The following is a 72089-nucleotide window of genomic DNA, read 5'->3' on the forward strand; positions in this document are numbered from 1 at the left end:
GTCGATGATGAATATTCTTCCCTTTGAGCCTATCCTTGATATGTTCACTTTAACTAGTGATGGATATTCTCTCTTTGGTCTTCTGCCCAGTAACCGGTAGTTGTAATTCCTATTTGACATTTTTCCCCAACAGGTTGTTTTACCCAGTAACCGGTAACAAACATACCTCTCTTTCCTCAGCGAGTCATCCTTGATATGTTTACCCTAATCGGTAACGAATGTCTCTCTGTCAGAATACATTATCTTCCTACCTAGTAAGCGGTAATAGGTAATGTAATTCTGGTACTCTTGTGTTGAAGTTCATTCTTCCCAAGTTGAGTTTGGTTCAGGTATTTCAGTTTTATTTATGATCTACCTGTTTCCCCTGCAGTTTCTCCTTTATCCCCTACTGAGTCCTTCCATTGATTTATCTCATGGAATTTCCTCGTGTCTCCAGCAGCTTTAAGTTGTAGTCTGGCCTACGCACAACCTTTTATCCCCAAAAGTTTATGTCTCCCTAGTGATATTTCCTTATGGAACATATTATACTCATGTGGACTTTCAATCTCTCCGGATTCTTTCCCTTTTGTGGAAACATTTTTCCCCACAGAGATTATTTTTAACATTTCATATCATGTGCATCATGAGGTCTCTTAAGGACCAAAATTTGTTTCTATTATTGTTATTTAAGTCCATTCTACTAAGTCGATACAAAGATTTTAACCTTCACATCCTCAGTTAGAATGTCCTTAAATAGGGGCAACTGTAAGACCCAATTTTGACCCTAAGATCCCTCATGTTATCTCATCATATGCATTAGCATTGAGATCACACTTTGGCATCCTCCTTACCCCTCATTCATTGAGTTTGCATCGGGAGATATCACCAAGCACTTTTGATTGTATCATACTTTGTTTTTTATTTTTTACTAACAAAAATACCAAAAATATGTCTATGTATAGTTTTGATTCTTTTGTAGGTAGTGTGTATGCTCACCAATGTGTCGTCAAGCTCATATCTAGGGTTTGAGACCCTCAATGAAAGAAGTTCAATAAAGAATTGATTCACATTGGTTCTAGGCATCATATATGGATCCCCATGATCTTCACATGTCACTGTGATCAATAAATCATCAAGAGTTTGAAGCTTGTTTGCCTTGGAAGCCCTAATTCATCTAGGTATCTTGTGTGACTTCCTCAATAAGTTTCTTCATCAATTGATCAAATATTTCAAGGTATACTTCATATTAAATCATCATACACATATATGATCCTCCATGAGTCCCAAAAGTCAAGAGAATATCAAGTTAGCAAGTTGGTTCATGGTGGTTGACCAAAGAAAGTTAATTGGTCAAAACCGGGGTTCTCTACACCCTATCTCCTACAATATTTGTCATATAAAACTGATTCCAAGATCAAAGTTACTCAAAATGACATTCCAAACAACTTTCATATTGAAGTCAAGAGCTAGTTTTTCTTGGAAAGTCATTTTGTATGGTGAACGATTATAGGTCATTTTGTCTGAACCCTAGTTTGAAGGTCAACTTTCCAAGACCATAACTTTCTCAATTTTTATGATATGAAAGCCATTTGAATTCCATGATCAAATTCAAGATGTCTAATTCAACTTTGATGTTCGGAGGAATTTCAAATTCAATTAGAAAATTCATGAACATTATAGGACATTTTGGACCATTACCATTGAACAAGTGATTTTCCTCAACTTCTAAAATGCACAACTCCTTCATGACAAATCCAAATGAGGTCAATTTGTGACCAAATTGAATAGGTTTGAAAGAGCTACAACTTTGATGAAGGAACTTTTTCCATTTGAAGTCCAAAGAAAAAGTTATTTAAGGTGGATGAAGTGAACATTTGACTTGGGACTTAGAAAATTTTCAAATATGTTTGATTTCCCAAACTTCCACCTCAAATTTCATCATGATCCAAGCTTCAAATGAAAAAGTGTTCAACATGAAAGTTTTTTCCCTTGATCTCACCTTTCCAAAAAGTCCAAGATCATCTCATTTGGCCAAAAATGAAGGACTTGCGCATGGGTGCGATGTGAGGTACCATTTGGATGATTCTCACTTCCACATTTCAAACACAAATGCATAGTCATATGACATGATTTCAGCATGATTGTCACTCATTTTTGGACCTGAATACATAACTTGATGAGCCTATCACACGCCCATGCAAGCATGCATTGAAATTGCTAAATTTGGAAAAATTTGAAAGTGTGTGGAAATGAATCTCATGGCTTATAAATACAACCCCTCATGCTAAGAATTGAGGACCTTCTGCCTAAGCTTTGAACCTGCAATCCAAACCCTCACCATTAAAGGATAATCTTGAAGGTTTTCATTTTAAAATCGAGCTTCAAATCTTACTCTGTTTTGAGATTGAAACTCCAAGAGTCCATGCCATTTCTTGATCCTAATCACTTCCTACAAGCTTCTGAAACAAAGCCACGCATAATTGGAATCAAGATCAAACAAGGTTGAAGCTCCCTCGAAGGTAATTTTTCAGAATTTTCATCTCTTAGATTCTCCCTCAATTATTCACTATTCTTTGTGATATTTGGTTAGCTTAAGTCCTACAAATGTAGGCAAGAAGATTGAGTTGCTTTGAGGTCAAAGCGAAACAACTCAGTTCATGATCCTCAAAATTCAAATCCATGTATCTTTTTATATACATGGAATTGGAGAAAATTGAGGCCAAATTCGTGCTCCTGAGAATTTTTTCTTCAAATTAGTGTATTCACTTTTCATTTTTCATGAAGTTGAGCCTGAACCAGACCGGTGGTGATCACCGAAGAAGATGACCGGAGCTAGGGCTCCGGTGGTGCGTTGGCAAAGTCTAAGCCATCTGATCTGATTCAAATGTTTTAATCTCAAGGGTTTATTGTGATTACCACGCGTAGAACGCATTGACCAAGGGGTATGGTGGTACACATGCGTGTGCCCATAAGATCGGTCACCTCAATTAATGAGGGAGATTTGATGGCCCTTGTTTTTTTGTATTTTCTAATTTTACATTTAATCCATTTATTTTGATTAATTCATATTAATTTCATTTTTAATCCAAAAAATATGGGACTTTCACCAAAAATCTTTAAATATTTTCCTATTTAATTTTCTGAATTAAAATCATTTTTTGAATTATTTTTGATATTTTTCATGAATTAATTGTTTTTATGCATATTTTAAATTATTTAAAAATACTTCTGACTTTTCAAAAATTATGAAATTTTTTGTCTAAGGCCCTTTGACCTTGTTTTATCTAGGATAAATTTCTTGGCCATTTATTTGGTGTTTTGAAGAGGTTTTAGGTTTTGACCAAATTTAATTTAATTTAAATGTATTTTTAATTTGATTTTTAATTGATTAATTATATAGAAATAATGTTGAGTCATTTTTATTGACTTGTGATATTTGACTATGTGTTTGGGTCTTGGTCAAGGTTGATTTGACTTTTGTTAAGTTAAAATCATTGGATTTAGGGGATTGATGAAATGTATATTTCATCTCCCAAAATGAATGAATGATTTTAATTTGGTAAAATTCCTCCCATGACCAATTTGTGTTTCTCTCATCTCCCCTCCCTCTTCAACTTCAATCCCATTCTTTTGCATCCATTTCATTTACCAATGAAATCTCAAGATCCTAAGGCTAATTGGTTCATCAATAACTTTGTGTTAGTTGAACCAATACAAGTATGGATGAGATAGGTACATCCTTTGATCTTTTTCTTTTCGTGTGTGGTATGTTTTAGAAGTTTGGTTCATTATGCCAAATCTCTAATATGCATTAACACCAAAAAAATTATTGCCCGACCTCAGATAGTTGCGACTTCTACATAAGTCCAATTACGATTGCTTAACATAGAGTTAAATTTGACCCTAAAGGCATAGCGTTCTAGTAAGTGATATTGTAAGTTTCTCATCTTTCATGGTATTGTATGGAAACTTGGTCGTTTTTCCTTCCTTTGGAAGATGTTTTGGTTCAAGGATCCATGCTTGTGAATGGATGGCTGAGTGTTCTCCAAAGAATGACTTAATCAATTGAAAAGCAAAACATCATTAACATCTAATCAACTAACGCTTGACTAACTTGTATTAATATTGCTTTTACTTTCAAGTCATTTATCTTTATGCAAGTTAAATTCAAGTCATTTATCTTTATGCAAGTTAAATTCAAGTCATTTCCCATTCATTTATCATTTACATAACATTTAATTTGTTTATGTTTATGTCATTTTCACTTTGCTCATTTGAGCCATATATTGTTATTGTGTATATTTGTTTGTGTATTTTGTTTGTGTTTGTGGTCTTAGGACCTTAAAATATTTAATAAACAACAAAAACCCAAAAAAATGTTTGTGTGGATTGTTGGATTTGATCTAAACCTTTGGAATTAGGATTTAGGCAACATTCCCTATGCAAAGGACTTGGCCAATGCCAACATTTATGAGACCCAATTATTGTGGTTTGAGTTTTCATCTGATGCAAGTATTGGGATCCACTTGAATTCATCTGCTACATGGTCTTGATGCAACTGTTATTTTGATCATGTGTCTAATGCCTTATTCTGAGCAAAATCAAGAAGTATTTCATCTGATACTTGAGAAGACAAAGAAGACTGTTAGCTATGGAGTTTTTTGCTTGGATGTGACCATCTTTATTGGATGCCTTGATCTTCATATTGCTAATTGCTTGCTGATTATTACTAGATTCAAAAGTCTAAAGGGAAAGTGAGTTTTCTATATGACATTCTTGTCTGTTGGATTGCATCTCATTGGTCAGATCTTTTCAACTCTTAACTTTTAATTTTATGCTTAGGATTAGTCTCTTCATCTTCTCCCACTTCTTAAATTTCAAAATCTCTCCCCCCTTTTCAAAATCTTCTTTGCTTGTGATTTCAAACTTTGGCCTTATGCCATTGCTTTTTTAAACTCCTTTCTTAAATCAAACTTGTAAATAAATCTAATCATATTGACTTAAAATTTCAAAAGACAAAAAGAACTAACACCAATTCAAACTTTTAGGCCCTTTGTGCCTCTTTTAAACTTAACTTTTGATTAAAAGGAATCCACTCATTTTGAAATTGATATCACGAACTACGAGGTTTTGATCCCTCATTTTTATGTTGGTACATAGGCACAAGTCTGAAGGTCTTGTCAAACACAAAAATATAATTAACAAATTATTTTCTCATCCCCACACTCTATTTTCTTCAAACATCTTTTTATACCAAAAACACCTACATACATAAAAAAGGGCTCCCTAGGAGTATCTAGGACACTTTGGGTGCTAACACCTTCCCTCTGTGTAACCAACCCTCTTACTTGTAATCTCTGGCATCTTATTAGGTTTGATTTGAAAACTTCTTATCTTTGGATTTTGTTCGTACTTTTCCCTTTTCCTTCGGAAACAATAAAAACGCGATGACGACTCTAGTTTTATTGACGTTAAGCTTATCCATAGCTTGATGGTCATGAATTTACCGCTAAACCTAGTTTCAATTAACCAAGTGAATTCATTCAAGCGTGCTAGTTCCTATCTCAATTTAACATCCAAACCAATTAGTACATTCCCATATTCACCCTAACTCCAATAACTCTAATAGTTCTAACTCCTTTTTACAATAGAAATAACACCTCAATTCAAATTAGCATAACAAACTTTTAACTTAAGTTTACACAATTGATTCCCTAACATTACTATAATGTTTATCCCTAACAACTAAGCTCAATTCAACTTTACACCTGCATCGTCAATTATAAGCAAAGATGCAGTATTAGCAGTAACAATCTAACATCTCAGCCTGCAATTTGTATTAGCATAGCGTGCTAACTAGTAATATGGCGCAACAACATAACCTAACTGCTAACTCACATTTAAATAACAATCAACTCAATGATTGGAGTTTAAACCAACTCATAACAGTCCCTAACTTTAATTCACTCTAACAATACACTAATAATATTTCTGCAACACTAACATCCATTAGTTCCAACACTCTAACATTCCAACTAAATTTCTAACATTTAACCGGTTCATAACTAACTGTCAACATTTCAATTTCAATTAATTATCATCACAATCTCTCTGCACCAAATCAAACAAATCAGTTCTAAAAATTACAACTTATTAACAATTAATTACTTTACCAATTTAAACCAAATATCTCTAATTGCTTTATCAATTCAAATAGATACAAATAACTGGTTTTGAACTAACTCATTTTTCTAACCTACGATAACAATTGGTGCTAACAGGATTGAACCTCTTCATTAATTGAATCTAACTAATTCATTTTACTAATAGAGTTTCAATTAAATTAGGACACATCATAATTAAATTTAACAGTTCCTAATAGAGTTAATCTTCCCTAACAGAACTACACGAACTTCCCCAATCAGTTACGTGAAATAACTCTATATAACTTATCATTGAGCTCAATTATCGGGGATTAACACAGAATCATTACACAATCAATCACTCCCTCACTGAAATTCGGAATCTCACCCTCACTGTGCTCCTCCCTACAACCATTTCTCTCAAACTCATTCATCTCATAATCTCACTCTCCATCACTCATCTCTGAATATCACATAGAAGCAGCACATCACATCACCTACAAACTATGTGGTAGAGAAGAAGAATAAGGTTGTAGTGGATTAGGAATCGGAGTGTTTACCATATTCAAAGTGCCCATGGATTTCTTATCATCTTCGTCTTAAAGTCTTTCAACCTTGACCGGAGCAATTCACCACTCTGAAGGTAGGACTTCTTCCTTCAAACTCTCTTGATTTGTCTATTTTTTGTGACCAAATGATAGCATTAGCATAGAGAATCCATAGCTCTAAGCTCTGAGGTTCATATTAGGTGTCATTAGCAATTAATTTTGATTTGAATATTTAGGGTTATATAATTTATTCTTCAATTTGAACTATAGGGGAGGAATCAGAGGAAAACAATGTGAGAACGAAAGAGGGTGGAGAGACGGTTCGATTGGTGCAAGGTTGAGTGTGGTTGGACCTCCACCGCCACTGGAGGTGATTTTCGGTGCGGCGAAGTTGTGATTCCAGGTTATCTCAGGTGACCTAAAATTTGAATATGTTTGAGATTGAAATGAATTGGTTGTTGATGCTCATTTCCCCTCTACACTGCATTTTGGGCCATTGAAGCCCTTAGCCCAATGGTTGTGATCGTACACCCCACTACACAGCCTCACACCCCTTTGTTTTTTGAACCATAACAATTACAACGCCTGGGCTTTTCTGAACCGAGCCCAACAACCTTTTCTTGCTACCTACATCTTGCAGCCCACACAATACACCCCCTCCTTTTCTTTTTTATTATTTCTTTTTCTTTTATTTTTTTACTTGTTTTTTAAATATCTTTTTGGCAAAATATTTTATTACATATTAATTTCTATTACATAAAAAAAACACTTTGAAAATTTAATATACTTAATTTTAGCTTTTAATTGTTTAATCCTTACATTGAAAAATAATAAAAAAATAGTACACATGAATTAGAAATTAATCATTAGTTTTTAGGATAATTTTCATATTAGATTTTTAGAAATAATACATTTTCATATTAATTTTAGTTTAATTTTTAGAATTTGATATGCTTGATAATATTTTGATTGCTTTAATTGTTTTTAGACTTAAAAAACCTTGTGCTCGCACATACTGATCTTACCCTTGGTTGACTAACTGATCAAAGTTATCTTTGATCAAGTAGTCCTTTGACACATGTTGGTTTCCCCTATCTAGTCAAGTGATCAAAAGTCTCTTGCACTGGATCTCAACTCAAGTCAAGCTTCCCCTGTAAGACTTTGAAGACACTGGACATTAAGACTGGATCATTGTTTTATCATTCAAGCACACAAAAAATACTCTTTAACACTTGTCACTTACGATGCGAATTATATGCCACGGGCCTTAAGAAACGCAAAAGGATGAGAGGGATTATTCATATCTTTGTTCTGAGTACCTTTGAATATGGGACGTAGGCCTTAGTTATTCAAAGTATTTGCCTCCGTTCATAGACTTTAGGGAAATTTAAATAAAATGATTGACAAGTCTTCTTCCCCACAGACAACACCTAAATAATCATCATTTCATAATACACTTCCTCTTTGGACCAAACACTGATCTCTTTGACATCCATGCATTCGTTGGGTTAAGCACCCCACGGTAAAGTACCCATCTCTAAATCAAACTCTCTTCATGCATGTTTTCCTCGTTAGACCTCGTGCTTCGGCAAACAATTCTTTAATGTATGTTTGTCTTGTCAGACCTCATGCTTAGACAAACCATTCTCTTTCTTGTTTTCCTTATCAGATCTCGTGCTTAGGCAAACCGTTTTTTCATGCATGTTTGCCTTGCTAGACCACGTGCTTAGGCAAACCGTTATTTCATGCATGTTTGCCTTTTTAGACCTCCTTCTTAGGCAAACCATTGTTTCATGCATGTTTGTCTTGTAAGACCTCGTGCTTAGATAAACCCGTCTCTTTCTTGTTTTCCTTATCAGACCTCGCGCTTAGGCAAACCCCACCCTTTCATGCATGTTTTCCATATCAGACCTGGTGCTTAGGCACACACACCCTTTGTTGGTCTTGGTCCTTGGATCTAGGCAAAATCCTACAACCTTGCATTGATGACTCTTTGGTTCAGCTACACCTACCTTCTGGATTCAAACAACATAACTCTGGTCCAAACCATACTTTCACCATACCATAACAACACCCCTCTCATTCCAAACAACACCTTTCCCTATTCTAGCAAGTTTCTTTTCCTATTTAATTAACTCTTTCTTTTTCTTTTTATTACATAAACCTTTTTTAAAAGAATTTTCTTTCTTTTCATCAAATAACTTTTATAATTTGTTCCTTAGTAGTCAAAGTAAAAGCTTGGAACATCTGACCTAGAATTAAATCAGCTAATGTTTATACACTTCTAGGATATTATTATAAGTGTTCCCTAAAAAAACAACACACACTTATCTTCTACTCTGAACTACGGAGCTCTGATTTCCTCATTGCACTATGAGGATACGTAGGCACGAGGGTTCGAATTCTCAGCAAGCACACTAATTATTAACCTTTTTTCCCTCATTCACAAGTAATCTTTATATAGTAACACCTATTCGAGCAAAGAACAACAAAAATGGTTCTTGTTGAGTACAACGGATGTGATGGATACTAATACCTTCCCCTTGCATAACCGACTTCCTTACCCATTTCTCTTCCCCCCGGGTTTTATCTATATTTTCCCTTCCCTTTTGGAATAAATGATGTTCGATGGAGACTCTGTTGTATCTTCGAGCATGTGATGCGCTTAAGTATTTTTCACGGCGCAACAAATTTATCTCACCAAAGTCATTTTTTTTGACAAACAGATAGGGGCACCACGCTAACGATGGCCGCTAAATCACACAACGTCCTCCCGAAACTCATCGTCCTGATAACAAAGAGAATTAAAAAACTCCCTAGATCCTTAATCTTGGGTGGTTGTTTGTTCTGAATTAAAGTGTTGATGTTAATAGTCGGTGCTACAATATCATGATTTTCCAATTTCGACTTGTTAGAGAGGAATTCATTTAGAAATTTTACATAGGAAGGCAACTGAGATAAAGCCTCTGTGAAATGAATATTGATGTAGAGCTTTTTCAGTAACTCTACAAACTTCTTAAATTGGGCTTCTATCTTAGACTTAGCAAGCCTTTGTAGAAATAGGACGGATGGTTTCCAGTGGGATGGGCAACACAAGGTTCCTCTTTTTCTTCCTCTTCAACAACCTCCTTTTTAGGTGGTATTGGTTCGCTCTCTTTTACTTCGTCACTTTTCTTACCAGAATCTTCCACTTGTTTATCGCTTCTGGTTGTTGCAACATTAATTTGTTCTTTTGGGTTAGGCTCGGGTTGTCATGAAAAGGCTCAGGGTGGGATGAATGATGATGTTTGTTGTTGTGCAACTTGGTATATTTAAATCTCCAACATCTTGTTGTGGGTAGCTATGGAGTATACTTTACATGCTAGCTTATTTAGAACTTCACTCATATGGATATTATGATTTTTGAATTCATTATTCTGCTTGGTATGATATATGATGAAAATTTCCATCATTACTGTCATACCCCAAAATTTTCCCTACCTCATCATTCAATTCGTCTCTCTTATGGTTTTGTTCATTTGATCATGCATATAGGTCATCCATTGACATTTGCATATTGTAACAAATTTAGACCAAAGGTTTAGCAATAATGAATTTATTTGGTTTAAGTGGATTTTTGAGGCGGATATTATTTTGTAATTATTCGGGTTTATTTCCCATATTACTTGTGGTGTGGATAATCTCTTTATTTGAGATTCATGGTTAGTTGGAAGATTAAGATTGATGGCCATTTAATTCAAAGGTTTGCTTAGATTCAAAGAAAATGGCAAAGTTGGAATAAAAAGATTTCATTCATTTATCATAAATTCATGTTACAATTCATATTTCTTGAGATACAAGCCAAAATAATGGATTACAAGGAAAGAGGATAAAAAATTACATCACTTGGGTACAATTGACTTTTTGGTCAACTGTTGGCTTTTGGTCAACTGTTGGCTTTTGGTCAACTGTTGGCTTTTGGTCAACTGTTGACCATTGACTCAATTTTGACTCCCGAATTTTCCTAAACCAATTCTACAATCATTTTATCAAAGGACTAACCATCGTTCATCACCAATGACTTGTGTCATGATTATGTCAAGTGCTAATTTCTAACAAATTCTATATTCCATCAAACTTTTCACTTTCATATTTATTTTTCAACACTTTTCAACATTGGTCCATGCCCAAAAAAATTCAAAAGTGCTTACTTTTAGCACAAAATTACTTCCCAAAAGCACTTAAAATCATGGGATGATTCACTAAAAATTCAAGTCAAAAGTAGTAGAAAAATCAAGACAAAGCATTCAAATTCAAGTTAATTACTAGTGACCATTTGCCTTACATTCCAACTCGGTACTTTTTCTAAACTCCAATACCATTGGTCTCTAACTACCTCATTCCTCACAATTATTCAATTACCCAATTAACCTTTAACTATCATAACTTCCAAACTAACACAAAACTTTCAAACAAAAACAAATTCTAACTTCCATTTTCAATTCAATTTTCCTTCAATCCTAACCATTCTTAACAATTAACCCAAGGGTTTAAATTAGTGATCCGCAACTAAGGATTAAATTAATTTTTAACCATTGATAAAACTCTTACTTGGATCACAATCTAAGGGTCATTATCCATTTACAAAACCTATATAAACATGTCATTTTTCACATTTTGGGGTTAACTAACCTAACTTAGAAAATTCACAATTGACCATTATTTTCCACCATTTTTTCTTCTAAATTTCTCTCTCATTTCATCTTCACCCTCACCCTTGTCGCTACCGGGATTTCACGATAACGAAATCGGGACTAAAGAGATGCCAAAGAGACGCAAAGTCAGAAGAGTCGCCACCGAATTTTATTTAGTTTACCTCTATCGGAGAGGAGAGGGGAAATAGTCGATAAAACCCTCGGAAAAGAGACGCGCATAGAAAATGCTAAAAGAGAATAAGGAATCGGTCTCGTAACCGAGATTTGGGTTCGGAAGTCGGTTACGTAAGGGGAAGGTATTAGCACCCCTTACGTCCATGGTACTCCATGGGAACCATTTGGATTGTTTTACATACAAGGGATTTATCTATTATTGTTTTATTTTCAAAAGAATGTGTGAAAAGAAGGGGAGTGTTTTTGTTATTATAGTGATCGCCAAGGATTGTGGCCCTTGTGCCTACGTATCACTCATTCGGGGATGAGGAATCAGAGCTCCGTAGTTCGGAGTAAAAAATATTTGTGTGTTGGTTGATTTTACCTTTGAAAAAAGGGTTTTCGGGATGATACCCTAAGGCATAAAAAGAGTTTGATGAGTTGTATTGTTTTTACCTTGAAGAAGGGTTTTATGAAAGAATGTTTGTGATTATATTGTACTAAAGTTTATGGGTGGAGGTGATTATTCTAGACAACAAGTCAAACGTCTTGCATCCAAAATAATCAGAGTAAGGGTAGGAATGCTCCATTCTCAATCATTCTCCACCACTTAAGGCTCGTGGCACACAATAATAATCGTAATTATTAGGTGTTTTGAATTTGATTATAAAAATGCCACTTGGCGTTGAATCAAGGGTTTATTTTATTTTGATTATGAAATTTGGCTTATGCAACATGAATGCGAAGTAACCAACAAGAAATTAAAGAGTCTCATTGTAAGGTAGCCCAAGAGAAAGTCTTTTGTGTGCAAAAGTGACCTAAGCTAAACAAAGGATAATGGTCTTACAAACATGTCCCCCTAAGGTGGTGTCATGATGCCATTCTTACAACATGAATGTAAGTTTCAAATAAAATCCAACATTTACAAAGTATTACAAAGATAAGGGAAAGACCTCCAAGCAAGGGTCCTAAAATGAAATCCTCTAAGTCCAAGTTGATTAAGAGTGGAATGAATATTTTTGTCTTATCATTTTATCTTTTTTTTTTGTTTTTAATGTTTGATGATAATAAAATAAATAACAAGTAAATAAACATGCATGATGAATTTGTACAATGATGATGATGATGAGTACTTTAATGTAAATTATAAGGTAATGACATAAAAGTAAATTACAAGATAAAGAAACAATATCACAATAATAATGGTTAGTGAATATAAATGATATAAAACAAATATAAGTCAATAATACCAAAATCACAATAACAAAGGTTAATGATAAACAAAATTAATGAAGTATAATTAGTGGTTAGTAATATGTACAAAAATGAATATTTTTGAAGACTATTTTCTTAGGCCAAAAAGACTTAAAATATGACACATTAAGGGACACCTTATCATTGATGCAAAGTATTGAAGATGATTGAACAATCAACTAACAATAGATTTGTAACAAAGAAAGTTATGCAACCTTAAGTCCATCTATTAATATTTTAAAAAGAATGATTTGTTCTCTTTCTTTTGTTTTTATTCCTTTTTTATTTAACAAGATAATAAGGTAGTAAATAAATTAGCATAATGTAAATGATATAGTTAGATAACAATAAACATAAACATAAAATACTTGAAATAAAGTGAACAATAAAAGAAATTGCAAAAAAAAATAAAGTGCAATAATATAAATGTTAGGAGTTAGTAGTTAGTGAACATGAGCATAAAGTAAATGAAATAAAATGAACAATAAAATAAATTGCAAAAAAATAAAGTGCAATAATATAAATGTTAGGAGTTAATAATTAGTAGTTAGTAACAATAAGCAAATGGATTAGCAAGTTAATGTAAAGACATGGTTTCATCTATGCATCAAATGACCCAAATATGGTTAAAATAGAGGCAATCTATCAATGCCTCAAAGTATCATGAATGATTTATTGATCAACCATAGATAGGTTTGAAACATTGAAGATTTAATCAACTCTAAACAACCATGGTCATGATCTAATAGACCTCATCAACCAAACAAATACAACAACAAGTCCATAATAAAAGAAAATGATAACACACACAAAGCAACCACAAAAAGGTGAAAAAAGATAGTAAGAGTAAAAAATCTTTAAAAAATGTGAGTAAACCAAAGTTAATCATTTTTTTGCAAGCTTTAATCTAAACCATCTCAAAAGACCAACTAAGAACAAGCAACCATTTTTAATCAAAAAAAGAAACAAAAAAGTTAAAAAGTTTAAGTTAAAATCATTACCCACAAAAATGTGAAAAAAAGCTAGGTAGAAATGGTGTTAAGCTTGAATGTGAAGCAAGGGGTTTGGAATGAAAATATTTGTGGTGAAAGCTTAGTAAAGGGGTTGGGTTATGAGTGTTAGAGAGTGAGAAATTTTGAGGAAAAAATGTGAAATGAAAAAAAAAGTTGGTGGTGGTGACTTTTGGGAGGGAAAGGTTTTTTGGTTTTGATTTAGGTTTAGAGAAGAGGGGTTGGGTGATATTTTTTCAGAATTTTTGGGGGCTAGAAAGCATGAAAAATGAGGGGGAATAGTGCATCTATTTATAGGGAAAGCAAGTGGAAAAGTGGGGGAAACCAAATACCCTTTGTGCAAAAAAAAAGGCTTATTTTTGGTGTCTTCGCAGGGCAAATCGATTTACCTAGTTGGGTAAATCGATTTGCCTATTTTTTTTTAACTCATGCCTTGAGTTCATGCAATATGTCTTTGGTTATGAAAGTTCAATGAAATTATGATGATGAAATAATGAAAGCCTGCATGTGCAGTAGGGCCATGGATCAGATGAAAGTTGTATCGGATTGGGGTGAATTTTGGGGTATGACAATTGACCCTATTTAATTTTCTCGGACCTGAATGCATAGATAGTGACGAGTTCCAATGTATTCAAGGTAAGAGAGGATTAAATACTAATGAGAGTAACCAGAAATTCGCCATGCTGGAGGATGATAATATGAATATTTGTTTAGGGATTATGCATGGTTATGATGATTATGCATGCAATGTGATGTATGCATCCTAAGTATCTTCTTAACGATGAAAGTTTGATGTCAAAAGGGCCCAAGAAAGTTGAGGGAAGAAAGCTTCACTAGGGAATGAGAAAAAGAAGGGTGATCACTCCTAGTCACGACTGGAAAAAAACAAGACAGTGTTCTTTAACAACGGCTGGAATACAAAACATCTATTAGGGGTCAAACAAAATGAAATCAGTGACGATTCTTAACGAAGGCTAGAATACCTGACTCGACTGGAGATAATTTTTTTTGCAAAGGTACAGTGATGATTCGTAGCGAAGGCTAGAATACCTGAAATCCTCCGGGAAGATCAAACAACTCAGTGATGATTCTTAGCAACGACTAAGAATACCTGACTCTGCTGAGGAGAATACGGATTTTTTTTGCGAATGTACAGTGACGATTCGTAGCGAAGGCTAGAATACCTGAAATCCTCCGGGAAGATCAAACAACTCAGTGATGATTCTTAGCAACGGCTAAGAATACCTGACTCTGCTGAGGAGAATACGGATGTCAAGTGACGGTTCCTATCAATGGCTGGAATTCCTGACATCTACTAGTGAAAAATGAGCTCCAGGATGGTTCTTGGCTATGAACGTCTGACTCGGCTTGGGGAATGAACCCAAAATGCCTCTAGTCTAAAAAATGAGAATTCAGTGACGATTCTTAATAATGATTAAGAATACTTGACTCTGCGGGGAAAAGGAAAAATGTGTTGACTTTCTAGGGATAGAAGAAGTATAGTGATGTTTCTCAGCATTGACTCCTCTGGGGAAACTTGACAATGAAATGAAACAACTTAATGACGATTCCCAGCAACAGCTGGAATGCGTGGTTTGTGCTTGGGAAATGTTTTGAGGATGAACATTGATTTTTATTGGGTAAAATTCCTAACAACGGTTGGAAAATTCCGAACTCTAACGAGTTAGTTTGAGTAAGTTAAGGAGATGATGTGATGTTATGTATGCCAATGCATGTTTGGGCTTTCATGGGGAATATATGAAATGCAGGGTTTGCAAGTTATGCCAAGTATGTTTGGGCTTTGCGGAGGAGTGTATTTGGGGAATGCCAACGGTGATTGGGCTTGAAAAGGGTGATTAGGTGAATCGTACTGACTTTCCGATACTTGAGAAATTGGAGTTCGACGTCCAAGCAAGCGTTGAATGTAATGTTTGAGAATTCCCATTGGGGGGACAAATGATCGGCCTAGTCCAAAGAACTGTATGGCACCCTTGGGTTGGAAATATGCTTTGACTACCTTTAGCGAAATTCTAAAAAGAATGTAATTCGATATTGTCTCCCTTATAGTCTTTTTATTTTTTTGAAAAAGGTCTTTTAATCGAAAATTTCCCATGTAATTTTATTTAGAAAAAGGTCATATTTCGCAGACAAAGAAGGAAAAGTAAAAATTATGGAACACATGTGAGGGAACTGATTTTTATTGACAAGTGGTTCCACAAATAGGGAATTTTGTACAAAGGAAAGCAATTCCTAAAAGAGGTGATTGCGAAAAGAAAATGATAATTGCAATGGCAATGAAACATCTCGAGTTTCCTCCAAATTCTAACTCTGCTATAGCCTTTATGCCTTTGGTCGCCCTTTGATCTTGCTTTTTTTTGAAGGAGGGTGATAGGATTGACTTGCTGGGGACCCACGTAATTGACTCGCCAAGAAATGAAGAAGGATTCCTTGCGGGATGCAACCTCTTGCTCTTATTAAATCCCTAATTTTTGCCTAGACCGCCCTTTCGGGTTTTCAGTCTACCGGGATACCCATTTTTTGCATAAGTTGCCCTTTCGGGTTTTCAACATATCGGGCTATATATATATATATATATATATATATATATATATATATATATATATATATAAGCATATTATTTTTTGACTGCATCCGCATTCACCGAGGACGGAAGATCTTCACCATCCATAGTTGCAAGGATCAAGGGTCCTCCGGAGAAGACCTTTCTTACAACATACGGACCTTCGTAGTTCGGCGTCCATTTTCCCCTTGGGTCAGTATGGATTGGAAGAATCTTCTTCAGTACGAGGTCTCTGGCCTTTAGGCTGCGGGGGAAAACCTTTTTGTCATGTGCTCTCTTGATGCGCTTTTGATAAAGTTGGCCATGGCAGATGGCTGCTAAGTGTTTCTCATCAATGAGGTTTAGTTGGTCAAAACGAGCTTGTACCCACTCAGACTCCTCAAGCTTAACATCTGTCAAGATCCTTAAGGAAGGAATCTCTACTTCGACCGGTAAGACTACATCCATGTCGTACACAAGGGAGAAGGGAGTTGCCCCAGTGGAAGTGCGTACGGAAGTACGATAGCCGTGTAATGCGAATGGGAGCATTTCGTGCCAACCTTTGTAGGTTTCCACCATCTTTTGCACGATCTTCTTGATGTTTTTGTTAGCTTCCTCAACAGCGCCATTCATCTTAGGCCTATAAGGCGATGAGTTGTGGTGGTCGATCTTGAAATTCTGGCATAGCTCTTTCATCATTTTATTATTGAGATTAGATCCATTATCAGTAATGATCTTGTTGGGGACCCCATAACGACAGATGATTTCTTTCCTGAGGAATCGAGTCACCACTTGTCTGGTAACCGTTGGCGTATGAGGCTGCTTCTACCCATTTTGTGAAATAGTCAATGGCTACAAGGATGAAGTGGTGTCCGTTCGAGGCAGTTGGCTCTATGCGTCCGATCACGTCAATGCCCCACATGGCGAAAGGCCAAGGTAATGTTAGGACGTTGAGAAGCGTTGGCGACACATGGATCTTATCAGCATAGATCTGGCACTTGTGGCAGGTTTGGACGTGGCGATGACAGTCAATCTCCATAGTCATCCAGTAGTATCTGGCCCTTAAAATTTTCTTCACCATAGTGCTCCCACTGGCATGCGTCCCAAAGGATCCTTCATGAATTTCCATGATAATCTGGTTTGCTTCCTGCTTGTTCACACATCTAAGCAAAACAGAATCATAATTTCTCTTGTATAATACCCCCCACTTAAGAAGAATTTGGATGACAATTTTCGAAGATACTTCTTGTCGGTGATAGACGCGTCCGCAGGATACTCTTGGTTCTCTAAGAATTTCATGATGTCATGGAACCAAGGATGACCGTCAGCTTCGTCTTCTGCTGCCAGACAGTAAGCAGGTTCGTCCAAGTAGTTCAAGTGAAATGACGGCGCTTCGTTCTTCCATTTAACTTTAAACATGGATGCCAAAGTTGCCAAAGCGTCAGCTAGCTGATTCTCTTCTCGAGGGATGTGGTGGAATGTAATTTCATCGAAGAAGGGGACTAGTTTCAAGACATGCTCTTTGTAAGGAATGAGTTTATGGTCTCTAGTATCCCAATCTCCTTTGACTTGGCTGATTACCAAGGCTGAGTCCCCATAGACTTCCAGGATTTTGATTCTAAGATCGATAGCAACTTCAATACCAAAGATACAAGCCCCGTATTCAGCCATATTGTTTGTACATTCAAAACATAATCGGGCGGTGAAGGGGAGGTGGAAATTAGTTGGAGAAGTGATTACTGCCCCAATGCCATTGCCATGAGCGTTAGAAGCTCCATTAAAAACCATGGTCCATCGGGATCCAAGCTCGGGTCCTTCGGGACCGGGGATGTTGCAATCCCTAATCAACATGATATCCTCGTCGGGGAATTCGAAACGCATAGACCGATAGTCCTCCAAGGGTTGTTGTGCAAGATAATCAGACAATACACTCCCTTTGATGGCCTTTTGAGTGACATGTTGGATATCGTACTCGGTCAGAGCCATTTGCCATCGAGCTACTCTACCAGTTAGAGTCGGCTTCTCAAAGATGTATTTGACAGGATCCATCTTAGAGATCAACAATGTCGTATGAGTGAGCATGTATTGTCTTAAACGTTTGGCAGCCCATGCTAGTGCGCAACAAGTCTTTTCAAGCATCGAATACCTACTCTCGCAATCAGTGAACTTCTTGCTCAAATAGTATATTGCATGCTCTTTTCTACCAGTCTCGTCATGTTGGCCGAGGACACAACCCATTTATCCTTCGAGAATGGTGAGATACATGATTAATGGTCTACCAGGTACAAAAGGCATCAACACAGGAGGCTCTTGCAAATATTCCTTTATTTTCTCAAATGCGTCTTGGCAGTCATCGTTCCAAATGATGGCTTGATCCTTTCGAAGAAGTTTGAAGATTGGATCACAAGTGGCAGTGAGGTGAGATATGAACCTAGCAATGTAGTTCAATCTACCTAGGAATCCTCGGACTTCCTTCTCGGTTTTGGGTGCAGGCATAGCTTGTATGGCCTTTACTTTCTCGGGATCTACTTCGATGCCACGTTGACTGACGATAAAACCTAACAATTTGTCGGATCTTACCCCAAATGTGCATTTGTTGGGATTAAGCCTTAATTTGAACTTTCTTAACCTCTCAAACAACTTTTCTAGATTGATAAGGTGTTCTTCTTTGGTTTGAGACTTGGCTATCATGTCGTCGACGTAGACCTCAATCTCTTTATGGATCATATCGTGAAAGAGAGTGACCATGGCTCGTTGGTATGTGGCGCCGGCGTTCTTCAATCCAAAAGGCATCACCTTGTAGCAGAAGGTGCCCCATGGTGTTATGAAAGTGGTTTTGTCCATATCTTCTTGAGCCATGCGGATCTGGTTATAACCGGAGAAACCATCCATAAAAGAGAAAACAGAGAATTGAGCAGTATTATCTACTAGCACGTCAATGTGTGGCAGTGGAAAGTCATCTTTGGGACTTGCTCTATTTAGATTTCTATAAATCTATGCACATTCTTGCTTTGCCATCCTTCTTAGGTACAGGCACAATGTTAGCTATCCATTGAGGATAATTGGAGACCGCTAGGAAGCCGGCGTTGAGCTGCTTTTGTACCTCCTCCTTAATTTTCATAGCCATGTCGGGACGGGTCCTTCGTAGTTTTTGCTTTACTGGAGGGCATTCTTCTGTAAGGGGTAGATGATGGACCACAATGTCAGTATCGAGGTCGGGCATATCTTGGTATGACCATGCAAACAGATCTTTGTATTCCTTCAAGAGCTCAATCAATTTTGTCTTCACCTCGTCTTGTAGAGCGGAGCTGACTCGGACGTCTTTTGCTTCCTCATCTGTCCCAAGGTTAATCACTTCCACTGATTCTTCGTGCGGCTGAATGACTTTTTCCTCTTGCTTGAGCAGCCTTGCCAATTCTTCTGGGAGTTCGGCCTCTTCCTCACACTCTTCATCAGCTTGATTAATCGGGTTGTCAAAGTCGTATGAGACTGTAGTAGAATTGTCATTGGTGGTTGTCGAGGATGATCTGCATGATTTAAGTTCCACGCTTTTATTGGTATGAAATAAAGGATGATTTGAAAAGAAATTATTTTTAAAAAATAAAAATGCCATTTATAAAAAGGTGAAATAAATAAATGAAAGGCAAGGATCTCAAAATTGATTGCGAACATGAACCTTTTTTCATTAATGATTAATCAGGAAATTTGATGAGGCCCTACAAATGATTCCCCCATGCCTTGGGCTTGACATGGGTTCTTTTGATAAAAAGGAAGGAAAACAACATTGGGAATTACATTTCAATCAAGGTCACTTTAGGTATTCCAAACTCGGTCCATTTGGTGGCACCATTTCCATCAGTCTTTGTGAAGATCAACCCATCATCTTCTTCTTCTTCTTCTTCTTCCACGGCACAAATACAGTTGTCATCCAGGTAACCAACACTTGAGAAGTTTTCGAATAGCGGGAGCACTGATCCCCTTGTAGCTATCGGCGCGGGCTTCTTCAAATTCTGGGAGTTGTATCCCAAACCGGTGTGGTCCTTGTTGGCAGGAAGTTCAAGCAATCTTCCCCATCCTTGGGGGTGTCCATCCTTTATGATTGTCAGGGCGTCTTTGAGAGATGCCATGGGAAATTCGGCATCTTTTGATTCATCCCTTGCTGGGCAAACCATTTCAACATTGATAACTTCAAATGATTGGAATGGGACTTCCCTTATCTCCCCTTCTCCTTCAACGTATCAGAAAGATGTGAGGTGACTTACCACAATGTCCACCTCACCCTCGATAACAACTAGCTTATCATCAGCTAAGAATTTCAATTTTTTGGTGAAGCGTTGAAGTGACTGCACCAGCTGAATGGATCCAAGGCCTCCCAAGCAGACAACTGTAGGCTGGATAGATATACATTACGAAGAAAGTGATGAGGAAAATATAGGGACCAATCTTCATAGGCAAATTCACCTCACCGATTACAGTCCTTCTAGTCCCATCGAATGCTCTTACTATAAGCTCACTCGGCTTCATTACGAGTCCTTCAATAGTTAGTTTAGCAAAAGAGCTCTTAGGCATCACATTGAGGGAAGACCCAATGTCTACCAAAACTCTTGATAGGACTGTGTCCACACACTCAATAGAAATATGGAGAGCCTTGTTATGATTCCTCCCCTCGGCGGGAAGCTCTTCATCACTGAAACCCAAGCTTAAGCTAGTAGCGATATTGTTAACCACTCCTTCAAACTGACAAACATATATCTCTTGCGGTACGTGAGTTGTCCTCAAAAACTTTACCAAAGCCTCCCTATGGGCCTCCGAGCACATTAATAAAGACAACATTGAGATCTTCGAGGGTGTCTGGTTAAGCTGATCAACTATTCGATAATCGCTCTTCTTGATAATGCGTAAGAACTCGTCTACTTCACTTGAAGGTGTGGGGTCTTGTCTTTACTGAGCGCCATCAATTTGTTTGCCTTTGTCTGAAGTTGAAGGATTGGTAGTTCCAATTGGAGTGGGTGTCGGTGCAAATGTCCTTCCACTTCTCGTGACTCCGCTAGTGCCGGTGATATTGATCATTGGGTCACTAGACTTTAACGGTTCTTCTTGTATCTTCTGACCATGAAGGTAGACTGAGGTGTCATACATCCATGGGACTGCCTTGGTGTCAACATATGGGAATGGTGTGGGAACTGTTATTACGATTGGAGTAACAAGATTTGTCGACAAAATTAACTGAGAGAATTCATATGGAATTTGTAGAGGAGGGACTTCATCGTATAGTATCTCAAGGGTAGACACATCTTCCTTTGTGGACGGGTAGTCTACCACCAATATCCCTTGGTTCATTAATTGATGTACGACAGACTTCAATGTTCTACATTGTTACGGGTTAATCAGATAGTGTTCACATTCATTACCACAGATGGGAAAGGCATTATTCTTCATTAAAGCATTCTTGATCTCGATGAGTGGTGTTTTTAACTCGTCCACACAGGACATCAATCTCCTTCCATTGTCAGCTTCCATCATATTCACTGATGCATTGTTATGAGGGGGCATCGGGTTATTATTTACATTCGGCCCCTTGGGGGCGAACGTGATTGCCTTAGAGTCAATAAGATCTTGAACCTTGTACTTTAATGCTTTACAATTCTCGATCGAATGCCCAGGAGCGCCAGAATGAAATTCACAGTGAGCATTTGCATCATAACTGGGAGGAAGAACCGTTGGTGGGGGTCCTAACTCCCTTAGTTGCACAAGTGATCTTCTCAATAAATATGGTAGAATGTGGCTATAAGGCATGGGAACTGGGTCAAATCTTCTCTCGGGCCTTCGCATCCTTTGTTGTTGTTGTTGTTGATATTGTGGTTGCTGACGTTGCGGTTGTTGTTGATACCGTTGTTATTGTTGAGTTTGAACAAGAATTGCAAATGGTTGTTGTTGACTTGGTTGGATGGGAGCTATGGCAGCTACCTGTGGATAAGTTGGATTTCTTGTTCGAATGATGGAGGCAGTATTGGTCTCGCCTTCTCGTTTTTTACCGTAGGGAACAAAAGGTTTCTTTGATGCACTAGAAGCACTGACAGAGTTCTGGATCTTTCCCATCTTGATCATATTTTCTATCCTTTCACCGGCTAAGACCAGGTCGGAAAAGCCCGAAGAGGTGCTCCCTACCATTCTATCAAGGTATGGACCTTGCAGGTTTCCCATAAACATGTCTACCAGTTCTCTTTCTAGCAACGGGGGTTGTACCCTAGCAGCTAATTCCCTCCACCGCTGGGCATATTCTTTGAAGGACTCCTTAGACCTTTGAGTCATATTTTGCAACTGCGTGCGATTAGGTGCCATATCAGTGTTGTACTGATAGTGCTTGAGGAATGCTTCGGCCATTTCCCTCCAGGTGTGAATATGGTTGCCCTCAAGTTGCATGTACCAATCCAAAGATGCCCCACTGAGGGAATTCTATAAAAAATGCATTAAAAGTTGATCATCGCTGGAATATGCAGCCATCTTTCAGCATTATGCCCTAATGTGCGTTCTAGGGTCTCTATTTCCCTTATATTTTTCAAAGTCCGGAACTTTGAACTTGGCCGGAATGATGACCCCAGGTACTAAGCACATTTCTTCCGCATCAAGGCCCAAAATGTCAGTGCTCCCCATTGCCTTGAGCTTTTCCTCGATAGCCTTTACCTTCCTCTCCACCTTGTTGGTTGCTGAACCGAAGGCGTCATCCTGAGAAGCGTCCCTTGGGCTGAAGAATACATTGAGTTGGTCGTCTGTCTCAAGAGCATGAGGACGAGGGTTGTTGTTTGGAACACCGTCGGGTGCATTAATGTTAATTGGAGGATCAGCTTGAGGAACTGGAGTCGGATTCTCGACCGTTGGAGGGGTAGGAGGATTGGTAGTACTGGCACGTTGGTTCATTTCTTCTTGCATTTTTGCTATAACCTCCTGGCCTCTTGCGACTGCTTGAATAGTCTCCATCAATTTCCGCATTTGGGATACTTCTTCCTGAAGGACAACTTGGTTCTCTTGAAGTTGCTCCATGACAGCTTGTCGACGTCCTCATGTATCGTACCGAAAAGTCAGCTTTGGAGAGTGGTTCTGGAAGGAAAAAGGGGTGGATGGATGAGTTTTTTATGTTTTTATGTTTTGAAAGATGCATATGATGCATGAATTTTTTTCTTGTTAAAGCAAAGCTCTTTTTAGTTATTCATGTTTATTCATTGCAAAAACTACTTGACAATTCTCGTTCACAGTCATGAATAAAGGAAAACACAATAGAGAAAAATCACAACTTTCATTCATCCTTTGAAGGGAAAATAGAGAGCAATACATAGAAGTTGCAAAATACAAGTAATGGAAGCAAAATAAACCAACTAGATATCCACCCTAAAAGTGACCCCTTGAGACTTGCGGAGAGCCTCAATGTCGGTGATGAGTTCGGCCATTGTTCTTTTGCAGAACTTGACGAAGTGGTAGACCTCTTTGGGGGTATTATCTGGGCACATGATCAGATCTGCCTCCTTCAACTTGTCGGGAAAGTCTTGAAGGGCATAGTTGGTTAATACTGTCATGTTGGTGTACTTGTCCCTCCATTCTTCGTAAAGGACTTGGAGACTATGGATGATTTTGTCCCTTTGAACAATGGTAGCTTCGAATCCATAGCAACGCTCCTCCCAATGTCTGCAATTGTTTTGCAATTCTACATAGGCTTGGTCATAGATTCCCCTCTTCAAGTTCTTGATTTGCTTGCAAGCTCGTCCAAGGTTGAACTGCTCACGCATGAAGCTTCGGTGAATCTTTTCTTTCTCTAGTTGCTCCTTGGCTAGAAAATCCTTATACTCTTTTAGAGTGGTCCTTAGTTTGAGAATCTGGGCCTCGTAATCTTCCCTCGCTTCTTTCTTCATGGCATTAGACCTCTCGACAGTATTTTCAAGGTCCTTGATGATTCGGTATGCTCGATCCAACTCCTCGTTGCGGAAGTCTAGCTCAGAATTAGCTCCTTGTAAAGCTCCACCAAGCCAAACTCTTTGTCCTTTGGCTAATCAGAGCCTTTTCTCGCTATCTTCAAATTTTTCACAGACTTGCTTACCCTTATCCTCCAAGACGTGGTTACGTTTCTTGGCGCGATTGAGTTTGACTCGTAGTTGAGTGTTTTCCAACTCGAGCTCTTTGATTTGGCTGGTAAGTTTGTCCATGTCCTCTTGTAGGATAGGCTCGGGCTCGGGCATCAATGGGAATGAAGAAGGATCAAACAGAAACGGCATCTTAACCACCCTAACTCTCTCTTTTACCCACACATAGTAGGGTTCCTTGGCTAGGATATTTTTCTTGCCCCATTCATGGTCAATACGGACTATGCTTGTCCAAGCTTTTCTCACTCTTTTCACGTTTGAATCAAGCGGATCCACGGTATTGATGACAAATGGAATGAAATCTCTTTCTTCGGGGGGACTTGTCATGGCGTACCCTAGTTGTCTCTTGAGTATAGCAGGGTTGTAGTTGATGCAACCTTGTGTTCCTATCAAGGGTACGTTAGAGAACTCTCCACATCTTGCGATGACATCCTTTATATCCCATTCCCTTTTGTACCATAGAATTGAGTTGGCAGAGAGAGATGCGAACCTTTGCGGCAATGTCAGTTTGTTTTCGGCGAAAGGTCCACTTTGAGGCATGCGGGCCCTCATCCAAAGATGTAGCATAGGAGCGCAACAAAGGTAAGTACCTCCCTTCTTCTCATGCCTTGTATGGAAGGTATGGTAGAAATCGGCAAGTAAAAAAGGCACTGGATTCTTTGTTAAAAAGACTTCAACTCCTAATTGATCCACGAACTTGTCCAGATTTGGGAAGAGGACAATTCCATGAATCAAAAGTGCCAAGGTTGCACTACAAAAGTCGGGTCTTCCTTCTTTAATCATTTCCCAAGCATGGGCTTCTAGGAACTTTTGAGTTAAACCTTTGAGGAATCCTTTAATGCCCCAATTATCCACTAGCTTGTTGGTGTTAATACCCAAAGTGAGTGAGAGCTCGGTCAAACAGAATCCTTCTTCCAATTTCGGGAAAGGGTTGTATTCCTTGATTGGTCGATTGAGGAGTCTCTCGAGGTCTTCCAAGGTTGGAGAGATTTGGAAGTCGGGGAAAGTGAAGCGTCTTAAAGGGACGTCATAGTATTGGGACATTGTAGTGATAGCACAATAGTCAACTTTCTCGGTTAAAAGATCTACGATGTTCCCAAAATTAGCTCTAAACTTGTTGTCTTTGAGAGTTACAACCTTTGAACAGAGGGCCTTTAATGACCTGATGTCGGGACTCTTGAAGCGGAAAGAAGAAGTGTTTTTCCTTGTTGAAGTATCCATGATTGCGTCGGAAAATAGTCTTGTAATTCTGCGTTCGAACAAACGAAAATTTTAAGAGCTTTACTTATTATTTTGATGATGAGTGAATGTATGAATGAATGATTGGTTTATTATTTCCACAGGATTTTAGGCATGGGTTCATGGTTTTGGACCATCGTGACGAAGCATGGAGTTAATAATGATTGCTTAGTAAACCAAGGCTCTCGCTTTATGTGATCTAAGGCTTTGGGAAAATTAGGTGTAAGACACTGCCCCTAGAGTCATGGACTTCCTTGACTGTCAGCCGCTTATGTCAATTTACTTGCCAGGCGACTGCTTCATCAAAGTCATCTACTCTAAGTGAGATCTTCGTATCGACCCTTACAAGGAAGGCACCTCGGTGGCCTATACTACGCGACCATCGGTCTAGGCTAGCCATAGTTTTAAAGGTTCTAAAAGGGGTCTTAGGGTCATTGACTCTAGTAAAAGAAAATATGCTTACGTCGAAAGCACGACGGTGATCAATCCCCTTAAGAGAATCTACCATTAAGTGAGGTTCTCGTACGACCCTAACGAGGAAGCCACCTCACTGATCAATACTACTCAACCTCTCCTATCTCAAGCAAACTCTCAGACTCGGGTGGGGAGTCTTTCACCCAAGGTTTTTTTCTTTGCAATCATTATTGCTTCCAAAAATTCTTCGTCACAGAGTCAGGGTTTCGGACCAACAGGTAAACAAAGAAAATATGCACAGGTTAGTAAAGAAAGCAATATATACAGAAAAAATAGATAACAGATAAATCTCCACATACGTAAAAGAGGAAACAACCCAAACTAGGTTAGACTTGCTTAGGGAATTTCGTCTTCCCAACAGAGTCGCCAGCTGTCGCTACCGGGATTTCACGATAACGAAATTAGGACTAAAGAGATGCCAAAGAGAGGCAAAGTCAGAAGAGTCGCCACCAAATTTTATTTAGTTTACCTCTATCGGAGAGGAGAGGGGAAATAGTCGATAAAACCCTCGGAAAAGAGACGTGCACAGGAAACGCTAAAAGAGAATAAGGAACCGGTCTCGCAACCGAGATTTGGGTTTGGAAGTCGGTTACGTAAGGGGAATGTATTAGCACCCCTTACGTCCATGGGAGCCATTTGGGTTGTTTTACATACATGGGATTTATCTATTATTGTTTTATTTTCAAAAGAATGTGTGAAAAGAAGGGGAGTGTTTTTGTTATTATAGTGCTCGCCAAGGATTGTGGCCCTTGTGCCTACGTATCACTCATTCGGGGATGAGGAATCAGAGCTCCGTAGTTCGGAGTAGAAAATATTTGTGTGTTGGTTGATTTTACCTTTGAAAAAAGGGTTTTCGGGATGATGCCCTAAGGCATAAAAAGAGTTTGATGAGTTGTATTGTTTTTACCTTGAAGAAGGGTTTTATGAAAGAATGTTTGTGATTATATTGTACTAAAGTCTATGGGTGGAGGTGATTATTCTAGACAACAAGCCAAGCGTCTTGCGTCCAAAATAATTAGAGTAAGGGTAGGAATGCTCCATTCTCACTCATTCTCCACCACTTAAGGCTCGTGGCGCACAATAATAATCGTAATTATTAGGTGTTTTGAATTTGATTATAAAAATGCCACTTGACGTTGAATCTGAAGGAGAATTGCCATCAAAGGCGCAGCGAAATTTAAAATTTTCTCCATTTAGTGATCCTTACGAATGGGCATGATCAGTGATAGAATCGTTACCTCTTGTGGCAATTCAAACCTTTGGTGCAGATCTCTTGTAACGATCAAAACCTTGGATACAAATCCACGGAGCGATCACGAACGTTGAACGATGACAACGTCTCTACTCAGTCCATACGAACGGGTTCCTTCAATCTCAGTGCTAGCTGGTACAAATGAAGGCTTTGAGTGAGAGAGAGAGAGGGAAACGAAATTCCAAGTCTTCACTTGAGTTTTAGTCTCAGTGGCAATGCTTCTACCCAAGGGTTCTATTTATAGAACCACTTGTGTGGGCTTCAAGCTAAAAAGCCCACTTAAGTGTATTTTGGCCCATATCTCATAATATGCCAAAATCACTTAAGTATTTGATACCTTACCATATTTCGTACTCTACTTAAGTACACCGTACCTTACGATATTCTTTAGTTACTCTATCTCTCATCAATCCGTCCTTTGTGTGTGACCCTGTAGATTTTCGCGACGTTGGCAATTATATTAAATCACGCATTTAACATAATAAATAGTGAGCGGTATCTAGCAACACATCACTGCTACCCAAGACACGAAAATGTCATGTGATCTGACAAAAACTCCTATGATAATAATTATGTGTATAATTACCCTTTTGCCCTTATGTCTATATTGAACACAAGGTATAGACTGTGTCATCCTTGTCCAGTTCAATATTGGGCCCATAGACATTTATCCTGTTACGCAGGATGGGCAAATTCCATCTAGGACACTCATGTCCCTCAGCATGCTTCGTGGAGTACCCATCAATTGTCTTTATGGTTATCCAGTTACGGATAACGTTGGATCAGCAATAAAGCACTCGACTCTACATCCAGGGTCCATAGTGGTTTCAGGTCGAAGAGTGGTATACACCATTATCACCATGAGAATAACTTATGACACTTTGCATAACTTTCTATATAGTATTCTCATAGCGGGTCAATCCGGTATAAATATTACTCTTAATATTCATACCTATGTTTAAGACTTGATAACTCCTTATCCATGATCCATGAGATGTGATCATCAGTCTACAAACATAATAGTCTTAATGCTTTAATGTTATCCCACTTCACAATAAAGCTCGACTACAGATACTTTAAGAATAGTGTCCTTATGTTTAATGTGATCTCATGATTAAGTCATACTTGATACATTAAACGGACTAGCTATTCTAGGGACTTTATTAATCAAACATAATAAAGAAAAAGCCTTTTATTAATTAATAAATAATTCGATACAAGTACCAAAAGTATTGGCCTCTAGGGCTTACACCAACAGAATCAAGGGTTTATTTTATTTTGATTATGAAATTTGGCTTATGCAACATGAATACGAAGTAACCAACAAGAAATTAAAGAGTCTCATTGTAAGGTAGCCCAAGAGAAAGTCTTTTGTGTGCAAAAGTGACATAAGCTAAACAAAGGATAATGGTCTTACAAACATGTCCCCCTAAGGTGGTGTCATGATGCCATTCTTACAACATGAATGTAAGTTTCAAATTAAATCCAACATTTACAAAGTATCACAAAGATAAGGGAAAGACCTCCAAGCAAGGGTCCTAAAATGAAATCCTCTAAGTCCAAGTTGATTAAGAGTGAAATGAATATTTTTGTCTTATCATTTTATCATGTTTTTGTCGTTTTTAATGTTTGATGATAATAAAATAAATAACAAGTAAATAAACATGCATGATGAATTTGTACAATGATGATGATGATGAGTACTTTAATGTAAATTACAAGGTAATGACATAAAAGTAAATTACAAGATAAAGAAACAATATCACAATAATAACGGTTAGTGAATATAAATGATATAAAACAAATATAAGTCAATAATACCAAAATCACGATAACAAAGGTTAATGATAAACCAAATTAATGAAGTATAATTAGTGCTTAGTAATATGTACAAAAATGAATATTTTTGAAGACTATTTTCTTAGGCCAAAAAGACTTAAAATATGACACATTAAGGGATAGCTTATCATTGATGCAAAGTATTGAAGATGATTAAAAAATCAACTAACAATAGATTTGTAACAAAGAAAGTTATGCAACCTTAAGTCTATCTATTAATATTTTAAAAAGAATGATTTTTTCTCTTTCTTTTGTTTTTATTCCTCTTTTATTTAATAAGATAATAAGATAGTAAATAAATTAGCATAATGTAAATGATATAGTTAGATAACAATAAACATGAACATAAAATATTTGAAATAAAGTGAACAATAAAAGAAATTGCAAAAAAATAATAAAGTGCAATAATATAAATGTTAGGAGTTAGTAGTTAGTGAACAAGAACATAAAGTAAATGAAATAAAATGAACAATAAAATAAATTGCAAAAAAATAAAGTGCAATAATATAAATGTTAGGAGTTAGTAATTAGTAGTTAGTAACAATAAGCAAATGGATTAGCAAGTTAATGTAAAGACATGGTTTCATCTATGCATCAAATGACCCAAATATGGTTAAAATAGAGGCAATCTATCAATGCCTCAAAGTATCATGAATGATTTATTGATCAACCATAGATAGGTTTGAAACATTGAAGATTTAATCAACTCTAAACAACCATGGTCATGATCTAATAGACCTCATCAACCAAACAAATACAACAACAAGTCCATAATAAAAGAAAATGATAACACACACAAAGCAACCACAAAAAGGTGAAAAAAGATAGTAAGAGTAAAAAATCTTTAAAAAAGGTGAGTAAACCAAAGTTAATCATTTTTTTGCAAGCTTTAATCTAAACCATCTCAAAAGACCAACCAAGAACAAGCAACCGTTTTTAATCAAAAAAAGAAACAAAAAAGTTAAAAAGTTTAAGTTAAAATCATTACCCACAAAAATGTGAAAAAAAGCTAGGTAGAAAAATGGTGTTGAGCTTGAATGTGAAGCAAGGGGTTTGGAATGAAAATATTTGTGGTGAAAGCTTAGTAAAGGGGTTGGGTTATGAGTGTTAGAGAGTGAGAAATTTTGAGGAAAAAATGTGAAATGAAAAAAAAAAAGTTGTTGGTGGTGACTTTTGGGAGGGAAAGGTTTTTTGGTTTTGATTTAGGTTTGGAGAAGAGGGGTTGGATGATATTTTTTCAGAATTTTTGGGGGCTAGAAAGCATGAAAAATGAGGGGGAATAGTGCATATATTTATAGGGAAAGCAAGTGGAAAAGTGGGGGGAACCAAATATCCTTTGTGCAAAAAAAGGCTTATTTTTGGTGTCTGCGTAGGGCAAATCGATTTACCTAGTTTGGTAAATCGATTTCCCTATTTTTTATTTTTTATTTTAAAACTCATGCCTTGAGTCCATGCAATATGTCTTTGGTTATTAAAGTTCAATGAAATTATGATGATGAAATAATGAAAGCATGCATGTGCAGTAGGGCCATGGATCAGATGAAAGTTGTATCGGAGTAGGGTGAATTTTGGGGTATGACAACCCTCATCAAAGATCATCTTCATCACCATTTAGAAATTCACATTGAAATTCTAAAATGGTGGAACTTAGCCACAATCCAACTTCAACAAATCACCCATCAATAATTTCTACATTATCATCAATAATCATGATCTAAAGTTTATCAAGTTTCATCAACAATCATCATTCAAAGTTCGTCAATTCAAGCTGATTCATCAATATTCTACATTCAAGATTCATCTTCTACATCTGGCACGATACTAATGGCCATGCGCAGTATAATAGGATAAAATAGACAAAAAAAACCAAACAGAAGCATCCCATGTGAGTAGGTGTATAACCCGCATTGACTTCTTCCTTTTTTTTGTTGATTGTGGTGTTTTTTTGGCAAACTGGGCTTTTGGTTTAGTGGGCGCCCTTTTGGGTACTTTTCACTTCCAGTACACCCTTTGAAAACCACACCCCCACAGTGATTTCAAATTAAAACAAAAACCAACGAATATTATTGGGCTTACAATCTTCATCTGCACCCCGAATTCCTAAATGCCCTCATGTTTTTATTTTCATCACCCCTTTGAAAATCATTTTGTTAATTATTATTACAACTAATTTTCTCTTTTAACCATTTTTTCTAACAATTAAATCGACATTTTCTATGCATGTTTCATTAGAATTATTTTTTTTAACTAGATTAATTTTGTTAGAATTTAATTCTATTTTCAAATTATTAGGATTAACTTTTAATTGAATTTAATTGCTAATTTCTTTCTTCTAATTTCATTTTATGGTATATTAAAGATCATGTCTAACATTCATGCCTTTTTATTTTGTTCGTAATTCAATAGGCTTGAGATGTATTTTTGGCATGTTTATCCCTTTGATTAGTCTGTCAAGTTCAATCTTAATCTATTAATTACATTTGAATTAGACCTTTTATGTGATTTATCATGAATAATTGCATGCTCTCTTAGGTTTCTATCCACATTTAAGTGATCATAAGTCCCCTGATCACTTAAATTGGATTTGATTTTTGACTTGATTTCATACTTGATACTTTAGATTAATCATCCATTCTCTCACTTTTCAAAACCCTAGAACCATTCACATCCTGTTTTTCTTTATTTATTTAAGACTATAATCTCTTTTTCTAAACAAACTAAAATACTTAACAAACACGAGGCGAATTATGCACCACGAGCCTTAAGAAACGGAGAAGAATGAGAGGGGTTATTCCTATCCTTTTTCTGAGTATCTTTTAATTTGGGACGTAGGCCCCAACTATTCAAAGTATTCACCTTCGTTCATAAACTTTAGTGCAATTCAAATAAGTACAATCTTCTCAAGTTTAAAATTGATCACAACTCATCAAATTCACGTGTTCGCCTTAGGGAATTCAAAAACCTTTCATAAAGGACATGTTATATTCGTTCTACTATAATTCAACAACACGTAAGCCTCCCATGCGCGAGCATACAAGCTATGTTTAATTGTTAGAATATGATCCAATGACATTCATTCTACCGTAAATAAATAAACGCTTAAGTCTCCCACGCGCGAGCATACAAGCAACGTTTAATTTCTAGAACACAAACGTTAACATCGTCCACTAAAATCAATCAACAAACACTTATTTTCTACCATGAATTACGGAGCTCTAATTTTCTCATTACATTATGAGAATACGTAGGCACATGATTTCGAAATCTTGGAGAGCTCATTACTTAAAAACTTATTTTTCCCCTTAATTAAAACCAATCACAAGTAACTTTTAGATGATAACACCTATCCGCGAAAAGAACAATCAAAATGGTTCCTGTTGAGTATAAAGAATGTGGGGGATGCGAATACCTTCTTCTTGCATAACCGACTTATGAATTTTCTCTTGGTTGCGACAAACATTTTCCTCGCCTTTTGGGGTTTTATCGATATTTTCTTTTTCCTTTGGAATAAATAAAGTTCAGTGGCAACTCTGTATTTTTTGTGTAGCGACAACTGGCGACTCAGATAGGGATAAAATTTCCCTAAGCTAGTCAAGCCTAGTTTTGTTTGTTTCCTTGCATGTTTGGTTGTTTATCTTTACTGCTTACTTGTCTATCCTTATTTTATTTATCGCATTTTACTGCTTTAAATGTTCTGTCATATTCTAGATATCTGTTATATTCTATGTTGTGGGTTGGGATGATGTTAGATGAGAGAAAAACTCTATACTCGAGCTTGATCATAAACACATGATAATATTGTGGCAAGAGTCGTGTTAACCTACTTGGTGTTATTCCACGATTAGGGTCAACACGAGATGCCATACCTAGATTAGATCCTTTGGGGAGCATCACTGTCTAACGAGTCATTCATTCTAGGCAATGGTCTCTTAAAATGGGTTTATGACTCTAGGGACCTTTATAGGGACCTCCTTCTTTGAAGACTAGTACCTACCTATGAGGGGATATTGGGTTTTTGCAGGAAACCAAGATCCTACATACCTTTATTATCATGTATACGTAGGACCTTTGAACCTGTATCGAGAATCATGTTTAGATTATCCAAAATATGTCAAACATTTGAAACTATATTATCTCATACTATTATTGCATCATATATATATATATATATATATATATATATATATATATATATATATATATATATATATATATATATATATATATATATATATATATATATATATATATATATATATATATATATATATATATATATATATATATATATATATATCAAACCTTTGAATCTAATATATTGCATATCATTGCATCTTTCGAACCTAATTTGTTTTTGCATAACATTACATGGCACTACATTCTTCATACATCTGTCAGCATACCTGCATATTTTCTCACCAAACAAAAAAAACCTCATATTGCCTTTTGTGTATAACCAGCTAGCTGATTTCTCGACACACGCTTAAAACTGGAAGCATGTCTCAAAGGACTATGGACGAACTTTAGCAAGGCCAGGAATTATTGAGGGAGGAGGTCAACCAACTGAAAACTTAGATAAGTCTAGTTATGGAAATCATGCAAACATTATTGAGAAAGGAAGGCAATCCCAAACCAATTGTCGTAACAGAGATGGTCACTTCTTTACATCTTCATGGTTTCACCTCATGTCATGGGCTGCCTCACGGATATTATCCATAACCCGGGCTTCCAAGGCCTCCCTACCAATAGCCATTGCATATTCCCTGACCAAGTCATAGGAACCAAGCGCGGAAGTAGAATCGGTATCCAAATAATCAGTAAAACTCCTATGCTCACTAAGCCCAACAAAGACCAAGAAGGCCAAAGAAAAAGTTTGAACTGACTCCCATGTCTTATGGTCAACTTCTCCCTCATTTTCTCCAAGGTTCATTAGTGCAGTTAAGGGATCTAAAGCCTCCTCCAACACCTCTTCCTCCTGGCTATGATATGAATTCCAAATATGAATTCCACTCTAGAGCACCCGGACACCTAATTGAGAACTGCAAAGATCTCAAGTACAAGGTACAAGAATTGATTTATTCAAGGTTTATCACATTCACAGCAAATAGCCTGAACATACTGAACAATCACATGCCCCCATATGTGAGCACAATTGCAATTCCATAACCAATGCAAGTCGAAGCAAGGATGGGTTTGAAGAGGTTGCATCCATTGGAAGATTTTGAAGAGGAAACTCCTTGGGGACTATCACATCAACTTCTACAAGCGTGATAACCCCAATCTATGGATGAATACAAAGGCTATTCATGTAGGGGATTATTAGAATGTTCAATCATTTTCATTTGTAGTCTTTTTTGTTTGTTAAGTGTTATTCACTTGTAAAACTTGTTAGTTTTTGAATGATAATAATAATGAAATGAATATGCATGTTTTGAATAAACCCATTTGTGTTCACTCATATTTTACTCATCAGTAGCAAACTCTTGTTTAAGCAAAAATCAAAAGGAGAGTGATGAAAACAAAACACATGAAACTACTGGTTATATGCTTTTGGATAAAACCTTGCTGGCGATGTAAGGCATTGTTTCAATTCTCAAACATCGAAGATATAAAAAAGATAATCCCTAGTCAACCCCTTTGAGCCTAGGAGTAGGAGTTTCTTTCTGTAAGAAAAAAACCCTCAATCTTAAACAGGGACAGGGTAGTCTTCAGTTAATTTTACCATGTGTTAAAATTTCAAAAGGAAAAAAGGAGTATCCCATCTGAGGATCGATCACATCTTATCCCTTATGCGAGGTCGATAATCGCAAATCCACAATGATTTCCCCCTCACAAACAAAAGGAACTAGACAATCACAACCCTTTCAATAAACCAAACGAACAAATGTCACATAATTTGTTTCAACAAAAAGATATGAGAAATTAAAAAAAAAAAAAGAGAAGAAAAGCCAACTAAGTCGAAAACTCGAAAACGAGTGACCTAGGAAAAAGTTAGGGCATCTCGGTGGACTACAAACTAAAAAAATTAGTCCAGGAAAAATTAGAGAAAGAAAAACGAAAAATAAAAAGAAAGGATCAAAAGGAAAAATACTCAGCAAGAACAAATTCATGTGACTACAAACAAAGAAACAAAAAGTGGGCGACTGCCACTTGTCGCACCGCCAAAAATACCTGAGCGCATCACACACCCAATTATACAACAATCTCCACCAAACTTTATTTATTCCCGAAGGAAAGGGAAAATATTGATAAAACCCAGGGGAAGAGAAACGGGTAAGGGAGTCGGTTATGCGAGGGGAAGGTATTAAGATTCGTCACATCCGTTGTACTCAACGGGAACCATCTTGATTGTTCTTTGCGTAAACGAGTGCTACTATATAAAGGTTACTTGCAAAAGGGGAAAATAAGTTTATTAATTAATATGCTCACCAAGGATACAGACTCTTGTGCCTACGTATTCTCATAGTGCAATGACAAAATCAAAGCTTTGTAGTTCATGGTAGAAAATACGGATATATTGGTTGTTTTCAGTGAACAATCTTAACCTTTGCGTTCTAGCAGTTAAATGTTGTTTGTATGCTCGCGCATGAGATACTTAAGCATTTGTTTATTTGCGGTAGAATGGATGGGCTTGGATCGCAGTCTAGCAGTTAAACATTTGCTTGTATGCTCGCACATGGGAGACTTAAGCGGTGTTTGTATTGTTGTAGAATGGAAGTAACATGTCCTTTGTGAAATGCCATAAGGCAAAAAATTAAGTTTGATGGATTGTGATTGATTTTAGATTTGAAAAAAAAGATTGTCTTGATTTGAATTGCACTAAAGTTTATGAATGGAGGCGAATACTTTGAATAATTAGGGCATATGTCTCGAATTCAAAGATATTCAGGACAAGGATAGAAATAATCCTTATTATTCTTCTACATTGCTTAAGGCTCTTGGCATTCAATTTTAAATCATATTTTTAAGTGTTTCTAAATTTACTTTCAAAAATGATTTTAGTCTTAAATGGACAAAGAAAGAAAATGGATGAAGATCGATGCATCGTTTCTTGTGGAAAGATGTTGAATGTGTAGAAGAAGACTTGACAACTATTTGATTTGAATTTCACTAAAGTCTATGAGTGAAGGCGAATACTTTTAACAATTGGGGCCTACGTCCTGTATTCAAATATACTCAGAACAAGGGTTAGAATAATCCCTCTCATTCTTCTCCACTACTTAAGGCTCATTGCGCACAATTCGAACCGCAATGACAAGTTGTTGAAGAAGATTCTCTTTGTTGTGCTTGATGTTCATAGTCTTGTATGATGTCTTAATCTTGAATAATCCAGTGTACCAATGCAGAAGGTTAATCCCATCAAATGATCAAGAGACTTTTAATCACTTGATTAGATAAAAGGATCAGATATATATCAAGGGACCATTTGATCAAAGACAACTTTGATTAATCAGTCAATAAGGGATAAGATTAAAGTAAGAACAAGCACGTTGATTTTTAAGTCTAAAACCTAAGGGAATCAAAATATTATCAAGTATGTCAATTTCTAAGATTAATACTAATCTAAAATTAAAATGAACACGACATTATTTCAAAAAATTCTAAGCTGAAAATCAACCTAAAAGACTCATGATTAATTTCTAGACTAAGGTGTATTATTTTTATTATTTTTTAAAATGTAACATTAAAACCTAAAAAGTCTAAGTATGTTATTTTTTAAAGGTATGAACTAAATTGTAAAAACAATTCTAATAATTACTATAGGAAATTCTAATAAAATGTGTAAAATATTAAAAATGATATTTAAGAAACAATAAAGCTAAGAAAATAAAATAATAAACAAGATCAAGCTCAAACTGTATGGAGGTGCATTGGACTGGGGGTATGCCATGAAGAAAGGCCTTGGGCTTCAGGATGGAAAACCCATCGTTGGTTGTTGTAGTTGTTTCAAAAAGGGGGTTGCAGGAATAATTAAGGGGGCATGGTCAACAAAAAGTATGAGACTGTTGTCTTTTAGAGCCCAACGAGCTCAAGCCAAAGTAGGAAACTTCTCAGCAAAGTAACATTCCACCATGTTCTTGTTTCAAGGCATTAGCCACTCTCTCCCACATTAATAAATGCTCATCACCAGAGCTAGCTCCGCCGCGTCGGAGGTGGCGGAACGACTCCTAAATAGCCAAAACCTAAATCAAAATGATCATAACCCTTTTGCCTCTCTCAGTCTCGCCCTACTAGATCCTAAATTCCAATAGATTCCCACATCGAAGCGAAGAAAAAGGATGAAACCTAAGAGCAATTTCAGAAATTACATGACGTATGGACTTCACAAGGGATCCAAACCTTAGGGGTTTGGTCCCTATGATAGTCGTTGATAATGAATTGAAGGTGGTTAATGTGTGAAAATGATTGAATCCCCATGAATTTGCAGTGAGGCTAGAATATATAGAGGTTTAAACTTGTAACTGAATCAGGTGCTTTGGGCAACAGTTGGGGAAAGTCATTTACAGTTAGGGCAGCCGTTAGAAAGTTAGTCAAATTGTGAAGGAAGTTAGTAAATGAAATTAATAGAGTTAGGCTTGTAGTTAAGTTAGTTAGATTGAATTGGAAACTTATTAAGTTAGTTAGTTGTGACTCTGTTAAATTCCTGTTGTTAGAATTTGAATTAGATTGAACATTGTTGAGTTAATTATAAGGAACTTGCAGGCTGTAATTAATTAGAATCATGCTAAGTTGGTAAAAATTAAATAAGTTAGTTAGAAAGATAACGTTGGTTAATCATTTTGGATGTGGTGTAAGAGTTGTTATGAAATGTTACCTAATGAATAATTCACTTTTAAATGAAGATAGTTGATAGCTTGAATTGTAGTTAGCATGAAAGAGTATTAGTATACTGTAGTTTGGGAGATTAGTTAAACTGAATAAACCTTAAGTTATGCAATGCCCTTATTATATTTCGAAATGTTGATATTAGCTAAGTCTGCTCATAGGCCCTGAACTATCAAGACAATTAGTGGTTCATATTGGAATTGAATTAAAGTTAGTGTAATTTTGAATTGTGGAATGCTCACATGTTAAGACTTGATATTTTTCTGTTAGTAGTTGAATTGAATTTGACAATTGGTTAATTTTTTAGGTTAGTGTTATGAGTTAGTAAGTTAACATGGTTAGATCTGTTATAACCTCAATTTAGTTACTGAAATTAGTAGGTTGATAGCAGTGAGATGAAACTGAGTAGGGGTTAGTGGAATATGAAAACGGTTTTCACTTTGGATACTTAAAATCAGTATGATGTTAAAAATTGTCAAAAGAATGTCAAAGTTGCTAGTGGATTGTGTTTGAAGCAACTTAAAAATCTAGTTAATTTGATTGTAATTTGACCCATGTTAGTCATGTTAGAAAAATGGAAGTGTCATTGATGTTAAAAATACTTGAACTGCTATGTGACTGCTTGGATATGATTGTATTACTTAAATGAATGAAGTTGTTTTTGTGCACTGCCTGAATCATAATTGGACTATGACATTGTGGTTTGGTTGATGTTTTCCTTATGCCTTGGTTTGTTATATGTTGGACCGTTATAAATCAAGATTATTGGTTATGTTTGAATTTATGTTGAAATAATGTAATGGTGTATGTTTTGTATGGCTGATATTAAAGGCTTGTTGTGTGAAGACCTTGGCATGGAACAAGGCATGGAGCAAGTCATGGTATAGTGAAGAATCATCAAGAATCATGAAGACTTGAAGTTTGTAGAGGTTCACGGGAATGGGAATAACTTGTGAATGAAGAAAATGTAGGAATTAGGATTAGGATTAGTGTTGACTTTGTTCAACTATTTGACCAAAAAGTCAACAGTTGATCAAAGTCAATTGTAGGTCAAAAGGTGAAACTTTGTGTAATTTTGTATGGACTTTGTAGTTTTTGGTCTTGTGTAATGGAATGGATATCTTGGCAACGAAATGGACTTTTATTTAAATCAAATGGACCTTGTTCTCAAGTAGAACCTTTTCCCTCCAAAACTATTTGAATTGGAATTGAAAATGATCATGTACCATGGAACCTTGAAAGTTCTTGTAATGAAAATGGATCTTTGAAGGAAACACTTGATATCATGATACCAAGGCTTATCATCTTTGAATTCTTCTGATGCAAACACATGAGCAGGCCTATCAAGGCACATAATTTTGATATTGGGCACGTCATTCCAATGATTTACTTTATACATAGAAGACAAAGTAGCCAAAGCATATGTCATCTGATTCTCTCCACGAGGTATATAATGAAACTCAACTTCGTTAAAGAAAGTTAATAACCTCCATGCATAATCTTTGTAAGGAATCAGGCCAGGATGATGAGTCTCTCATTCTCCTTTAATCTGATTAACCACCAAGGTTGAATCGCCCTATACATCAAGAATCTTAATTCTCAAATCAATGGCATCTTCAAGACCCATGATACGAGCTTCATATTCTGACGTGTTGTTCGTACAATCAAACATCAATCTTGTAGTGAAAGGGATATAACAACCCTGAGGAGTAATCATGATTTCCTCAATTCCATTACCATAAGCATTAACAACTCCATCAAACACTAAACCCCACTGGGATCCAGGCTCTAGTCCTTCTTCAGGCAATGGTTCATCACAATCTTTAGCTTTTAAGTACATACCATCTTCATCAGAGAAGTCAAACCTGATGGATTGATAATCATCAATTGGATGGTGAGTCAAATGGTTTGAAAGAATAATTCCTTTAATCGCCTACTGAGTATGATATTCAATATCATATTCAGATAATAACATCTGCCAACGAGCAATCCTCCTAGTCAAAGCAGGATTTTCAAAAACGTACTTGATTGGATCCATTTTGGATATCAACCAAGTGGTATGATTAATCATATACTGCATAGACGTTTGGCATCCTAGTCTAAAGCACAACAAGTCTTCTCAAGCATGGAGTACTGATACTCACAGTCTATGAACTTCTTACTTAGATAGTAGATGGCATGCTCCTCTCTATCAGTTTCATCTTGCTGTCCAAGTATACAACCCATGGACTCTTCTAACACAGTTAAGTACATGATAAATGGTCTTCCTCCCACTGAATGAGACAAGATAGGAGGTTCAAGCAGATACTCCTTGATGTTGTCAAAAGCTTTCTGACAGTCTTCTATCCAAACACATTCTTGATATTTACGGAGAAGCTTGAAGATTGGCCCACATGTGGCAGTCATGCGGGATATAAACATGGAGGTGTAATTTAGTTTCCCGAGAAAACCTTTGACTTACTTTTCTATCTTGGTGTAGGCATATCTTAAATATCTCGGGCTTTATCAAGATCCACTTCAATACCCTTTTGGCTGATAATGAAGCCCAACAACTTTCCTGAACAAACACCAAAAGTACACTTATTAGGATTCAAGTGGAGTTTAAACTTTCTCAAACGCTGAAACAACTTCAACAAATCCTCAACATGATCTTCTTCAGTATTTGACTTAGCAATCATATCATCGACATAGACTTCTATCTCTTTGTGCTTCATGTCATGGAAAAGAGTAGTCATGGCTCTCTGGTACGTTGCACCAATATTTTTCAAATCAAAAGACATCACTCTATAGCAGAATGTTCCTTAGGGTGTAATAAATGTTATCTTTTCCATGTCCTCGGGTGCCATCTTGATCTGATTATAACTGGAGAAACCATCCATAAAGGAGAAGACATTGAACTTAGTTGTATTATATACCAACATGTCAATGTGTGGCAGAGGAAAATCATCCTTTGGGCTAGCTTTGTTCAAGTCTATATAATCAACACACATTCGAACTTTTCCATCCTTCTTTGGAACAGGCACAATGTTGGCCACCCATTGAGGACACTAAACAATAACAAGGAAACCAGTATCAATCTACTTCTGAACCTCCTCTTTGATCTTAACAGCCATATCAGAATGAGTTCTTCTCAACTTCTGTTTAATTGGTGGACACTCTGGCTTCAATGGTAATCTATGCTTCACAATATCAATATCAAGACCTGGCATATCTTGATAAGACCAAGAAAACACATCCACGTGTTCTTTAAGAAGCTCTACCACCCTCTTCTTAACATCTAGACAAAGCAGTGCCCCAATCTTAACTTCTTTCTTGATCTCTTCAGAACCCAAATTAATCACTTCCAACAACTCTTCATGAAGCTGAATGGTCTTTTCCCCGTGCTCAAGCAAATGGGAAATCTCAATAGGAATCTCTTCAACATTCTCTTCTTTCATTTCAAACATAGGGAATTCAAAGTTGGGGGAGGGCATAGATTCATTGTTTTCAATGGGTTTAACAATCAATCTGCACAATGGTTTTATGCTTGATTTTAGAATATGAATAAATAAACGCACAAGCATGAAAAAGATATAAAAAGTGATTATTATCTTGCTTTTTTATGTTACCATTTTTTCAGAAAAAGCAAAAAAGCGAAACCAGAATATGGATAAAAAAATGACATTTTATTAGTGATGATAAAATTTGAAACAAAGCCCGCATAGATTCGCTTTCACCTTGGGCATAGTGAAAAGTTTTTTAAAAAAATAACCTTGGGCATATTACTTTGACAAGTGAACAACAGAGGAAACTTCAACAGCAGTCCAATTGTGGCACATCAATTCGTGCGTCACAAAGTTTGGCGCTTCTCGTTCTTGATCATCTTCCAGGATTGTAGTAACAGACAGATCTTTGGAGTGGATGAAACCAACACTGTCAAAAACTTCTTGAATACGCTTCAAATATCTACGGGTTGAACCGGGTGAGAAGCCTAAACCAACTTCGTTCTTGTTTTCAGCAAGTTCAACAACTTGGCCCCATCCGACAGATTGACTATTCTCCACAACCTGTTGGGCCTTTTTCAAAGAAGTCATGGATACCACATTCTTCTTAACAACATTATCAACAATGGAAAGAGCATGGAACGGATTTCCCACAACTTTGTCAGCATCAATGTACGAGAATGAAGAATGTGACTCGCCAACATGGCTTGCTCACCACCCATAATCACTAGCTTTCCATTCTTCACAAATTTCAACTTCTGATGGAGAGTTGACGTCACTGCCCCAACTTCGTGAATCCATGGACGATCCAGGAGACCACTATAGGCGGGATGGATATCCATCACTTAAAACGTAATCTGAAATAAGCACAGACCTATATTCAACGGGAGATCAACTTCTCCAATCACAATTTTCTTCGAGCCATCAAAGGCTTTCATAACAACCCTGTTAAACCTCATTGGAGCACCTTGATAAGAGGGCTTGGACATAGTAGACTTCTACATAACATTCAGAGACGAGCATGTGTCAACCAGCACATTGGACAAAGCATCTTCTTGGAAATTCATAGAAATTTGCAAAGCCAAATTATGATTCCTCCCTTGCTCAGGAAATTCTTCATCGCTAAAGCTCAGATTCTTACACGCAGTAATGTTGGCAATAATGCCATCAAACTGACCAATTGTTATATCATGATCCATATAGGCTTTCTACAAGACCTTCTACAAAGCCTCTCTATGAGCTTCTGAATTCATCAGCAAAGATAAGACATATCTTTGGACGGGGTATACAATAATTGATCAACCACATTAAATTCACTTCTCTTGATCAATTTCAGCATTTCATCATCATCAGATTTCTGGTTCATACCGCTGGATTTGACAGATTTCACAATAGGAGCTTCCACCTGAGCTTGCTTACCCATAGAAGTATCTCCACTCCTTTTAGGAGTCGCATGAGCAAATACTCAACCACTTCGGGTTACACCGCTTACATCAGCAATATTCACAACAGAAGAAAGGGAATGGGTGGGAACTTCCTTTCCCTCTTCCAATATTGTAGCATTGTATTTATAAGGAACAACTTTGTCAGATTCATATGGTATATGACCCACCAAGAGAATAACCAAAGGAGAAATGACAAACTTTTGAGTATTATAGGCAATCACCATTGATTCAGGGATATTGAAATGAGGAACTATAATATACACACCATGCTCATCTTCATCCTTATCTTTGGTAATCTGAATAAGATTTTGATATAGCATTTCTTGTAAATCTCTCTTTACCACAACACACCCTCAAGGGTTTCTTGAACAAATACGACAAGAAACATGATCGTGCTCATAATGACTCAGCCCGCACAAAGTTGCATGCATCTCTACCAAGGATCTTCTAATTAGACTGACATCAAAGACACAATACTTTTTAGGACATCCCTCAACCATATTCACAGTTGAACCGCCATGTTTAGGCAACAAATTGGCTTGCACATTAGGACTAGAGTCTTCAAAAGACAAAATACCACTCTGCACTAGTCTTCTCACCTCAGCTTTCAAAGCAAAACAATTTTCAATATCATGACCGGGTGCACCTTGATAGAATGCACAATGATGATCAGCTTTATACCACCATGGAAGTTCCTTCAAAGTAGCTAGAGGATTCCTCGTCTGTACCAAATTCTTTTGTATCAAAGCAGGAAATAATTCTGCATAGGACATTGGAATTGAATCAAATTGCGTTGGTTTCTAGACACGGTTCTGTTGATGATTCTGCTGATGAGGACGTTGTTGAAAACGTGGTTGATAACTTGGTGCTACTTGAACAACTGGAGCAAGATTATTAATCGAGGTAACTGAAGCCACATGTTGATGACGTTGATTGCTTCTCGGGGATCTCCTATGCTTCTTTTCTGAAATAACATTAGCATCATATTCCTTCTTCTTGGGAAAACCATTCACATACTTCCTACAAGTGTCAGACGAACCACTATCTTTCAATCGTCCCTCACGAATGCCCTCTTCTAGTCTCATCCCCATGTTTACCATCTCGGTAAAATCACTAGGAGCTCCTACAACCATCCGGTCATAGTAAAACGGACTCAAAGTCTTCAAAAACATCTTTGTTATCTCTTCCTCTTCTAACGGAGGACTGGCTTGTGCGGTAATCTCATGCCATCTCTGTGCGTACTCTTTGAAAGTCTCCTTATCCTTTTCGGACATAGCATGAAGTTGATCTCGGTCCGGTGCCATGTCAACATTATATTTGTACTGACAAACAAAAGCTTCACCTAGATCGTTGAAAGTGTGATCTGGGTGATGTCAAGTCTCGTGTACCACTTCAAAACAACACTAGTTAAATTGTCTTGAAAGTGATAAATCAAAAGTTTATGGTTATCAGTTTGAGTCGACATCTTGAGAGCATAAATCACTAAGTGACTCAAAGGATAATAGTTACCCTTATATTTATTGAAATCTAGAACTTTGAACTTATGAGAGATCTTTACATTATGAACAAAGCATAGATCATAAGCATTCTTCCTAAACAATTCTTTTCCCCTCAGAGCTTGAATCTCTTTCTGCATTTCTTGAAACTGGTCTTGAAATTCATCCATCCTTTCATAGACACCAACACTTTCACTCTAATCAGCATGGAAAACATGTTCTTCAACATAAGGAGCAACATGAACCATGGGAGGTGGTACAAACATAACAAGTTGAGCAAAGGGAACTTTAAAAGCTGGTTGATATCCTTTAGGCACAAAGTAAGGAGGCATACCCCAAGGAAAACCAAGAGGCATCTGGTTCTGCAGAGCACTGACTGGAGTCACAGAAATGGGCACAAAAGTGATTTCAAAAATCACAGTCCTCTGAAGCGGAGTCTGAGAAGGAGGAGAAGGTTGATTCTGAGCAACCTCCAGAACTTCTATCATAGCAGTGAGCCTTTCCAAACTTTCTCTCAGATTAGTCGCTTCCTCGCAGAGTTCACGATTCTCTTGTTCCAAATGAGCCACCCTTTTCTGTTGATTAGCACGAGTCTTGTATTGGTGAGACAACTTGTCTGAATGAAGACCAAGAAAAGGGAGAAATTAGACACCTGGAAAACTTACACAAAGCAAGAATAAGATGCAATATGATGCATGATATGCAAATGCAAATGAAATTTTTTCAAGGAACTTCAAGATATAAAGCATATTACAAACATCATAAAGGAAATAACACATTTTGAAAAACTAAAAATCTCATTTTATTAATAATGGAAAGGATTACAATCTGAAATACAATCTCAATAATCCTAAAGCATAAGCGAAAATAAATTAGGTCTATGGAATCATATCCAATGATTATCCAACTCCAAGTTGATACTTCTTGCAAAGTCTTTTGATCTCTCTTTCATAGTTGCTCTTCATGGCATGCTTCTCCATCACGAGCTGATCTACAATGCCTTTCGAAACACCGGAAGTAGGAAGGTGAGTAGATGATGAATTGTTAGAGGAAAAAAATCCTCTTGGGCTATTGACCTCTTCATAACACGTTGCTCAAGTAACTCTATCAAGTCGTCATTTTCCTTCAGTTGTTTCTGCAATTCTATCTTCGTGAAACTTGTCTTCCCAAGCACCCTTCTCTTGCTTCATCCTAACCAAATCTTTTTGCAACTCCTCTATGTCTTCTGTCGCGACTGAAAAAATGACAGAGTCGCCATCATCCTTTATTCATTCCTAAGGAGCAGAGAAATAATGATAAAACTAATTACTAAGGTGAGGTACTAGGTTCGGGAGTCTATTAAATAAGGGGAAGGTGTTAGACACCCCTTATATCCATTGTATTCAATGGGATCCTCCTACAATTTTGGGGTCAGTGTATGTTTCAAAAATGTTTGCTTTAATATTACTTATTTACTTATTTATAAGAGATGTCTCATTTAACTGAGCAAGATACCTAAGAAAATATTTTTATAATTATACTCGCTAGAGTTCACAACTCTATGCCTACGTACCTCCGCGTTAGGTGAGGGATCAAAGTATCGTAGTTATTCTTAAAAATGATGGTTGGGTGATTGTTTTTATCCCTTGAAAATTCTCACGCATCGAGGCGGAGAAGTGTTTTTTTTTTAGAAAATGCCTCAATACGCTAGGGTAGAGGTCTTATGGTTTAAAGTGAATTCGAATTGATTTTATCCCTTTATCCCTTGAAAAAGTCTTATTTTAAATTGCTTATGAAAATACAATAAGAGTCATACTTAGGTGATAATCCTTTATCCCAATTTTTATCCCCACTTAATCATTGAAAATCCCTTAGTTTATCCTAAATCGCATCCCATGCCCTTATCCCTTTTTTACCCCGAAAGTATCATTCAATTTAATAAATAACATAATAAATATAATATATTAATATAATAAATTAAATTATAGGTAATTGAACATCATAAGATTTACCCTTTTTCCCGACTTTCTCCCATGTTATAGACACTCAAAACCCTAAGTATCATCCCCGATTTTATCCCCTAATTCATGATTTAACCAACCCTAATGCAAATGATAAAAAACCCAATCAATTGCAATATTATCAACACATTTAATTAATTGAATAAACATGTCACAAAAATAAAAGAGGTCTAATCTTGTTGGTTTTATTCGAATTAACATCTTAAATAGATACACATTGATTAGTAAGTAACTTAATTAGTTAAAAATTGAATGAAAACTCAATAATTAATTAGGGGATTAACTTATTATTTACCACATGAAAGATTAATAATTAATTAGATGACTTTTAAAAATAGAAAATGGAAAAAAAACTCATAATTAATTAAGTAATTAACAAATTAGAAGATTAAATGAACAACTTATAATTAATTATATGATTAAAAGTTTAAAAAATGGGAAATTTATAACTTAATTAAGTAATTAATTAATTGAAAGATAAAATGGAAAATTAATAATTAATTAAGTGATTAACTAATTAAAGGATTAGATAAGAAAATTATAATTAATTAAGTAATTAATTAATTAATTAAATTAGAAACAAATGGGGGTTTATTTGGAAAAAAGAAATAGCAAATGGGCTAGTATTGGGGATGGGAATAGAAAAGGGGAGAGTCCATCAAGACCCTAAGGCCCATAGCGAGCCAAAGTCCACGGTGAGGGAGGATCAACGGTTGATTCTCTCTGCACCATCTAATCATGATCGGAGGGGATGGAGGATGCGAAGCCCTTGCCTCTGATCAGGTTGACTGGTCAGAGTATGCAAATCAAAAGGCTTGAATCCACAGTCAATGAAGGACTACTGTATGCATACACACATGAGATCTTTGGTTGACCAGGGTGGTCAACCGATCCGGTTCCCCTTAGGGTGCCACTTGGCACGCATCCGTGTGATCCGGGGGAGGTATATTAACACGCCCCTTCACAATCTCTCACTTTTCCTTTTTTTTCTCTCTCTTCTCTCTGACTCTCTCTCTATCCTCTCAACTATCTCTCCCTCCGACCACCCCTGTTCTTCATCTTCACCGTCCCAACCACCGTATTCCTGAGTTTTCCGATTGAACTTCAATTGGAAAATTCAAACACTCAATCGTTTTATCCCAAAACCCTTAAACCAACCCAAAACCCTTCGCAACCCCATGAACCCTAACTTGGTTAGGACGAACCCTAACACTTCCTGGATGAACCCTAACCCTAACCTAGCCCTAAAAATCACCCAAAAACCCCCAAACCCTCATAAAAATCCAGATTGAACATTAAACCCCAACAAATCCCCCCCACATCATGTAAACAAACAGTCAACACGGCAAACACGACTAACATCATATATATCAGAGCGGCGTTTAAAGGGAGCAAGAACCTACCTTCGACAATGTGGGTTCCTTCGGTAAGGTAATTTGATTCACCCTTATCTTCTTTTATTTTTGTTGATTTGATTCCCTCCTTCTCTAATTCTTCCTTTTATTCTTGTTGTGAGGTCTTACCGGCAAGGAGGTTAGGGATGACAACCCTAATCCACTAGATTTCAAGCTCTTATGAGGGTTAGGGATTTCTGCTGTTATCAATTTCGGGGTTCGTTCTTCTGATTTAGATTCCGATATTTATAGAACTAGGAATTAGGTTTTAGTTTTAATTTTGATTTGTAACTTTAGGAAGTTTTCAATTGATTAATTGTGATTCTGATTTTTATTTTTAATTAAGTATGATTTCGTCTAGAAATAGATTTAGGTTTTTGATATTTGATTGTATCTGGACTGGATTATTTGTAAATTACATTGTATCGATTTAGGAAAGTTTGGATTGAAATGGAAACTATCGTTTTTTTATTCACTTGGATTTCGAATTTGTGCACAATTAGGGTTTCTGAGAGGGAAGAAGATGAACAGAGGTCGGGTCAGGCTTGACTCTATTTGGGGTTAGGTCTTGGGTTTGACCCAGTTGACCCTTGGGTCCTCCCATTGACCCAAGTGGAAAGAGGTCTGAATTGGGCCTAATCCACTTCTGACCTTGGGAGAACGACCCACCAGACCAAAACCAAAAACAACTTTAACTCCAATTTTAATAATAATCCAATCAATAATAATAAGGATGTTTAATAATACTTCAATAATACTAATAATCATTCAAATGATAATACTATCAATAAAAATATTAATAATAATAATATAAATAATAATTTCAATAATAACAATAATATTATTAATAATTGTATTTTCAAAATAACAATAATAATAATATCGTTAACGATAATCCAATAATAATAATAATTCAATAATAATAAAAATATTAATAATAATATTCCCCTAATAATCCCATAATAATAACTCAATACCAGTATTAATATTTTTAATGATAATCCCACCATAGTAAATGTTAGTCAGTAATAAAATTAATAATGATAATTTAATATGGATAATAATAATAATACTGATAAATAATTTAATAATAACGATAATATTTCCATAATAGTAATAAAAACCTTTTTTAGATATTCCTAATAATAAATGATTTTAATAGATAATAACTATATTGATAATGATATTATTAATAATGGAATTAATTTAATAATATTCTTAAAAGTAATAGGTAAAATTGTTAATTAATAGAAACACTCTAATTACGTAAAGAAAAACGGTCTCGTTATTATAACAATTTAACCCTAATGTATCCCGATATTAATCCATTTCTGCTAAAAAATATAACCCCACGAATAATACTGTTATCCCCGATTAAACAACTCCTATATACCTTTATCAGGATGATATTTTCGGCTATACCCCTAAATTAGAATTCGGTCCCCGTGAGGAAAAAAAGTCAAAATGGTCCTCCTTTTACTTTTTAAGTCTCTGGAGTTGACCAGATGACCCAAATGGGACTTAACTGTATGAGTGATATATATCCTAAGTTAGTAGTAAAGACGAACGAGGTGGTTAAAATTTGGTGTACGATATCTGCCCCTAGTTAATCAGCTTCAGATTGGGATGATGATGTCGATGAACCTTCATCCTCTCCAGGAGGAGATGGTTAAATATAGAGACGAAACCCAAATTTTGGCCATAAAGTTATTAGACATTTAGGGATGGGCGAGGATTGAAAATCCATGACACTCTACTGGCCTCCAATCCAACTTATGATGAAACCCCTGATGGTAAGAATCCTGATGAAACCCCGTGGTACCCCTTTATGCAACTCTGGTGAAACCCCTTGATAAGATTCTGATTGAGCCCCTTGGTAAAATTCTAGCAGAAACCCTTGACGAAAAACTCCGAGTGAACCCCCTTACTAAAATGCTTCATAGAACCACGTGATAGAACCTGGATAAACCCCTATGATAGATTCCCTTGATACAAAACCCTTGATGAAATCCCTTGATATAATCCCTGGTGTATTTGATGGGGCACATCCCGCGTGTGAGACATATTAGTGAAGCTAGGGGTTGGTACTCTAAAGGTGGTCACAAATCCTATGTCGTGTATTATCTATGCATCTATATGCATATTTTGAATTGATGTATATGTTTTATGCATGATGCATTATTTGGGCTAACGCCTCTTTTATGATGTGCATGATGAATATGTGACTTTATGGGAACCAATGTTTTCATGGCGTTCTGAATTTATGACCCCTTGAGATTTTGATATATCCATGGAACCGGTCACGATGCTCTTGATATCCGAGAATATGAAATGTGCTTATGAAGAGAAGAAACCTTCGTGCTGGTTAAATTGTGACTATTGATTTATAAATCTTGTGTTTTTCTTGAGAGGAAATGTCATAAAAGTATGATCCCTTTGAAGTTTTCAAAATCGAAGTAAGATATGTTTTTTCCTTGCAAACCTTTTTTACTATGCCCAACGTTTCAATGTATTATAAATAATTGACACTTTGTAATCAAGTCGAAAAAAAATTGAAAAATCAAAGGAAGATATTTAAAACAAATTTTGTTAATTGGATTTGGCTTGTAAGTGGGCAGTATTACATAAGGAAGTAATTTTCGTAAAGAGAGATTATCAAAAATCTAAGAATATGTAAAATGGCAATGAAAAACATATTTATTCATGTCCCTATTGAATTTAACACGTGTTATTATCCCTACACCTTCGAGGTTACAATACTTTGCTTCCAATGGTGATGATTGAATTGATTACTCCCATTTGAGTCCTTGTCGTAGGATAAAATAAATGATGTGGTCACATACCTTTTGGATGTCCCTAATTTTTGTCTGGAATGCTCTTTTCGAGTCTTAGCCCACCGGGATGATATGCCTTATTTTGCCTAAGCCACCCTTTTGGGTTTTCGAATTATCAAGTTTTATTTGTATACAAGTCCCTAATTTTTGCCTGGATTTCTCTTTCGGATTTTCAATCCACCAGGACGCCATAATTTTTGCCTAAGTCGCCTTTTAGTGTTTTCGACTTAATGGGATTTTTATCCTCTTTTTCTAGGCATAATATTTCTTGACTTCATATGAGTTTATGGCTCGTGGTAACTCAGCTCCGTCCATGGTCGTGAGAATCAGAGCTCCACCAGAGAAGGCCTTCTTCACGACATATGGTCCCTCATAGTTTGGGGTCCATTTTCCATGAGGATGGATGGGTAAGATTTCCCGGAGCATTAGATCGCCTACTTCGAAATGTCAAGGATGAACTTTCTTGTCGGATTCTTTCTTGAGCCTTCATTGATACAGTTTCCCGTTGTAGCACCTCAAATTTGCACCTCCCATTTTGTACATACATTTTCATCATTAGGTCATTAGCATTACATTGTCCACTGCATAGCATTGCATTGTCCTTTGCCCAAGTGCAAGCCATCAGACAAGATTAGGTCAACTGGTTAGGAGGATCAGTCAAACAAGCAAGCAAGTGCATTTATCAAGGAAGCAAAGCCCTAGGGTTGGTCCAACATGTTCACATGACCTAGGGGTCCTTTTGAAGTGGTTTGGTCAAAGATTGGGTGCTCAGAAGTCATCAGTCATTGTTCAATCCACCAGAAACCCTAGAAAGTCAACTGTGGTCAACTGTGCCTGAAATCAAGGATTTGAAGGTAGGAAATGGTTTGAAAGGCCTCATTCATGTCCATACAAGTCTCATTTGACATTTCAAAGATCAAGATTGAAGAATTTGAGGTCATATGAAAAATTGCCAAAAATAGTAAGTGACCTGTAATTGGAAATTGCCAAAAATGGAAAGTTCTTCTCCTCAAGTTTACATCATCATACAAGCTTCAAATGAAATTTTGTCCAACATGAAAGTTGAAGATCGTGTTCTCCCATTTCCAAAAAGTCCAAGAACATGAATTTCTCATGTGTGGTTGGGAAGTTATGATCAAATCATTGTCAAGATATTTTGAACTTCAAAGTGGGATAACTTTCACACCATTTGGCCAAATTGAGTGGGGTTTTTTGCTACATTCTCCTTTTAACATGCACTATTTAAATCATGCATCACAAGTCATGCATTTTCATCACAAAATTATTTGATTTTTCACTTGACTTTTTGGTTGGAATTTTCAAATATTAAAATAATGCATTGTTTACACTTGGCAACATTCCCATTGGATTACCAACAGAGTTTTAAGTGGATTTAGGCCCAATTTCGTGTACTGTAGCATGCACCCCATGCACATGAGGGTGAATTCCCATTTGCACAAAAACACTCATTTCATTAATCTTTTGGCTTGGCTTAATCTTGTTTAGCAAAGATGATTAATCCATGGTATATATGCATAATCAAAACAGAAAACACATTAACATTCATTCACACAGATCTAGATCTAAGAATTGCAAATTTTCTCCACTTTTTCTCTTCACTTTTCCTGCAAGTTTCTTCCAATCCCTTGCCATTTCCACGATTGAATCATCATCTACAATCATCATTGAGCTGGATTGAAGAAAAAGAGCAAGGATTGCAAGCTGTTTCTTGGACTGTTACATCAAGCATCTCCCATGGCAGCTGCATATTTGAGCAAGATCGAGCAAAATTGAGCTTCAATCCACCATCCATTCATCTACTGGAGCATTGAAGAGCTTCTGTTTTCATCTTGCAAGGCTTAAAAACTCCAAATCCATCACTGCCATGGATAAAGCTCCAAAAAAGGTCAGAATTCGCGCGGCTTATATCTTGTTTATAAGCGTATAATCATGAAGTTCCTTTCACCCTGATTCTGCTGATATAAATTTTGTGGAAAATGGCGCAATATTGAGCAAGATACTTGAGTTTAAAGTTTGAATGTTAAATGTTATTTTGATCGATTTGTTTGATTCTTTGAGGATTAGAGCGAAATAGTGTTAGATTCGAGCTCCTCACGTCGAGATCTTTCGTTTGGTGTGCGGTTCTGCGAAATCTGGAAAAAAAAGAGGTGACACTGTTGTTGGCTTTACCGTCTCCATGAAGGAGACGGTTGATTCCGCCGCGGGCTACTGTAGCACCGCCTTCTATGTTACAGCGCTAGGGCTTAGTCCCTATCAGTGCTAGCGTGGCATGCCGCTTGGCAAAACGATTGGCCATGCGCCTGTTGACCGTGCCACGCGCGACTGGACTGGATGAGTTGTCGCCACGTCAGTAAGTGGGACGACTGCGTTTTGGTGGTGCCGTGTCCACACTTCGATTCCACCGGATAGCATTTTCTCTTTTAGGCTTTGGCATTTATTTCATTCATGTATCCATGTTTCATCATGCCTTGTTCACTTTTTTTATTTTTTCTTCTCAATAGAAAATTCATAACTTCTTGATGGTTTGTCCAATTAATATGAGATTTTTTCCATGATGATCCTTGTAATCTCTAGAATTTTTTGATGATTTTTGTGGAAATTGTGCACGTGTGGATTTCTGTTTTGGCTAGGGTTTATGTGAACATGTCATTTGTTGCACCATGCTTACTATTTTGATCATGAAATGATGATGCTTAATTGGAAATTCTAGAAATTTTACATGTGTAATCTAGACTCATTCCTGGTCATTTTGGTATATGGTTTGTGATTTTTGAATTCTTGGATTGTGAGATATGACCTGATCATTAGAGGTGTGACAATTTGTGTCACACTATTTCTTGTGCAACTTCATGATTTTTGTTACCATGCCATATGAACTCTAAAGGACTTGAATTTTTGCATGTTGAATCTTCTGGATGTTAAGTTTGAATGAGAATTTTTGTGGATATTTTGAGTGCATTTCCAATTTGATTGAGGTTTTCTCCCCTGTTTGACCAATTGTTGACTTCTTGTGAGACATGATTTTATTTGATTTGGGAAATTCTTGTGGTTTATTGGATGGACTTGAAATTTGGCATGTGTATTATAGACATCTTGAAGTGTTCCATGGCTTTGATTTGGTTCATTTATCTTATGCCAATTCTGTTTTATGATTGCTTGAAGTGGATGCATGTTTTGGTGCCTTGTATGAGCTTGTTTAAACTTGTGTTGACTTGATGAATTTCATTGACTTGATTCCCTTTGTCCAAATGGCTTGAAATTTGGTGTGTAGACCATGATATGAATGCTGTTTGACCATGAATTTTTTGGAGATTTATTGAAATGTTTGTGAGTTGATTTGAGTTGAATCATTCTGTTTGGTTCTATGAGGTTCTAACTTGCATGTTTGACCATGATTGACGTATGAAATGATATTGCTTGATGATATGAACATGAGACCACTTGGGTTTGATTCTTATTTGATTGACCTTGATTTTGGATAAGTTTCATGTTCTGTTTTGGTTTATTGATCCTATTTTGACCCTAGTCTTGTACTAGTGGTCTGTGCTCTCACATTTGAGCTTTGTTTCAGGTCAAAGAGCACAATTGCTTATGCTTGATGATGTGCACTCAATTGGAGTTGGCTTATTGCTTGTTTATGACTAAATTTGAGTTTGTTTTGTAGGTTTTGAAACTTGAGTTTGTGCCATGTGGCTTGCACCTTTGTGCATTGACTGTTGTTTGAATGTATAGTTAACTGTTGACCATTGTCTGTTTGCTTTTTGTTTGAGCTGAGTACTGGTTATATTGGATTGATTTCAGGTACCTTAGTTGCTATAGTTCCCTTGAAAACTTGCTTTTGCTTTGCTTGCTAGCTTGAGCATTGAGGTATAATGATCTCTTCTCCATGTAGTCTGGAAGACCTGGCCTGTTACTTGGCCAGGCACCTGTCTGAAGTCCTCCTTAAGAGGCAATGTTTGTGCTTGTTTATTTTCGTCCCCAAGCAGGAAAAGACCTTTGATAAGGCAATGGGCAGATAAAAGAGATATGCAATTTATCTCCTGCTATTCTGTTGTGTCATCCCTCTGCTCACACCACTGTGTTGATGCATTGCGGATAGTAACCCAAGATCCTTGTACAGTTGTACAGTTGAGTCAATGTCATAAGTGTAGAAGGGTTCCCACTTTCTGGACCCACACTTCATTGTCTTAAGCTCTCCCAGGCCAGGGATAAGAGCTGTGAAGTCTCATCTTCACTAACCTTTCATCTGTTTCACCTTAACCCGCAATGTTAAGGTTAAGAGCTAACATCACCCTGATACAGTTGGCTTGCTCTTGCAGCCTAACCCTTGTTTGAGCCCCACTTTGTGTGCATATAGTGTGTGCTGTTTGTGATTGTTTGCTTTGCTGTTTGTGCTGATTAGGATAGCTTGCTCCCTGTGCAAGTTAGATAGCAACCTTGACTTAGGGATGATTTTGCATGATAACATCTAGGCTCGAGTCGTAGTCTCCCTAGTTGTGTCTCCCTCTGTTATCTGGTTAGGCTAGTCCTGTGTCCCTTCGTGGGGGAACTACGTCGCCCTGATCCTCATACCAGATGAGGTACGTAGGCAGGAGATGAGCTGATCTCTCCGGGCGCCCTTTTGTTTTGTCTTTGTGTGTGTCAGGAGATGGATGTAAGCCCAACGATTGGCATTCCGTATACTCTTGTTATATGCTTGGAAGCTGATATAAGTCCAGCGATTGGCATTCGGATTCCAGTGTGGGTGTGTTTGGTTCGGAAGCTGATATAAGTCCAGCGATTGGCATCCGGGTTCCATGTTTGCCCGTGTTTGTGTGGTTTTGTTTGGCGTGCGTGAGCCGAGCTACGGATGCTCTGATTCTTCTTAGTCCAAGAAGATACGTATGCATAGGATGCGACATCCTAGCGAGCATGTGATTTCCCAGTCCGAACTACTTCGACTCTGATGTCTATGCTTGATAGACTAAGTAGGCCCAGGATGCGATATCCTGCCGAGTCAGTTTCTCTTGTTTTCCTGTGTCTCTTTCAGCCAGTGTGTGTTTATTTGAGCAGTGTTTAGCAACCATATTCCTTCCTTTAGTGCGTGGATCCCGTCGAGTACGATGGATGCGTTGGGGTGCTAATACCTTCCCTTCGCATAACCGACTCCCGATCCCATTCTCTTTGGTCGCGAGACCATGTCTTTTCTAGGTTTACTTCGAGCGTTTCCTTTCCCTCTTTTGGGATAAATAACGCACGGTGGCAGCTCTGTTGTCTTCGTTTCCCGCCGGTTTTTCGCGTAATGCGACAGCTGGCAACTCTGCTGGGGAAATACGAGAAGTTGACCTTCTGCTGGTCCATCTTCCCTAAGCGAGTCTCTCCTAGCGCTCTCTAGGTTAGGGTTTTGGGTGCTGTTTGCTGTTATTTATTGCATTCATTATTTATTGTTTGCATTTATTGTTTGCATTTATGTTTGCATTTATGTTTGCATTCATTCATATTCATTGTTCATCTGGCTGGCTGATTGTCTGTTTCTCTCTGTTGGGGTGGGAGTTACTCGAGGTAAAAGGCCCAATACCCAGGCCATGAGTGAAATCTAGGATACTTAGGAATAGAGTGAGTCATGGGAAGCGGGTGGTATTGCGCCACTTAGCGGAACATTGATATCACGAGTAGTTCAGACCCTGGTGGGATGTTATCGTTACATACTTCGGGTATGTATATGATGGTATTCTGTGAAAGGTTATTTATGTTGCGTTTCTTTCGACCTTACCCTGGCCTAGATGACACCCGTGAGTGGGGAGGGAATGATCATTATAGGTACAGTTGGTGACTTGTTGGTTGGTACTGATGGTGACTGTGAATTATGGACATTTATTTCTGGGACGCCGGAGTTTTGTCCGTGATTTATCAGCGGGTTCCGTTTATTTCGGATACCCGGGTCGAATTTGAGAGTACCTATTCAGAGGATCTGACTGTCATCCGTTCAGTGGATGTTCCTGTGATGATAGAGATGTAATCTCTGGTTCCGTTTATTTCGGAGCTTCCCCCAGTCGGATTTATGGTGACCTAGCCCCTCAGATGACTGTGACTGGTTCAGAGATTTGATGGGTCTTCAGAGGACTTGGTGGCACAGTGGTCTGCATTCATGCATTTGCATCATTATCATTTCGCATTCATCTGCATTCAACCCATGTCTATCCGTACTCAGGGTCCATTTTTTGATTAAGATTCTGGTTGAAAGATATCCAAATGTCCGAATGTTATTGATGAAAAATTATCTGTCTCGGTGACGCCAGAATCAAAGGACAGAATTTTCCTGGTACGGATCGACATTGCATGCGTGAGTCATACTAACATTTTTGCTGTTTTGTAGGTGTCAGTGATTAATTGGTGCGCATAGCTCTTCCGTTCAAATAGCTCAGACTAATGGATCCTCCCAACGCCGATATCTTCGAGTTGAAAGAGATGATAGGGGAGTTGTTCAAAGCCGTGCAGGGGCTCGCCTTGGGGCAGAAGGCGATTGCTGAGAGGTTGGATAGGATTGAAAGCTGGATGACAAATGAGACAGTTCAGGGGGATGCTCCGTCATCTGTGGTACAGAAATCCTCTGGCGATAGTCAGCTTAAGAAGGTCGAATCAGGTGGTGCGCCTGTCCGAAAGGAGCACAGTAAATATCGGTATCACCCGTATGCTGCCGTTGCAACCACTCCTGTTGGTAGTTCATCGGCGCCACAGCAACAACCACTACCTCAACAGAAAGTATTGAAAGCTAAGAGTCAAGTCAAGAAGGGGAAGCCAGATCGTCAGTTCGATAAGCCACCTGTGACTTATACTCTTCTGTTCAGGAGGTTGAGGGATCTGGGGTTAGTCCGGCCGAGAGTATTGATTCCTCTAGAACCGCATCGGAGGCCTGCAAGTTACGATGAGAATGCCAGGTGTGAGTTCCATTCTGAGGCGCCCGGACATAACATTGAGGGTTGTAGAGCTTTCAAGCACGTCATCCAAGACATGGTGGATTCTAAGGCCATCAGTTTGGCGCCAACACTGAATGTTAACCCTAACCCCGTGCCAGGTTCCGTGGGGGTGAAAGTGATGTCAAAGGACAAGAGAGGAACAAAGGTGACTGAGGGAGATCAGTTAAAAACCTCAGTGTCTGTGGTCTCAAAACATCTGATGAAGGATGGAGCTTTCCCTAGTATTGGTAATTGTTGTGCGGCTGTCGCCACAAGTGAGTGTGCAATGATGAGGGAGACGACTCAGAAGATGTCGGAAGTAGAAATGGACGGTGGAAAATTTGAAACACCAAGTCAGGCAGTGGAAACAGTCCAGGTGGAAAACGCCTTTGTTGTTGAGAAAGAGAATAAGTTGTCCATTTCTTCTTATAAACAAGCCCTGGAAGTGGTAAAGAACAGAGAGGCCCAAGGTTGGGGAAGGATCATCGACATCATGGTAAAAGCATACATGTTTGGGGTCGGCTATCAGCCAGATCAGGAGTCGTCTAGACAAAACAGAGGATGCCGTCCACCGTACACTTTCGTCAGTGCAGGAATGCTGGATCCTGGTCACGCCTGTACAGTAGGTGAAGGGATTGACTGTGACCGCGAGTTTGAGTCGTGGATAAAATCGTGCGTACCAGGAAACTGGAAGGCCTCAAAGATCATCACTATCACTCATCCTGAAGAGTAGTATTTCTGTTTTTCAATTTTTGTTTGCATGAAAGCCATACGTTTTGCCCAAAACGTAATGGTCTATTGTAAGGGCCATCTCATGTGTTTCATTGTGCAACATTTTGCATCAGTAATAAATGGATGTTTTGGTGATTAAAAGCGGTGTTCCCTGTTTTTCACTTAGTTTTGCAGTTTTAAAAATAAAAAAATGGCAATGTTTATTTTCATTTTTTTCTTTCCTTTTGATTCGTCTTGTTCCGACCTCACAAGTGACTATTCTCCTGATCTCATTGATAACAATTCGGTTACACCTCTGTATGACTTCGACAATCCGATCTATCATGCCGAAGAATAAGGCGAAGAAGATTGTGATCTGCTGGAATTAGCCAGGTTGTTAAGACAAGAGGAGAAGGTGATTCAACCGCACGAGGAGCGATTCAAGATTGATAATCCAGGCACCGCCGAGGTCGGAAAGGAAGTGAAAGTTGGTTCCGCTTAGAGGCAAGTGTCAAGAGCGAAGGCGATGCCAATCGGTCTCAGGAATACCGGTGCCACGTATCAGAGTGACTTTGTTTCATGATATGACTCATCGTGGAATCAAATGCTATGTTGATGACATGATAGCAAAGTCCCAAACAGAAGAAGGGCATCTGGTGAATCCGGGGCAAGTCGTTTGACCGGATTGAGACAACTCAGGAATCCGGGGCAAGTCATTTGACCGGATTGAGACAACTCAGACTGAGGTTGAGTCCGAATCAGTGCACTTGTGGAGTGCTGTCCGGTAAACCGCTGAGGTTTATTGTGAACGAAAGAGGAATCGAGGTCGATCCTACTAAAAAAAAGAAAAAAAAAGAAAAAAAAAGAAAAAGAAAAAGAAAAAGAAAAAGAAAAAGAAAAAGAAAAATAACGCAAGAAATGCCTGAACCGAAAACAAAAAGAGATCAAACGGTCAGGTAGGATATTGATTGCCAAGGGGCATTGGAAAAAGGGATAAGTTGCAGGAACCTCTGATTCTGTTAATCTGGTACTTGACAGCCCTCGAGGGGTCTATGAGGTGCGTACTGAGTCAGCATGACGAGTCTGGTCGAAAAGAGCATGCAATTTACCTTAGCAAAGAGTTTACCGACTGTGAGACAATACATTCACTGCTCGATAAAACTCGCTGTACTTTGGCATAGGCTGCTCGCCGACTGAGACAGTATATGCTGGTTCCTACCACTTCGTGGATTTCCAAGATGGATCTGATCGAGTATGTGCCTGAGAAGCTAGCATCGACTGGATGGGTTGCGAGATGGAAAATACTTATGATCGATTCATGGTATACAGCCCATTGATGATTATCAACCCAGGAAGTTTGAGTTCCCTGGTGAGGACATCTCGAGGTACTCAAATCGAAAGATTGAGAGTGACCGATCCCGGAGGAGGGGCCTGACCCTGAATCCGAACGGATTCTGATGTCTGATGGGGAGAGTTTAAAGTGAATGAGTTAGTGCTTCCCCGATAACATTTGAATGCACCAACGATGGTGGCTGAGTACGAAGTTGGCATCCTGGGTACCGAACCGCGGTGCGTGCATCTACTGGGGCAACGTCTTTCTCATTCAGTATGGGCTGGAAGTGATATTACCTATTGATATTATCTACTGAAGTCTAGGTCCCATTGTGAAGAGCCCTGATGGATGAAATTAGAGAAGGCTGAGTAGATGAGGACTCGGTATGACGCGTTGAGCCTGATTGAGGAAAAAGAGGCTGGCGGTTACTCGTCATGGGGCAGTTGCACCCAGTGAATGAAGCGTGTCGTTGACCGAAAAGTGTGACCTCGTGCGTATCACGTGGGAGATGTGGTGTTGAAAAGGATCCTTCCTCCTCAACGATCGTGGGGCAAGTAGGCACACAGTTATGGATGTCCATTCTTGGTCAAAAAGGTTTCTCTGACAAAGCTTTGTTGTCGACGACCACGGATGACGAAGATTTTCCATCCCCTGTGAATGCGGACGCAGTTAAAAGATACTTCGTGAAAAATTGACCCGCTGGACAAAAAAGAAAAAAGTCCAGGCAAAAAGGGGCATCCCGGCGAACAAAAAAAAAAGAGAAAAGGTTCGGCCAAAAGTTAGGGATAATAAAAGAAAAGAACTGTACACCCGACAAGTCGAAAACCCCACAAGGGCGGCTTGGGCAAAAAAGGGTATCCCGGTGGACTGAAACCCGAAAGGGCGGTCCAGGCAAAAGAGGGATTGAAACGAACAACTGCGTCCAGCATGATCGTTTGTGCTTGAGATATGACTTGGATAATCTCTGACAGAGATCGATCGGAAGCGTCCTGTTCAGAAGACAGAAAGTGCAGAAAGTCTTGAGGACATATGAGGTGTAATCGAGTTGGAACCCGATGAGATCACGGTTTCACATTGCCATTAGGGTAGATTTTTTCCTTTTGTGCGCGATCACCTCTTTTCAGGGATTGCTTCCTGTGTGTTGCTCGGTTTTGAGTCATCTTTTTCAGTCAATAAAATGCGTGTTCAGTCAAATAATTTTGTTTTTGTCTTCATTACCGCTTTGATTGCAAAAACATCTGTTTGTTTTGATAAGAATATTTGCATTTTGTAACATAGAGATCCCTTCCGGTGCATGCTTATAAGGTAGAAATCTGGAAATCGTATTCGGAAGTTGGAGTGACGTAGGTGTTGAAATGTCGGCACGCCTGGGGCACGCTTTTATCTAACGATCTCTTTTGCAGGTGCTGTTAGCCATGTTCACTCACTTGCAGGTTGTGAGTGGGAATACTTTGACAGGAGATCCCCACAGAGTCCAATCAGGGGCAAGGGATAGAAGAACGGTGAAAGGACGACGAAAGAAGGACGACGATCCTAGAGGGTAATCAAGAAGACTCTTCAAAGTCTGAGGACCGGAAAGTTTGTATGAATCTCAGGAGTTCGATCCCCATGGGCGGGAATACAAGATGATGAATCAGAAAAGTCCAGATGAGCCTGGGAGTTCTCAAAAGTGGAAAGTCAACACTGTGGTAGGATGGTGAACACCAGTGTTCGACGAATCGAAGGGCGGCCCGTGTCCGATAGGCCGTATTTCCCCAATGGGTTTGAGAGTGTCATCTCCCTAGCAGATTCGAGATCGGTGCCTCCTCAGCAAGCCTGAAGGTTACCATATCCCCAGCGGAGTCTATCCTTTCCCCAGCAACAATATCTCTTTCTCCAGCATGAGTGAGAAGTCGTTTCTCTCCCTGCAGAGTTTTCCTCAAGCAGATTTCTTCAAGCGGAGTCTCCCCACATAGTTGGAGTATCTGATCTTTGGGCTCCCCAACGGAGTTTTCATCATTTGCATTTGGCATATAGTAATCATTGCATCCTCAAATTGCGTAGCATTTCCATTCAATATGGAGCATTACGCCATAGAAAAATTCAAACATATGCATTCATGTGTTACCCACCAGACCGTATCCCCGGCAGAGGCGGATTCTCGTTCAACATTTGTACGACACATTTGCTACAGTTGCTCCTGACAGCATTCAGGATTGATACCCCCCCAGAGAGGTTTATTTCCTCATCCGTTGGTGAAAGGAAAACCAGATCTCCCCAGTAGATCCTCCCCTAGCAGATGTGGGTTTGTCTAATCTCCATATAGAGTCGACCCCTTAAGCAGAAAGTGTCTGTCATTTCCTTCTGCGATCCCCACTGAGTTATATCCTCGTGGATGACGGATGTTTCCGTTCCCTCCCCACACATAACATGATGGGTTTCCCTATTGAGTTCTTTCCTCATTAGGATGAGTCTTGATTCAGTATGCCTTTTTGGATCGATCCTAAATTGGCCTCCTTGTGACTGTCTCTTGTGCTTCCCTGTGGTATAAATGAGTAGTTGCTCACTAGCCGGCACTCATTCATCTTATCCTCAGCAGAGTTTATTGGCCTCTGCCTACAAACCGGTAGTTGTAAGTCCTATCTTTGTGGTCTTCTACCTACTATCCGGTAGATGTGAATCCTCTTTTCTCCTCTTTGCGGAGTCTACCCTTGTGCTCATCCTAGTGATGACGGTTACTGTTCCGTGGTTTTCTGCCTACTAACCGGTAGATGTAATCCCCTCTTTGTGGTTATCATTATCCAGTCCGTATTGATATTCCTTTCCCCTTTCGGGTATTTGCTCAGAGTCAGCAACTTTATCTCAGTGGGTCCTCTTTCATTCACCGTTTGCTGGTAATGTTTGTGGTTTCCCCTTTTGATTGGTCATCTTTGCATACCTAGTCTGGTACCCCGATGCCTTTCTTTTCGGTCGATTTATCCTTTAACAACCTACAAACCAGTTAGGATGATCTTCCATGCGAGTATATTATCTACGTTTTGACGGCTATAGATGATACATCTCATGCGCTCTTTGGTCAATCTTTTGATTGTTTTCACCATCAGAGTAAGATTCGTATTCCTTGTGGAATCGAATGTCCATCCTTTAACAAGTTTGCCTTTGCTCTCTTCAGGATGATGTCGGTCGATTTATCCTTTAACAACCTACAAACCGGTTAGGATGATCTTCCATGCGAGTGTATTATCTACGTTTTGACGGCTATAGATAATATATCTCATGCGCTCTTTGGTCAATCTTTTGATTGTTTTCACCATCAGAGTAAGATTCGTATTCCTGGTGGAATCGAATGACCATCCTCTAACAAGATCGCTTTTCTAGCCCTCTTCAGGATGTTGAGTGTCTTGGAACACAAACCAATTCACGCTTTGGTCGGTCACCAGTTTTCATGCCTACAACCCGGTATTCTTGGTGTTCCTTCCTGTCTGCTCTCTGTCGTGACCGTGATCCCCAGTGAGTCTCCTCTCCGTTGGTGTCGATAAACATCGAGTTTTTGCCTATTCGTCCGTTGACGTATAGTTGTGCATCTTTCCCAGAAGAGTCCTCCTCTCCGTTGGTGTCGATAAACGTCGAGCTTTTCCCAATCGCCCGTTGACGTTTGGTTGAGTCTTGTTCTCTCTCCCCAGAAGAGTCCTCCTCTCCGTTGGTGTCGATAAACGTCGAGTTTTTCGTGGTCGTCCGTTGACGGTTGGTTGTGATCATTATCCCCACAGCGTTACCTCTCCGTTGGTTTCGATAAACGCCAAGTTTTTCCTATGCGTCCGATGACGTATAGTTGCTTATTCCCCACAGATCATTAGTTAATGACTGTTGATTCCCCCAGAGTTACCTCTCCGTTGGTTCTGATAAACGCCGAGTTTTTCCTATTCGTCCGATGACGTCTAGTTGTACCCTTCCCCATGCAGAGTTACCTCTCCGTTGGTCTTGGTAAACATCGAGTTTTTCCCATTCATCAGTAAATGTCTGGTCGATCTTTTTTTGGTGTCAGTAAACATCATCTTTCGATGTCGGTAAACGTCGAGCTTCTCCCGTTCGTCCGTTGATGTCTGGTCGAGTCTTCCCATGCATCCGTTGATGTCTGGTCTCCTCTCCGTTGGTGTCGATAAACGTCTAGTTTTTCCCATTCATCAGTAAATGTCTGGTCGATCCTTTTTTTGGTGTCAGTAAACATCATCTTTCGATATCGGTAAACGTCGAGTTTTTCCCATTCATCAGTAAATGTCTGGTCGATCTTTTTTTGGTGTCAGTAAACATCATCTTTCGATGTCGGTAAACGTCGAGTTCTTCCCATTCATCCGTAAATGTCTGGTCGATATTTTTTTGGTGTCAGTAAACATCATATTTCGATGTCGGTAAACGTCGAGCTTCTCCCGTTCGTCCGTTGACGTCTGGTCGAGTCTTCCAGACATTCATTAATGTCTGGTTACCTCTCCGTTGGTTTTGGTAAACGATGAGTTTTTCCCATGTCGTCCGCTGACGTATGGTTGTATCTCTCCCAGTCATTCATTAATGTCTGGTTACCTCTCCGTTGGTTTTGGTAAACGTTGAGTTTTTCCTAGTTGTCCGTTGGCATCTAGTTGTGATTTCTGTTCCCATTCATCGTCTTGTGATGTCTGGATGTGACTGTATCCTTGGAAAGAAAAAAAAATCAAAATACCCAGTAATAAATATCAGATCCCAGTGGACGTTTCCGTTGGTGGATCCCCGCATTGTGCAAATTCTACGGTTCTTGGTATTCAATCCCTGTTTACCCTGAAAGTCTGACAGCCGTTGCTCTCATCCGTTCGGGTCCCCAGTTGATTGAATAGGGGCAGCTGTAGCACCTCAAATTTGCACCTCCCATTTTGTACATACATTTTCATCATTAGGTCATTAGCATTACATTGTCCACTGCATAGCATTGCATTGTCCTTTGCCCAAGTGCAAGCCATCAGACAAGATTAGGTCAACTGGTTAGGAGGATCATTCAAACAAGAAAGCAAGTGCATTTCTCAAGGAAGCAAAGCCCTAGGGTTGGTCCAACATGTTCACATGACCTAGGGGTCCTTTTGAAGTGGTTTGGTCAAAGATTGGGTGCTCAGAAGTCATCAGTCATTGTTCAATCCACCAGAAACCCTAGAAAGTCAACTATGGTCAACTGTGCCTGAAATCAAGGATTTGAAGGTAGGAAATGGTTTGAAAGACCTCATTCATGTCCATACAAGTCTCATTTGACATTTCAAAGATCAAGATTGAAGAATTTGAGGTCAGATGAAAAATTGCCAAAAATAGTAAGTGACCTATAATTGGAAATTGCCAAAAATGGAAAGTTCTTCTCCTCAAGTTTACATCATCATACAAGCTTCAAATGAAATTTTGTCCAACATGAAAGTTGAATATCTTGTTCTCCCATTTCCAAAAAGTCCAAGAACATGAATTTCTCATGTGTGGTTGGGAAGTTATGATCAAATCATTGTCAAGATATTTTGAACTTCAAAGTGGGATAACTTTCACACCATTTGGCCAAATTGAGTGGGGTTTTTTGCTACATTCTCCTTTTAACATGCACTATTTAAATCATGCATCACAAGTCATGCATTTTCATCACAAAATTATTTGATTTTTCACTTGACTTTTTGGTTGGAATTTTCAAATATTAAAATAATGCATTGTTTACACTTGGCAACATTCCCATTGGATTACCAACAGAGTTTTAAGTGGATTTAGGCCCAATTTCGTGTACTGTAGCATGCACCCCATGCACATGAGGGTGAATTCCCAATTTGCACAAAAACACTCATTTCATTAATCTTTTGGCTTGGCTTAATCTTGTTTAGCAAAGATGATTAATCCATGGTATATATGCATAATCAAAACAGAAAACACATTAACATTCATTCACACAGATCTAGATCTAAGAATTGCAAATTTTCTCCACTTTTTCTCTTCACTTTTCCTGCAAGTTTCTTCCAATCCCTTGCCATTTCCACGATTGAATCATCATCTACAATCATCATTGAGCTGGATTGAAGAAAAAGAGCAAGGATTGCAAGCTGTTTCTTGGACTGTTACATCAAGCATCTCCCATGGCAGCTGCATATTTGAGCAAGATCGAGCAAAATTGAGCTTCAATCCACCATCCATTCATCTACTGGAGCATTGAAGAGCTTCTGTTTTCATCTTGCAAGGCTTAAAAACTCCAAATCCATCACTGCCATGGATAAAGCTCCAAAAAAGGTCAGAATTCGCGCGGCTTATATCTTGTTTATAAGCGTATAATCATGAAGTTCCTTTCACCCTGATTCTGCTGATATAAATTTTGTGGAAAATGGCGCAATATTGAGCAAGATACTTGAGTTTAAAGTTTGAATGTTAAATGTTATTTTGATCGATTTGTTTGATTCTTTGAGGATTAGAGCGAAATAGTGTTAGATTCGAGCTCCTCACGTCGAGATCTTTCGTTTGGTGTGCGGTTCTGCGAAATCTGGAAAAAAAAGAGGTGACACTGTTGTTGGCTTTACCGTCTCCATGAAGGAGACGGTTGATTCCGCCGCGGGCTACTGTAGCACCGCCTTCTATGTTACAGCGCTAGGGCTTAGTCCCTATCAGTGCTAGCGTGGCATGCCGCTTGGCAAAACGATTGGCCATGCGCCTGTTGACCGTGCCACGCGCGACTGGACTGGATGAGTTGTCGCCACGTCAGTAAGTGGGACGACTGCGTTTTGGTGGTGCCGTGTCCACACTTCGATTCCACCGGATAGCATTTTCTCTTTTAGGCTTTGGCATTTATTTCATTCATGTATCCATGTTTCATCATGCCTTGTTCACTTTTTTTATTTTTTCTTCTCAATAGAAAATTCATAACTTCTTGATGGTTTGTCCAATTAATATGAGATTTTTTCCATGATGATCCTTGTAATCTCTAGAATTTTTTGATGATTTTTGTGGAAATTGTGCACGTGTGGATTTCTGTTTTGGCTAGGGTTTATGTGAACATGTCATTTGTTGCACCATGCTTACTATTTTGATCATGAAATGATGATGCTTAATTGGAAATTCTAGAAATTTTACATGTGTAATCTAGACTCATTCCTGGTCATTTTGGTATATGGTTTGTGATTTTTGCATTCTTGGATTGTGAGATATGACCTGATCATTAGAGGTGTGACAATTTGTGTCACACTATTTCTTGTGCAACTTCATGATTTTTGTTACCATGCCATATGAACTCTAAAGGACTTGAATTTTTGCATGTTGAATCTTCTGGATGTTAAGTTTGAATGAGAATTTTTGTGGATATTTTGAGTGCATTTCCAATTTGATTGAGGTTTTCTCCCCTGTTTGACCAATTGTTGACTTCTTGTGAGACATGATTTTATTTGATTTGGGAAATTCTTGTGGTTTATTGGATGGACTTGAAATTTGGCATGTGTATTATAGACGTCTTGAAGTGAGCCATGGCTTTGATTTGGTTCATTTATATTATTCCAATTCTGTTTTATGATTGCTTGAAGTGGATGCATGTTTTGGTGCCTTGTATGAGCTTGTTTAAACTTGTGTTGACTTGATGAATTTCATTGACTTGCTTCCCTTTGTCCAAATGGCTTGAAATTTGGTGTGTAGACCATGATATGAATGCTGTTTGACCATGAATGTTTTGGAGATTTATTGAAATGTTTGTGAGTTGATTTGAGTTGAATCATTCTGTTTGGTTCTATGAGGTTCTAACTTGCATGTTTGACCATGATTGATGTATGAAATGATATTGCTTGATGATATGAACATGAGACCACTTGGGTTTGATTCTTATTTGATTGACCTTGAGTTTGGATAAGTTTCATGTTCTGTTTTGGTTTATTGATCCTATTTTGACCCTAGTCTTGTACTAGTGGTTTGTGCTCTCACATTTGAGCTTTGTTTCAGGTCAAAGAGCACAATTGCTTATGCTTGATGATGTGCACTCAATTGGAGTTGGCTTATTGCTTGTTTATGACTAACTTTGAGTTTGTTTTGTAGGTTTTGAAACTTGAGTTTGTGCCATGTGGCTTGCACCTTTGTGCATTGACTGTTGTTTGAATGTATAGTTAACTGTTGACCATTGTCTGTTTGATTTTTGTTTGAGCTGAGTACTGATTATATTGGATTGATTTCAGGTACCTTAGTTGTTATAGTTCCCTTGAGAACTTGCTTTTGCTTTGCTTGCTAGCTTGAGCATTGAGGTATAATGATCTCTTCTCCATGTAGTCTGGAAGACCTGGCCTGTTACTTGGCCAGGCACCTGTCTGAAGTCCTCCTTAAGAGGCAATGTTTGTGCTTGTTATTTTCGTCCCCAAGCAGGAAAAGACCTTTGATAAGGCAATGGGCAGATAAAAGAGATATGCAATCTATCTCCTGCTATTCTGTTGTGTCATCCCTCTGCTCACACCACTGTGTTGATGCATTGCGGATAGTAACCCAAGATCCTTGTACAATTGTACAGTTGAGTCAATGTCATAAGTGTAGAAGGGTTCCCACTTTCTGGACCCACACTTCATTGTCTTAAGCTCTCCCAGGCCAGGGATAAGAGCTGTGAAGTCTCATCTTCACTAACCTTTCATCTGCTTCACCTTAACCCGCAATGTTAAGGTTAAGAGCTAACATCACCCTGATACAGTTGGCTTGCTCTTGCAGCCTAACCCTTGTTTGAGCCCCACTTTGTGTGCATATAGTGTGTGCTGTTTGTGATTGTTTGCTTTGCTGTTTGTGCTGATTAGGATAGCTTGCTCCCTGTGCAAGTTAGATAACAACCTTGACTTAGGGATGATTTTGCATGATAACATCTAGGCTCGAGTCGTAGTCTCCCTAGTTGTGTCTCCCTCTGTTATCTGGTTAGGCTAGTCCTGTGTCCCTTCGTGGGGGAACTACGTTGCCCTGATCCTCATACCAGATGAGGTACGTAGGCAGGAGATGAGCTGATCTCTCTGGGCGCCCTTTTGTTTTGTCTTTGTGTGTGTCAGGAGATGGATGTAAGCCCAGCGATTGGCATTCCGTATCCTCTTGTTGTGTGCTTGGAAGCTGATATAAGTCCAGCGATTGGCATTCGGATTCCAGTGTGGGTGTGTTTGGTTCGGAAGCTGATATAAGTCCAGCGATTGGCATTCGGGTTCCATGTTTGCCCGTGTTTGTGTGGTTTTGTTTGGCGTGCGTGAGCCGAGCTACGGATGCTCTGATTCTTCTTAGTCCAAGAAGATACGTATGCATAGGATGCGACATCCTAGCGAGCATGTGTTTTCCCAGTCCGAACTACTTCGACTCTGATGTCTATGCTTGATAGACTAAGTAGGCCCAGGATGCGATATCCTGCCGAGTCAGTTTCTCTTGTTTTCCTGTGTCTCTTTCAGCCAGTGTGTGTTTATTTGAGCAGTGTTTAGCAACCATATTCCTTCCTTTAGTGCGTGGATCCCGTCGAGTACGACGGATGCGTAGGGGTGCTAATACCTTCCCTTCGCATAACCGACTCCCGATCCCATTCTCTTTGGTCGCGAGACCATGTCTTTTCCAGGTTTACTTCGAGCGTTTCCTTTCCCTCTTTTGGGATAAATAACGCACGGTGGCGGCTCTGTTGTCTTCGTTTCCCGCCGGTTTTTCGCGTAATGCGACACCCGTGACATACTACAACCATGCGTTTCTCTTCTATGCAGTTTAATTGATCGAACCTGGTTTGTACTCATTCCGCTTCGTCTAGTTTGGTCTCCATCAGGACTCTTAATGAAGGGATTTTGACTTCTACAGGGAGTACAACTTTGGTACCATATACCAGAGAGAAGGAAGTTGCTCTTGTTGAAGTGCGGGTGGAAGTTCTATAGCCGTGTAGTGCAAAAGGGAGCATCTCATGGCTGTCTTTGTAGGTCTTCACCATCTTCTGGATAATCTTTTTGATATTCTTGCTGGCTGCTTCTACTATGCTGTTCATTTTTGGTCGATAGGGTGATGAATGATAGTGTTCAATTTTGAAGCTCTCGCATAACTCATCCATCACTTTGTTATTTAGATTTAACCCATCATCCGTGATAATTTTGTTAGGAACCCCGTACTGACAAATGGTTTCCTTCTTAATGAATCATGCAATCACTTGTCTTGTCACATTGGTGTAAGAAGTAACTTCCACTCATTTGGTGAAGCAGTCGATAGCAACCAGAATAAATCGGTGTCCATTTGCAACTTTGGGCACAATCATCCTGATTATGTCTATACCCCAGATGGAAAACAGCGATAGAGCAGTCAGAATATTTAAGGGAGTAGGTGGAACATGTACCTTATCTGCATAGCTCTGGCACTTGTGACACTTCTTGACGTATTTGAAGCAGTAAGTTTCCATAGTCAACCAATAATATCCTGCTCGGAGAATTTTCTTAGCCATGGCATGACCATTAGCATGGGTGCCAAAGGATCCTTCATAAATTTCTTTGATAAGCGTGTCTTTCTCATACCCGTCTAATCATTTGAGAAAGACCATGTCATGATTCCTCTTATAAAGCACTTATCCATTAAGGAAGAATTGGGAAGCCAATCTCCTGAGTGTCTTCTTATCACCACCTAAGGCGTTTGCGGGATATTCTTGTTTCTGAAGGAATTGTTTGATGTCATGAAACCATGGTTTATTATCCCCTTCTTCCTCTATGGCTATGCATTAGGCAGGCTCATCCAGACGGTGAATTCATATAGTTGGTGCTTCGTTGTACCACTTGACCTTGAACATGGATGATAATGTGGCCAAGGCGTCCGCTAGTTTATTCTCCTCCCAAGGAATATAATGGAAGGTAACCTCGTAAAAGTAAGTGATCAACTTCCGGACATGGTCTCGATACCAGATTAACTTAGCATTATAAGTTCCCCATTCTCCCTTGATTTGATTGATGACAAGAGTTGAGTCTCCATATACCTCCAGGATCTTGATTCTTAAGTCGATGGCTTCGTCAATCCCCAAGATACATGCCTCATACTCTGTCGTGTTGTTCGTACAGGTGAAGCATAACCTAGTTACGAAAGGAATATGGTACCCTGTTAGGGAGGTTATGATGGCTCCAATTCCATGTTCGGTTGTGTTTGAGGCACCATCAAATACCAATTTCCATCGTGATCTTGGTTCAGGTCCTTCATCGGTACCTGGGGAATCGCAATACCTTATTACCATAATATCTTCGTCAAGAAAGTCAAACTATATAGGGTCATAATATTTTGTTGGCTGATGTGAGAGATAATCTGCTAGCACACTTTCTTTTACGACTTTTTGTATGACATACCTATAACACCCCAAAATTTGCCCTCCTCATTCATGCATTCATTTAGCATTTCATATTGCATTTCATCATGTCAATCAGAATTAGATCCAAGAAACTTTAAAAAAAAAAAAAAAAAACGAAAATTTTTTTTTTTACAAAAAAAGATAAATAAATAAAAATAATAATAAATAAATAAATAAAATATAATAGAAAAAACTTGGACTTGGACCTCTCTCATTTGAGCCCACAAAGCCATGAAAATCAGGTTATAAAAGAGAGAGATCAGACAGAAAAAGGAAGAGAAGCAAAATACTCTGAGGTTTCCTTGATACAAAACCCTTGACAAAACCTGGAGAGAAACCTGACAGAGAACTCAGAGCAACCCCCAGGCAGCTCTGAAAAATTCAATCTGACTCACACACTTTCATCTCACGCAAACCCTAACTTTGTCTTGCAAACCCAGCCGTGCCATTTGATTTCAACCGGTCTCTCCCATCAGGTTTGCCTCATTCCCATGATTTTATGCTCTTAATTTGGATCATCTGAATGTACGAGGTATGATGGATGAATTTCATTATGTTTTTGCCCACGGGTTTAATTATGCATGAATGGGTGAAACCTACGCCTTGAATGTTTAATCACATGATTTCTGAAATGTATGCCACAGGGTTTGAGGTTTCTGAAACCATACTGTTATCCATGAAAAAAATGCTTATCGTGTTTCACTAACCCTTTTGTTGAGTTTTTGTGAGGGCTCACAGACTCTTGCAGAGATGGTTTGTGTGGTTTTCCCACTTTATTTGTGGGATACCCCCTGGAGGTTCATCCCGATTACCTGTACTGACTCACCTTTCTTTGATGGCATTAGCTTGGGAGATCCCTGGGCTTCTTACTCCTTTAATTGCTGTTACTTCGGATCTTTATCCGTGTGGTACTTTTACCTCTTTTCCGCATTTTATCGCTTTCTTAGCTGGAAGACCTCGATAGGAGGCATTTGTTTTCTTTTGTTTATTTACTTCTGAGCCCCTTGTTGGCACATTTACTTTATACATGTTTGTT

General features: G+C 38.2%; 1 long non-coding RNA gene across 2 annotated transcripts; it reads left to right on the top strand.

The window, feature by feature from the left end:
- Positions 1 to 5813: 5813 nt before the first annotated feature.
- LOC127128212 (uncharacterized) lies at positions 5814 to 39252 on the top strand. 2 transcript variants are annotated; one of them, XR_007805773.1, is made up of 3 exons: positions 5814 to 6765; positions 6941 to 7073; positions 38935 to 39252. It is a non-coding gene; the product is annotated as an uncharacterized LOC127128212 (long non-coding RNA). The 2 variants fall into 2 exon arrangements; XR_007805772.1 differs by having other exon boundaries at positions 5815 to 6765; positions 6941 to 7083.
- The last annotated feature ends 32837 nt before the right edge of the window (positions 39253 to 72089 follow it).

This window comes from Lathyrus oleraceus, chromosome 3 (genome assembly GCF_024323335.1).
Source record: "Lathyrus oleraceus cultivar Zhongwan6 chromosome 3, CAAS_Psat_ZW6_1.0, whole genome shotgun sequence".
Taxonomy (NCBI): Eukaryota; Viridiplantae; Streptophyta; class Magnoliopsida; order Fabales; family Fabaceae; genus Lathyrus; species Lathyrus oleraceus.